The sequence below is a fragment of the Balaenoptera physalus genome (assembly GCF_965194825.1).
Source record: "Balaenoptera physalus genome assembly, chromosome: 9".
Classification (NCBI taxonomy): domain Eukaryota; kingdom Metazoa; phylum Chordata; class Mammalia; order Artiodactyla; family Balaenopteridae; genus Balaenoptera; species Balaenoptera physalus.
This window is the reverse complement of record NC_138888.1, coordinates 26,361,299-26,430,576: the sequence shown is the minus strand read 5'-3', so window position 1 is coordinate 26,430,576 and position 69,278 is coordinate 26,361,299. Positions and strand designations below refer to the sequence as shown.

Here is a 69,278-nt window from a genome sequence, read left to right as displayed (position 1 = left end):
CAAAGGGATGAAGTCAAAATCATTAAGAAAATGGCTGAAAGCAATCCATGTTCCCAAATAAAAGGTCACAAAGTAAGGAAAGATGAAAGTGAGATACAAAAAACTACTCACTGCTTTGGCTCAAAAGTCTTCAAATTGTCATCTATCTGTGAGTAAAACCCTGAAAGGAGAAGCAGGGCTATGTCCGATTGCTATGACATTGTCATTGAGCAATGGTCTGTGATTTTGTTGATACGCAGCCATTTTTGAAAACCCTTACATTAAAAATAAATAAATAAAAGAGTAGGGAAAAACTGCATTTGAGGATGAGATTTCCTTTTCTGTTGACCCTCAGAGATTCCTCAAATGAGGAAAGCTCAGGCTTCTATCCTAAAACATGTTCAGTGAAGCTGGAATCAGTGCCCAAAGGAGCAATTTTCTGCGTAAACAATGGGGTATGTCTGGGAACAGAAATAAACTTGTCTCGAGGTGCGGCCGCAGAGCCAGGAACCTTCCAGAAACTTCAGGACAAGGCACCCCCAGCCTTCCACGCTTGGTTTTCAAGATACTGCTCACAGACGTGCTTGGTGTGGATTTTCCCAAGTCTGGCAGTCAGCCTAACTAAATGAGGCCTCTCAGTGTGATGTTTATAGTACATGATTGGTGTCAGATCAGAATGAAATAAATATATGTGGCAATGCCTTTTTCAGAGACAGCTGTCACTGAACGTGTTGACACAAAATGTTTGCTTTCTGTTACATACATATCAGACTCTTTAAAATGCCCTTAAGTAAAATGTTACCGTGAGCGGGAAAACTGCACCCAGCACACCTCAAATACTAACTCTGCCTGGGAAATCACATGCGGTAAACACTCATATATGGTAGCTGCCTCCTCTGAAGCAGAAGATTGGGGGTAATTGTAAGATCGATTGCAGCCTTTATTTGATTTCCCCCAATAATTTTTATATTTTTTGGTTGGTAGTGATAATTTGATGGAAAAATTAAAAATCTGGGTTCCCAAGCTACAATTTTAGGAAGAATTCTCCTCTTTCTACCTTAGAAAAATAGATATATTTTTCCTGATTAAGAAATACGGTCACTGTTTTCAAAGTTTGAAAATATAAATTATGAACACATTTCGATGCTTTTCATTCATTTTCTTATTCTTTGGAAAAAAGAAAATTAGGATCCTTTATATTTCGTTAATTAAAAAATGAATACCTCTGTTTCCTCCTCCCTGGACTCTATACACACACACACACACACACACACACACACACACACAAGCAGGGGCTACAGATGGTATTGTTTTGGGTAGGTATATGAAGCTGATGTCTGATAAGACTGACTTCTGTCTGTTCTCCATTACAGTGGGCTGTTGGCTTATGCAGAATGGAGGCTCATAAAATATTAACTCCCAATAAGCAGAGCCTGTAATATTAAACAAGCAGATTCCTTCTGCAAACTTAGACAGTCTAGGCAAAGGAGACACTATGTAGTGCTTGTAGATTGTGGCAGTCTCTAATGACACTTGCTATGGCCTCCTAAGAAATTTCCTAAATTCTGTTTTCTCCTTTCTTCTGCAGCTTGATTCTATAGAAACTGTAGCCTGAATGGAGGAATCCGTCATAAGGTTTAGACTAGATTTATGCAGAGAAGGGAAAAAAACTACAGTCATCTATTTTGGTTTTCTTTTCTATTCTGACATTCTGACAAGGAAAGACCCAGAAGTTAGCTGACAGAATCAGGGAAAACAAGGTACAGGGATCTAAAAGCCAGTGAGCTATGATTATAACTTCAGAATGGCTCCTCTAGCTGGAAGGGAGAGCTAGAGATTAAGGAAGTATTTCTCCATCACAGTTGATTATACAGGACATGGCATAAATCTCTGTGTAACTGTTCTTTTCTCCTTATACTATTCTGCTGAGGTGCTTCAGTACAGGTAATGTGTAAACAAAGTTAATTAATATTTGGTCAATATTTATACTATTCTGTATATTGCTCTGATTTTGTTGAAAAAGTTAAAAATTAGCCTGGACATCATTTTATTTCATAAAGTTCTTTCTTTCTTTATATTATTTTTGGATGTGTGGGGTCTTCATTGCTGCACGTGGGCTCTCTCTAGTTGCAGCGAGTGGGCGCTACTCTTCATTGCAGTGCATGGGTTTCTCATTGTGGTGGCATCTCTTGTTGCGGAGCACAGGCTCTAGGCACGTGGGCTTCAGTAGTTGTGGTGCACAGGCTCAGGAGTTGTGGCTTGTGGGCTCTAGAGCGCAGGCTCAGTATTTGTGGCACATGGGCTTAGTGGCTCCAAGGCATGTGGGATCTTCCCGGACCAGGGATCAAACCTGTGTCCCCTGCATTGGCAGGCAGGCTCCTAACCACTGCACCACCAGGGAAGTCCCTGGACATCATTTTACTCTTACCCCTTAGTTATTCATACCTGAACCTACAGACGACCTAAAAAGTTTGTAGTGACACCTGCTGGTAGGCTTTGGAATTGCAGAAAGAGTGGCTAAGAGGAGAAGCTGGAAGACATGATGTGTAAATTCTAATCCACTTCTATGACCACAATTACTGTAAGCCCTTTTCACCCTTTGGGCTTCCACAGCAGGCAAGATTAGCTGAACAGTTCCTTTATTGTTACAAAGGACATTTAACTAATTGTTTTCAATAGTTTTTAGTATTTAGTCTGTGTGACAACTGTATTAGATGTTAGCGATAAGCACACAATCAAGGAACTGACATTCTATGATGTGGCAGACAATATACTACTACAGCACAGAGTGTTCTTTATTGTGATAGAGGTATGTATGAACTGATTCTTTAAATTAATTCAATGAACAAATGCTAACTGAATGCCTGTTTGTACCTTGCATTGCTCCAGGAGCTGCAGAATGAGCAACGTCCCCTCGTACATAATAAATAAAGGTAAAGGAAAAACTTAAAAAGTTGCTGGGAGCATTTAGAATAGATACTCTAGAGCTTGTGGTTTATTCGCTTTGCTTAAATGAAACTTTATACACACTGATTAGTGACTCCCCATTTCTCCCTCCCCTCATCCCAGGCAACCACTGTTCCACTCTTTGATTCTATGAATTTGACTGTTTTAAATACGTCATATAAGTGGAATAATGTAGTATGTGTCTTTCTGTGAATGACTTATTTCACTTAGCATAATGTCCACTAGGTTCATCCATGTTGTCACATATTGCAAAATTGCCTTCTTTCTAAAGGCTGTATAGTATTCCATTTTGTATATACCACATTTTCTTTATCCATTCATCTGTTGATGGACATTAAAGTTGTTTCCACATCTTGAGTATTGTGAATGAACATAAGAGTGCTCATATCTCCTTGAGATTCTGACTTCCATTCTTTTGGATAAATACCCAGAATTGGGATTACTGGATCATATGATAGTTCTATTTTCAATTTTTTAAGGACACTCCATACTGGTTTCCATAGCTCAGAAAAAGCATTTGACAAATTCAACTCCTTTTCATGATAAAAACTCTCATAAGTTAGCAAACTATGCATAGGAGAAAATTACCTCAACATAATAATGGCCATATATGAAAAGCCCACAGCTTTTCACTTAATTGTGAAAACTGAAAGCTTTTCTTGTAAGATCAGGGAAAAGCAAGGATGCTGACTCTCACCACTTTATTTAACATAGTACTAGAGGTTCTAGCCAGAGCAATTAGGCAAGAAAAAGAAATAAAAGGCATCCAGATTGGAAAGGAAGAACTATCTGAAAAAGAAATTAGGAAAACAGTACCATTTACAATAGCACCAAAAAGAATAAAATGCTTAGGAAACTTAACTAAGGAGGTGGGTACTTAATTTTGATTTACAGAATCAGGAAGTCTGATTGGCAAAGGTAACATGCAAACTAATTTGAAGGATGAATAGGACTTAGGTCTTGGGATAAGAATAGAGAGAAAAGCATATGCAAAAGTCCTGGAGCATGGATAGTTGAGGAACTGAGAGAAGTTTAGTGAATGGAGCAGAGAACAAAGGTTAGCAAACTTTTCCTGTGAAGGACCAGATAGTTAATATTTTGGGTCTGCAGACCAAGAGGCAATGTCCTTGCTGAAAGGTTAATCATCTTGCTTCTGCTTATTTGTTTTATATTTTATATTTATGTAAAATATAAACATAAAAACCATTCTTAGCTGACAAGTTGTAGAAAAGCAGTCAGTGGGCTGGATTTGGCCTGCGGGCTCCTAGCACAGAGTGAAAGGACTCTTAAGAGTCTGGGCTTAGGGTAGATGTGGGAGGATAAGTGATGCAAATTGCAAATGGCCTTAAAAATGAGGCTAAAGAGTTTAGATTCTCTCTTGAGGGCAATGGGAGACCATTAAAAGGACCTACACGAGAGAGGTGATATTTATATTTGGACTTTGGAAGATCTTCCAGGGAATGTACTGTGTGGGCAATGTGTTGGACAGGTCAGGAGATCAGCTGTTAGACTATTGCAGAGGTCCAGGGATGATAAAGGCTTGATTTGGGGAACTAGCAGTTAGTTTATGGAATAGAGAAAAGATCTGAAATGAAGCATAATTTATCAACTTGGTGACTCATCAAATGTATGGGTCAAAAGGAAGGAGAAATGAATTATTTCTGGTTTGAGTAAATGATATTGATTCTTATTGAGCTAGGAGACTCAGCAAAAGAAAGCTTATCAGAAAAGGCTAAATGGTAATAATTTTCACTTTTCAGTGTATTAAGTTTAAGGCTCCTATGAGACATCCAAGAAGAGATGTCCTGTAACAATGATAATAGTAGTTATGATGGCAGGAAATATTTACTGAGGGCTTATCAAGTACCAAGCACTGTTCTAAGTGCTTACTTGCATGAACTCATTTTTTCCCCCACAAATCTAGAGGTAGGTACTATTATTATTCCCATTCTATACATGAGAAACTGAGGCACAGAGAAGTTAGGTAACTTGCCCAAGTTGAAAATTGTATGTGTAGCTGAGGAAATATTTGTTTGGGAGTTATTAGCATATGGACTTTGCTTAAGGCTTTGAGAATTAATGAGAACACTCAGGGGCAATGTAGAGTCAGAAGAAATGAGACGTCCTGGGACTAAATCCTGAGGGACACGAGTACTTAAGGGAAGGAAGAGAAAGTGGAACCGCAAAGAGCCTATGGCTGAACAGCTGGAAAGTTAGGAGGCAGACGCCATGTTGCAGACGCCATGAGAAGAGGACATTGTGAAGACGGAGGGCCCAATAGAGACACATGCTACGAAGCAGATAAGTTAGAAATAGATGGAAAAGTCTCCTTTGGCGTTAGCAATGTGTAGTTCATTAACGGCCCTGGAAAAGAATGTTTCAGTCGAGGTGGTAGAGTTAGAGTACTACAGAATGTTAAGAAGGAAGTTAAGATATGAAGGGCAGCTAGATGGGGGAAATTCGATGGGGCAGAGGACTGGAGGGCCTAGTGAAGTGATTGATCAGGAAATAGGTCAGGAGGGTGTGGACAGAGAGCGGACTTTCTGAATTGTTAATTCAGAGAGTGAGACATACTGGGAGGTTACAAGGACGTGCGCTGTATCCATGGGAGTGTGGGCAAGAAGTTTGTGAATGGAGGAGTGAGTCGCTAGAACTTAAGAGAACACAATACTGAGAGTTTGGGGTTTTGAAGAAGGTATGAGACTTCTTCATAAACAGAGCAGTGGAGAAGAAAGTTTTAAAGCAGTGCTAAAGTCCTTAGTGAAAAGGGGAGGAAGAGTAGATATTAGCAAAAGAATGGGTGAGGAAGAGTGATATTGACAGCTCCTTCAAGCAAGGGTTTTCACATCAAGATGGAAGATTCATGGTCTAGATGGGCGGTGCTGAGTAGGAAGGATGGACAACCTCCCATCATCCTTGCAGCATATGAAATGGGGAGAAATATGCAGCTTCTCCTTAAGAGGGTAACAGGAGAAGCACTTTTCCCTGGAGAATTTAGTGAAGAACTCGAGGACAAATATGAATTTGTTACCCTTGGAACAAGAGTTCCACAGGGCAGAATGGAAGATTTGGGGAGAGAAGAGTAGAGAAGGAAGTTGATTCAGGAGAAAGGAAGGAATAGATGCAGGAGGGGATTGGCATCTGAGGAGCTTAGATTTGGGTAGTGATCAAAGAAAGAGAAATGTATGTAAAACATGGCTAATTTGGCTGGGTAGAAAAATTTAAAGTAATTAGTCCTGGTAGTCTTCTGATGAAAGTCTTGAAGTTAGAAATGAAGGGTCATCTGTGCTTCTTGGGTATCAGCCTTGGCCTTGGTTGATCACACACCCAAGGGGCTCCTCATGCCTTGGCTGGGTAGAAGGAGTCAGAGATGGGTAGGACTGAGACTTGGCTCAGGGATGAAGCACTGTAGGGCTGGTGGGGCCCTACAAGTCTACTTAGCAACATATGCCCAGGTGTTGGGGCAGTGCATCTAATTCAATCAAGGAGTCAACAACAAAGTGTCTGCATTCTCAAATGTATTTCTTTCTCATAACAATAAATGATTATGATTTAGTGCACACTGAGAAGCAAGACACTGAAATTGGAAGTTACTGGAGAAAATGTGACCACTAGGCCCTTCAACATTTAATCTGCAACTTGCTTCTATCTCAAGGACAACAAGTGGCATTTCACAATTGTCAGCCTTCCTGCATCATCAAATCATGGGAGTTTCAAAGTCTTGTTGTTGATGGTCTAAGCAGTCCTTGGGCAGGGATTGGTTGGCCAACTTGGCTCAATCTTTAGCCAGAATCCCTTAGAAAGCTTCTTTGGAAAAACCCTCCTTCCCCAGCCTCCTTGATCTACAGGTGCTTGACCAGGGCCGGGTCTTCAGAGTGGGAAGCACAACTGTGGATGCTTTTCTAGTGCATCTCTCAAGCTCTCTTTTGTATCCTCCTTTTGGAGGCCCACTTGAAGGCACACGAACATCTGCATTCCCTACACTGTGGAGGCAACACAATGCTTTAAAGACTCTCAGAAAACCTACAGGACAGTTAATATGATTTAAGCCTATATTTAAATTTTATGAGACTCATTTTCAAGGCTAATAACCCAGTTTACTGTGCACAATATCAAATGCAAATTTTATTACTGACTTGGTAAAAACCAAGACGATGTCATTAGCATGCCTCCCTGCATCACCCTTTTTAGCCAAAAGGTGCACCAGGAGTAACAGTGGGGTTTTTTTATATGTGTTGTAAATTACAGTTACTATCTCATTAGATAAACACATTTAAAATCAGGTTATCATTCACCTATATATCAGAAAGTTGTTTGTTCAACTGCAGCTAGTCTCATATTCAGACATATGGTGCATGAAATTCTTAGACTAATAAAATTTCAAGGTACAGGGAGCTGGTGTCTTGGAAAAAACTGTTTTTGCTCCACAAATGGCTCGATATAATCTGTAATTGCTGTGAAACAATTATGCCGCAGGCTGTTTTGTACTTAATAGTATTTACATCCTTGGTTTTATTAGCAACAAAATGTGAGTGGAACTTGTGAAAAAGAAATTAATTTTTCCACTAAAAGATGTAAACTTTTAAATGAAAGCTCCAGCAGATTGAGGAAACTAAAAACATGGGGATCTGTTGGTTTCTTATTTCTTTGCTTCCTTTTTATTGTGACACCTACCATTTCTCATTATCATACCAGAACACTTACACAATTATAAAAAAGCAAAACAAACTCCCAAAACATCCAGGTTTCTGGCTTAACATCATATTTTTAAAGATGTGCAGTGTTCTAGAGCTTACAATGTGTGATAACGTCCTATTGTCAAAACTGGATTGACACTGGAAGGCTTACTTTGTATTTCTTTTTCTAAGAAGAAAAGCACAGGTAAAATATAAATGTAGATATGCTCATGTGAACTCAACACTCATCTCAAAACAATCCAAAAGACCAATGTTTTTTGAATCTATAGAGTTCTCATTATGGACAATTCATAAAATAATTTCTTTTTGTTAAATCATTTCCATGAAGTTCATGTGGGTCTTAGAACTGTCTTCGCAATGCTGGGTATTAGAAAGAGTCATGAACTTCAGCTCATTCACCTATAAAATGAGGACACTCGGACCAAACTCACTAATTTTTTTTTTTTAACATCTTTATTGGAGTATAATTGCTTTACATTGTTGTGTTAGTTTCTGCTGTATAACAAAGTGAATCAGCTATACGTATACATATATCCCTGTATCCCCTCCCTCTTGCATCTCCCTCCCACCCTCCCTCCCTATCCCACCCCTCTAGGTGGTCACAAAGCACCGAGCTGATCTCCCTGTGCTATGCAGCTGCTTCCCACTAGCTATCAATTTTGCATTTGGTAGTGTATATATGTCAGTGCCACTCTCTCACTTCGTTCCAGCTCACCCTTCCCCCTCCCCGTGTCCTCAAGTCCATTCTCTACATCTGCGTCTTTATTCCTGTCCTGCCACTAGGTTCTTCAGAACCTTTTTTTTAGATTCCATATATATGTGTTAGCATACGGTATTTGTTTTTCTCTTTCTGACTTACTTCACTCTGTATGACAGACTCTAGGCCCATCCATCTCACTATAAATAACTCCATTTCATTTCTTTTTATGGCTGAGTAATATTCCATTGTATATATGTGCCACATCTTCTTTATCCATTCATCTGTCGATGGACACTTAGGTTGCTTCCATGTCCTGGCTATTGTAAATAGTGCTGCAGTGAACACTGTGGTACATGTCTCTTTTTGAATTATGGTTTTCTCAGGGTCTATGCCCAGTAGTGGGATTACTGGGTCATATGGTAACTCTATTTTTAGTTTTTTAAGGAACCTTCATACTGTTCTCCATAGTGGCTGTATCAATTTACATTCCCACCAACAGTGCAAGAGGGTTCCCTTTTCTCCACACCCTCTCCAGCATTATTGTTTGTAGATTTTTTGATGATGGCCATTCTGACTGGTGTGAGGTAATACCTCATTGTAGTTTTGATTTGCATTTCTCTAATGATTAGTGATGTTGAGCATTCTTTCATGTGTTTGTTGGCAGTCTGTATACCTTCGTTGGAGAAATGTCTATTTAGGTCTTCTGCCCATTGTTGGATTGGGTTGTTTGTTTTTTTTGATATTGAGCTGCATGGGCTGCTTGTAAATTTTGGAGATTAATCCTTTGTCTGTTGTTTCATTTGCAAATATTTTCTCCCATTCTGAGGGTTGTCTTTTTGTCTTGTTTATGGTTTCCTTTGCTGTGCAAAAGCTTTTAAGTTTCATTAGGTCCCATTTGTTTAATTTTGTTTTTATTTTCATTTCTCTAGGAGGTGAGTCAAAAAGGATCTTGCTGTGATTTATGTCATAGAGTGTTCTGCCTATGTTTTCCTCTAAGAGTTTGATAGTTTTTGGCCTTACATTTAGATCTTTAATCCATTTTGAGTTTATTTTTGTGTATGGTGTTAGGGAGTGTTCTAATTTCATTCTTTTACATGTAGCTGTCCAGTTTTCCCAGCACCACTTATTGCAGAGGCTGTCTTTTCTCCATTGTATATTCTTGCCTCCTTTATCAAAGATAAGGTGACCATATGTACGTGGGTTTATCTCTGAGCTTTCTATCCTGTTCCATTGATCTATATTTCTGATTTTGTGCCAGTACCATACTGTCTTGATTACTGTAGCTTTGTAGTATCTTACTGAGTTTTTGTGAGAATTCAATTAGTTGCAATTAAAAACAAAGTTCTTTCTGAGCACTAAAGCACTGTACAAATATTAGCCATCACAAATGATTCCTAACTAGTTTTTTTGAAGTGTCCAGGCTTATAAGGAAGCACAATACATCAGCGTTTCTATTTCATGTGGTCTTTCCAGGTAGAGTTTTATCTTTGTCACGTGATCCATATTTAGACATTTACTAATGTGTCACAAGGTTTTTATTGACTCTTCCATCTATGTTACATGTTGGTCCAATGATATGTTTATTCTCTAACATGTTAGCATTCATATTGAGTAGAAAATGAAATTAATAACTTTTATTTTCTTATGTATAATGCATGTTCATTCTAGAAAACTTAGGAAACAGACAGAAAGAAAAAAATCATTCATAATTCCACACCTTAATGTTAGTTTGTTTTGATATACTTGATATATTTTGGTATATTTTCTTTCTTGATTTATGTATATATAACATAATATATACGCTAATGTCTGATATAATTAAAATCATATCCTACTTACCAATATAGCTTGACTTTTCCACTTATTATAAAATAAATATTTTGATATGCTGAGTGGTTTGAAAATATTAGTTTTAATGACTGTGTACAGTGAGCAAAGTACAAAACATTGCCTCTAATCTTTATATTACATTGGGATTAATATAACTATAATTAATCAGAATTTTTTAATATTAAAATTTTACTATGAAAATATTCAAATCAGAGAATATCATTCAAGATGCCTACCCTAATGATACAATTATTTTGTATGTTTGTCAAAAAAATAAGTCACATTTGGAAGAAGAACTTCCCTCCATTCTTCTCCCACAGGACCTTGAACTCGGCAGCTCTTCTGGTACTCTTGACCTGAGACCAGACGACCTCTACCTAGAAAGGTGTCCTTTTGAACAGGCATACAGTTATCTGAGGGCCTAATTTGGAGGGTGATGAATTAACAGGCCCACCAACCGAGCCTGTAAAATTAACCACATCCATCCTGGCTGTCCATGGGATGACAGATGTTCCTGCAAAACCACTTGAACATCCTTACCATGCTTTGTAATTGTGAAAAGACTTGAGGCTCTTGGTTTTTGCTTTCTCACTGCTACACAGAAACTGTCCCAGCAGGACTTGAATTTTTCAATTTGAAGGAGCATTGAAGCTAATTAATACTAAGACACTTGGATAGACATATTCCATTGCTTAATAATATGCAGTTAAAAACCAAAACATTTCATGGTTTATCTACATTTTAATGTAAAAACAGAGAATTTTGCACATTGCATTATGCAAAGATATATACTACCTCTTTCTAAATTAGGAAGAGTTTAATTTCATTTTTCTAATTGTGATGTCAGCCAGTATTTAAAACAGCTAAGTGACAAATGAAATCAATGGTTAGGGGCACCAAACATCCCAGAGTCAACTGAAGACTTATTTTCTTTCTTACTTATTTTTAGTAGGACAATCTACTCTTGTCCTAGGTGTATACTTTATGTCTTTTAGAAATATTTGTGCTTTGATTTTTTAAAACATAGCCCATTTACTCCTAATTCAGGTTTTCTCAGTGCTTTTCTTTTTCTCGGGTGTAACTGCAGTATCCCTAAGAGTTCCACCGATTTTTTAATGTCACTAAGCCATCGATTGATTGATTTTTACTTATACTTTGTCACAAACCACCTATACATATACATATGAAAATAACCATCAATCAGTTACCGACCTGGTAAACTTTAACAGAGCAATTTCCAGAGGGAATATTGTAAACACCAGGAAAATTTCTTTTACTAATTAATAGAACTTAACCTAATTAATATTATCCAGTTAAAGTTTTTACAAAGATCCAAATAGAACTAAATAGTTTTTATCAATCGTTCTAGTATGATAGGGTTCTCATTAGCAAGACCTCAAACAAATATATTTCACCAGTTTCATGCAGAAAGAGCTTTTAATATTAACAGAGTAATTCTCCCTTTACATTACAGCAGTGGAATGCTGGTAAATTTTAATGACAGGCTCTCTGGGGAAAAAAAAGCCCTGACTTTTTTGTATCTGCTGATTTCTGTGGTGTAACACTTCCTCCATGGCTGATTTCAAGTTACCAAATTGACTTGGGAAGACTTGCCAGCAAGAGGCTATTGCCAGCCAGGTCATGCCAGCTCCAGAACACCCTTCCCGTCCCTGCATTAGGAGTGTTACACAGTTTGAACAAGTAAAAACGAAACAGAACAAAAACCATCTATTTCTGGTTCATTAATATCCGTTCCATCACTCAACCCAAAATAAGCTCACGTTTAGTTTAACAATCTCATAACTACTTAAAAACTTTCATAGAAAGCAGTTCATCTGAAAGGGCTTTCTTACATCCCCAAGGGCATCCCCAGTATGAGTAAGGTAAAGACTGTCAGTAAAGTGTGAGCCTAGAGCATATGAGGTTTCTAGATTTTACAACTTGCAAAAAGTAGCAGTCAGAATCTTCCTCCCAACTCAAATACGCTGAGAAGATGAACAGGAAAACGGGTTCTGTTCTTCTATTATGCCTATGGTTTGAAAAAAAAAGTTTTCCAATTGATTTGTGCTTACTAACAAAATGACATTTTTGTACCTCTTTTCAAGGGGTGGGAACACCTTCAGGGTCACTAAGGAAACAAGAGTCCCGTTGAAGTTTGTGCCGAATTCCTTTTGGTAGCCTCCCATTTTGGGGCTTTTCTTTATTTGAGAAAAGGAAGTGCTGGGATTCCTTGACTGTTTTTTAAAATTTCTAGTCTTCCAGAGGGTGATGATCATTTCCTTGGGCAACGAGTTCAATGCCGAACTGACCACTGTGATCCGCCCTGAGCAATGGAATGTTGGTGTATCTATGTGCCAGTGTGTAGTATGTGTGTGCATATGTACTCATATATTTGGCTAGAAGTCAGGAGATCTGACTTAGATGTAAACAGACACAATTTTCATACATATATATAATCACATATATGATTATATATAAAATATATACAATTATATCATGTATATAATTTTCACATATATTGATTTTGTATACACTTTATACAATCTCAATACAATTTTGTACAAAATTTTGTACAATTTTTATATACACACACACATACATATTTGTGTATCATATATACTTGACAGATAAATTGTTTCCATTCTTACTTTTTTTCTGTATCTGTTGGGAAAAGAAGAGAAAATTATCTGAACCGGATACTCTGAAATTGGAGGTCATTTGTTGTAGCTAATTTCTGTTGCAGATGGTCTCGTGGGCAGTTTTCTGTGGGGTGTGCACCCCAGGCCCTGACCATTTCTCCGTCATTTTCAATGAGGAGCTTCAGTCTCTGCCTCTATCCCGCCAGTGCCCATCTTGGGGAGGGCGTCCTACTAACATGATTCCCACACAAGGCAGAGGCTTCTTTCTAAGAGAAGGCTGCCAGCTCCTGACTCCTCAAGTCTGGTTTTGAGATCTTAGTGTCTCTCTGTGTTTAGTCTGCATTTTTCCTCTTTATATTATTCTTTGCATCTACCTTTTTGTAATCTCTATGCTTTTTGTTCTTCTCTTTTTAAGATAGTTCTTCGACCTTCTTAATTCTTACAGATTTATAATTTTTATCCCTACACCACTTCGTTTTTATCTTTCACCTTTAATCTCATTACTTTAAAATTTAAAATTTTCATTTGCATTTTGGTCTTATAGTTTAATCTTTCATCTTTTAGACTTTTAAACTTTTCTCATTGAATCTTTGTATTTACTTTAAATATCATCAATTTTATCTTAATTTTTAAGCTCAACCTATATCTCGGGGAGATTTTAACAAAAAAAAATTCTTTTTCCCTTTGTGATTTATTTTTAGAGTGACAGGAAAGAGTATGGATACAGGGATTTTAGAAATGGGGGAACATCCACTGGCCAAGCAGAGGAGGCTGCGACTTCCTCCCTCAGGCTACCCCTGCAACAAGCTACTGAGCTAGCTAAGGTTAGCTGGGGAGACTGGGAGACATGGGTTAAATATATGCAGGGCTGTAATGGTCTCTATAGAAAGAGAGTGTTTGATTTATTGAAGTGGTACTGCTTCCTTGTATCTTGAAACCAGGGTTAGCAAACTACAGCCCCTGGGCCAAATCCAGCCCAACATCTGTTTTTGTAAAGAAAGTTTCATTGGAACACAGCCATGCCCATTGGTTTACCTATTGGCTGTATCTGCTTTAGTGCTATAACAGACTTGAGTAGTTGTGACAGAGATTAAAGAATTAACTATCCGGCAATTTACAGAAAACAATTGCCAGCCCCTATATTAAACCATCCAGTCATTATCTGAGTATTGTTGATGCCAGGTTTCAGAGACAGGAAATTAATAGATGTGATTCAGGAATTCAGTGAACTCACTGTCAGGTGGGATACGGAAAACTAAACATGTGTGAATAATACAGAGGGCTGTGTGAAAAGGACTATTGGTTTTGGGGGGTTTGTTTCTGTATATTACATAATTTCAAATCACACAATATACAATCTTAGTTCTGTCTTCTTTTGCTGCATAAAAGCTATAAATTTCCTTTGTAAACACTGCTTTAGCAAATTTTAAGATATTATGCTTTCATTAGCCTTTGGTTAAAAAATATTTGAAATTTCCCTTGTGATTTCTTCCTTGACCCATGAGTTATTTAGAAATACATACTTTAATTTTAAAATATTTGAAGTTTTTGCATATATCTTTTGATTATTGATTTCTAGTTTAATTCTATTGTGGACAGAAAACATACTTTATATGATTTCAATCTTTTTAAATTTATTGAGACCTGTTTTATGGACCAGAATGTGGTCTATCTTGGTGACTGTTCCAAGTGCACTTTTAAAGAATATATATCTTGCAGTGGTTAAAAGTAATGACCTAAAGAGAGGGAAAATTGGTTAATAGCTGTTCAAATCTTCTGTACCCTGATTTTTTTTTTTTTTTTGGTCTAATTGTTCAAGCAGTTACTGAGATAGAAATGTTTAAATCTGCACTGTAATTTAGATTTGTCTAATTCTCCTTTTAGTTTCTTTGGTTTTTGTTTTTTAAAGCTTTTTAAAATATGCTTACACATTTAGGATTATTGTCTTCTTGACGAGCTAACCTCTTAACATTGTGAAATATCTCTTCTTATCTCTGCTAGTATTCCTTGTTTAAAGTCTACTTTGATATTAATATAGCCACTCCAGTTTTTTAATGATTAGTGTTTTCATGGTATACCTTTTTCCACCCTCTCATTTTCAATCTATCTTTGTCTTTGTATTTAAATTGTGTCTCTTGAAATCATCACGTAATTGGGCTTTGCCTTCTTTTTTTTTAATTTTAAGAAGAAAGGGATTTAATACAGGGAACTAGGTGCTTACAAAATCATCAAAGGGAAGCATCAATCAGAAACCACCATAAAGTTTAAGAATCTACATTGATGCGTCATTATTACTCAAAGTCCATAGTTTGCATTAGGAGTCACTCTTTGTCTTGTACATTCTGTGGGTTTTGACAAATGTATGATGACATGTATCATACAGGGTAGTTTCACTGCCGTAAATATCCTGGACTTTGCTTTTTTAGCCAGTCTGATTAGATAAAATAGAACAAGTATCTCAGGTCGGTGGAACAGCACGGTTAACCGACCCTGAAGTCAGAGGCAAATGACAAAGGTGCTTGGGTTGCTGAACGCCACACAGCAGGGAGAAGAGGTGGCTGGACTGATCATAGGACCCAGACATGCTGGAGGCCAGTATGAGAATTTTAGCTCTTTTCCCTGAGAACAACAGGGAGTTAAGGAAGGATTTTAACCTGGAAATACCTGACTGGAAAGACTTGGTCTTTCTGGTGTCCCAGCTAACACGCAAGGTGTTTAGAGAGTTTTCTCCTTGGGCTGGTTGGAAATCCAGCACCTTCCTGCACTGTGAGAGCTTTGGAAATCCAGTAGAGACCAATAGCTGTTCTTTGCCTTGCCTCACAGAGTCAGGCTCTGCACAGGCTCCACTTTTACCCAGACAACATCAAGGGGACGCTTATACAGATTTTGGAGCTCCTTTTCAGAGACTCTACCTTGCAAACCACAGCTGCCTCACCAGGCTCAAATTCCAATCCCTGTCTCTCTGCCAGTGATAGCGCAGCTCTCTTGTTGGCAGTTTGGAAAGGACCTCCAGGCTGGAAGTTGGGGGGAATGTACAACATGCCTCAGGAGTTTTCTTTCTTTCCAGGATAACAACCCTAAAGTGCTGGAATTAGTGGGTTAGACACATAACCTCAGGTGGTTAGTTGGTAAATGTTAACAACGCATCAATGAAAAAAAGTGATAGTCAGGTTTTTATGCAGCAGGTTATCTGCTGTGTAACTAAGAAACCTCTGATAGAAAGACGCTCCATTATTTTATGCATCACTAAGAAAGACCAAAATAAAAAAGGCTGCCAATTAAATTACCTAGAAATGCTTTATTGTTACCAGAGAGCTTCCACACAATAATATGTCTGTGTCAACAGGGGTATCACTGATGCAGCATTTCTTTAAAAAGTGCTCCTCTGGAACCATCTTCTAAGTTGCTGATACCCACTGATGCTGATTTTAAAAAAACAGAATTAATCAATAGCAAATTCTCCAACAACAATCAAGCGGACACTAACAGCAGCTCGATTCATTAGTACCCACCAGGTACATGACTTGATTGAAGTGGCAATACCATAAACAGCTCTGACCAAACTTGAGCTGTGCAGCAAACAACCACTTCACAAACGGAAACAGCGGATGGGAAACGTACTTGGTTATAACACAGATCCTAATGTCGGCGATGTTAAAATATATTTTTTTAAATGTGCACATTAGAAGTAAAAAAAGTATATTGTAACAAAGACTTTGCAGCCCTTCCAACAAAATGTTTGTGCTAAAACAAGGAACAGATTTTTCTGTATGTGACGTTGAGATAGTTTGCATCTCAAATCTCATCTGTGTGTTAGGCAACATTTTGGTTACTTGCCCCCAACAGTGCTCTGCGTCAGTGCCCTGTGGAAGACAGAGGTAATGTTCTATATGTATATACATGCCTTTCAGCATGAAAGAAGACTTACTCCTTAATTTGAGTCCAAGCTGCAACATATTATGCTATGGCTTTCTTCACCAGTTTGGGGTACAAATGAAACCACATTCTTTCATTTTTGTTTTTGTTATCTATTTCAAAGAGTCACTCAAGCAGAAAGCCTTCCTCTGGAGACCTCCCCACTCCTTGAATTATCCAATAGCACTGGGGGTCAATTCCTTAACACAGGTCCCCCTGCTTCTAAATGCCAGGTGGAGAGTGAAAAGGAAACATTAAAAGCTGGCTCTGGTCCTGCACAGTTGACCAAAACACTTCCCTCCACTGAGGTGATAATTTGGGGCCCAGATCCCTGGCGGGTTGCAGTGCCACCCAACTTTGGGGCTTCCTGGTCCTGCTTACCCATCTGGGAAGCAAACCACTGGGAGGAAGTGGCTCAAGGGTCAGCCTCCATCCCCAACTACACACAGTGCCCGACGCATTTATTTGGTTCCTGGTGTTGGGCTGAGTTTGTCCTGACTTCCCCTTCCAACATGTAAGTTCCGTTTCATGGACTTTGGGTTTTTTTCTCTAACCCATGGACCTCAGCTGGGACCATCCCAACCTCTCAGTTTGATTCTAATCATGTTGATTGTGAAAAGAGAAGTCACCAATATCTCAATCTCATCCCCCGCCCACCAAAGACTCCTGATTCCTACACAATTTCATCTCTGTTCTGCCATGACCAGCTGTGTTACACCAAGTGATATTGTGAGAGCCGGTCTTCATCAACCACAAATGTTTCCATTTTATTCTTTCCTTAGGATAATTGGTGTACCAACTCATCCTACAATATGTAATTCCAAAGCATTTACATCTGAAAGATTCTTCAAAAGTCTTCCAGGGTAACTTGCTATGCCCACTTTCTTGACAACATTCTTAGCAAGCTTTCTCACTGAAAATGTTAAGTTCTCCTTCACCAGGCTCACACACACACACACAGACTGTTCTTGACCCTCCCCACGTGGCATACACATCAGATGAGATGACACTTCTTGGTTAATTGTAAACCTTATCAAGCATCATCCCCTGACCACAGCAGCTTTGAGGACTTTCTTTTTTCCACTTAATGTTTTATCTAGCTTACACTAATTAAGTATAATGTGTATGTTACTAGTAGCCCAAAATCGAGGCCAAACTTTTTAAACAAACAACTTTTTCAAATTTATCTTCAAATTTAAGAATCAAGCTAACTGTACAATATATACACTCAATTGGCTTTGAAGGGTAGATTTTTCCTATTTTCACAGTAATGAAACCATTAAATGCTATACAAATTAATCTTGATACATCCATACCATACAATATTATTTGGCAATAAAGAGAAATGAGCTACCAAGTCATGAAAAGACATGGAAGAAACTTAAATGCATACTACTAAGTGAAAGAAGCCAAAATGAAAAGGCTACATATTGTATGATACCAACTATAGGACATTCTAGAAAAGGCAAAGCTCTAGAGACAGTAAAAAGATCAGTGGTTGCCAGAAGTTGAGGATAGAAGGATGAATGAACAGGAGGAACACAGTGGGTATTCAGAGCAGTGAAACTATTCTATGTGATACACTCTAATAGTGAATACATGTAGATAGATCTTTGTCAAAACCCATAGAACTATAAAACACAAGGAATGAACCCTAATGTAACCTATGAATTTTAGTTAATAATAATGTATCAGTATTGGTTCATCAATTTAACGAATGTTCCATACTAATGTAAGATATTAATAATAAGGGAAAATGTAGGGAAAGGTGAGGGAGTATATGGAAACTCTCTGTACTTTCTGCTCAGTTTTTCTGGAAACCTAATGCTGCTCTTAAAATAAAGTCTATTAAAAATTTTAAAAATCAGTTGAACTTAAAAATTCATCTTTAGAGTTCTGAACAAAAACCTGTTTCTGGAATACTATAATTCATATGGAGAAAAAAGAAATCGTCAATTAAAATGATTATTTGACATACTAAAACACAAAGTTACCAACAGAAATATAATATTTATTCTAAGAACTATCTGCTGGGATCAGCTCTTTTCTATTTCCACCATGCCTACATTTTAATAATTCCACCTTGTTCTGAATAAACATGAAGCTTGATATTCAGTGGTGAATAATCCCATGGCTTAAGCGGGCCCTAGGTTCTAAGAGAAACAACTAGTGACTTGAAAGAGGTGTTATTCTTTTACAATAAGGCAGAAGCTGGTTGCATAATGTAAAAGCAGAGGTAGTCCTACAGGAATTAGCCTGTGTCATTTGATTTTTATGGACGCTATTGTCTAATGAGAGTTAATGATTAAACACATTTGGTCCTATTTTCTTTGGTTGTTAACTCATTTGTCACAAATCTTATTGCAAAAAAAGGAAAGCATTTCACTCCAACATTTTGTACGATGCTGCTTCAGAATTTGTCTCTAATTCATTTTGAATTAAATATTGTACATTTTAACAGATTTCTAAAAATTTTGTATTCATTTATAGAAATAGAAATCTATGAATTCACAGTATTCAAACTGCTTTATACTAAATAAAAGGAACCGAAAGCAAAAGTAATTCAGAAATCACTAGGAAGCTACTATGGTTTCACTGTGGTTTGTGAATCAAATTTGAAAAAAAAACCCAATCCCATAATTGATGAAATTCAAATTACAATTTTCTATTTTTTTGCTGTCACGATAGAGCAAATGGCTAAATCAGCTTTGAGCTTACTCCTTTAACAGGGAAGTGATTGCAACCACTAGGACAAAATTATGGAAAAAAAAAAAATTCGCCAAATGGGATTTCATTTTAAAATGCAGATCCTATTTGCAGAGCTTCACAAAGGAATACTGCCTCTGACAAGTGGAGAAAAATCTACCCTTCAAAGCTAATTGTGGCATTAAAGTATGTATGAAAGAAAGAAAAATGGCATACAGCTATTAAAACTAGTTTTGTAATGCAGACACACTTTTTCATGGAAACAGTAACAACAGCCTCCTGGGTATGGGGGGCGGGGCCGGGGGTGTGTGTGGAATGAGCAAGAGGAGATTCTTCCAGATGAATGAACAAATGAATGGATGCTAAAAAAAAAAAGTCCAAACCCAAAATTGTTTTAGGTGACTAATTAAGACCCCCTCTTAGAAAAGCTGTTGCTAGGTAAACAAAACTGTTTAAAACATGTTCATCATTAGTGTCCCCTGACAGAAGGATGAGGTGGCAGACTTGGTGACAGAAGGGAGAAGAAGAGCGGCATATGGCCCCCAGTTCTGTCCCCTGCTGACAAGCTGCTTCGCTACAAGCCCCTTTTGCTCTGTATTCCGTGCACACAGCAGATTGCTATGCCCCAACTTTCCCATCTGTACCCCAGACTCGTGTCCCAACAGCGTGGCTGCTGTGCCAGGTTCCGCGCCGTAGGGGCGGGGGTGGGTTTAAGGGGGTGGGGGATGGAGGGCAGGAGCAAGGGCTTCCACGGGATCTGGGGGAGGACGGGAAAGGAGATTAACAACCAATCATCACCATGCTATCCATAATGTAGTCTCCACAGCATTACATGGTATATTTCCAGTGGGGATTAGCCCATCCATCACCGGCCTTTATTGGCCCCCTTTTTTGTTGTTGTATAAAGCCCAAACACTGTCGTAAAATTCTAAACTGCTTAATTGCTGTGCTGTAAAAATTTGCATATCAGAGGTATGTCATTCCATCATTAAAGCGCACTAGGTATTTGTTACAAGGTCCCAACAATCATGCCAGTGCAGCCCTGAAGAAAGGTCATTATTGGTATTATGCAAAATTTGCTGCCGAATTCAAATCAGCAGCAATTAGGGCTTTGGATACTGTTGGACTCATATTTTGATTCTCTCTGGTTCAAGGCTCACGGCATCCTGACCCCCTTCCTACATGATCAGAATGTTTAAGCAACGTTTTCTACCAGCTTGGGTTCTGGGTCCTTATAAACTTTTCACCTTCACCATCTTATATGCATTGGGGCAGTAAACTAATTTTTGCATCTTAGATCTTGTCTGTGATCAGAATATTCAAATTGCATCACCTAGGTTGCTTGCAGTGCCAAATTTCCTCCTCACCCTTAAAATGAAAGATGGATGAAGTGTTTGTAAAACTTGGGCAGGGAATATGCCAGGGTGGTCAGTAAGCTCACAGGATCTCAAGGGAAATGAGAGATTTCACAATGGAGAAATGCCCTAGCAGTGGTGGCCCACCTCTGCAGGTCCCCACTGGGGGAGGAGGTGCCAGTGGGTGGTGGCAGCGGGAGGGTCAATGACACCCTGCTCTTTCCCAGAGCCTTTGATCCCTACAGAGCTTTCCCTCTGGGTGGAGGGGGATGATTTACAGAGCCCACTCGGCAGGACTCCCTTCACTTAAAAGCAGCCACTCCTGGTTTACCAGCGCCGGCACCCCTCCACCCAGGGTCAGAATGAAAACTAATGGGTAACTAATCCAACTGAAGTTACAGCGGAGACCCTGGAACCATCAGGCCTTCAGCTGGAATTCATCCAGGACACTGGAACAAATGCTGCATTTATTCCCAGCCTGGCAACTTTCTGAAACCCATTGATCACACTGAATGTCTTAAGTCACCTGCACGCAGATCAGCAGAAGCAGGGTCAGTGCGCAGGCAGCATGGGGAGTGCTGATGGGGGGCTCTTCTTTGCCTCTGTCTCCTAAGGAGTAAATCATCAACGATAAACAAACAAGTGATACTCATACGGTGGTTACGTCTCGATTATAGGTGACTTTTACTTTCTTCTTTATACTTTTTTGATTTTTTTTTCTCCCAAGATTTGTACAAGGTGCATGAATTAATTTTATAATAGGGGAAAAAGTTGTTTTTATAAAAGCTACAGAGGCATTAGTAGCATAGGCATTCCTCATCGCACTCGGGGTGGGCGTTCGTGTGGACTCAGAGAGCTTCCATAGCAGGCTTTTCTGGGGGCTCTTCCAGCCAGCAATAAGCACAACTCATTCCAGGCTATGTGTTTTGTTTTTTTGTTTTTTTAAAAATAAATTTATTTATTTTTGGCTGTGTTGGGTCTTCGTTTCTGTGCGAGGGCTTTCTCTAGTTGCGGCGAGCGGGGGCCACTCTTCATCGCGGTGCGCGGGCCTCTCACCATCGCGGCCTCCCTTGTTGCGGAGCACAGGCTCCAGACGCGCAGGCTCAGTAGTTGTGGCTCACGGGCCTAGTTGCTCCGCGGCATGTGGGATCTTCCCAGACCAGGGCTCGAACCCGTGTCCCCTGCATTGGCAGGCAGATTCTTAACCACTGCGCCACCAGGGAAGCCCTATGTGTTTTTTTTAAAGATACAGGCCACTGTGAGACTTTACATCATCTGTGAGAACTAAGCTTTCACCGAGGATGGGTGGCAGGAGGAAGTGAGGACAGTTGGAGAAGACAGCTAAAGAATACATGTAATGTCAGTGGATGAATGGATCAAGAAAATGCGAGAGATATATATATATTCCATAATGCACATATAGTCCATTTTATATATGTATGTATATATTATCAGCCTTAAAAAAGAAAGAAATTCTGTCATTTGCAACAACATAGATGAACCTGGAGGGCATTATGCTAAGTGAAATAAGCCAGACAGAGAAAGAAAAGTACTGCCTGATCTCACTTACATGTGGAATCGAAAAAAAAAAAAAAAGAAAACGTGGAACTCATAGAAATAGAGAGTAGAAAGAAGTTGCCAGGGGCTGGCAGTTGGGGGAAATAGGGAGAAGTTGGCAAATGGGTACAAACTTTCAGTTTTAAGATGAATAAGGTCTGAGGACCTAATGTGTAACGTGGTGACTCTAGTTGATAACACTGTATTGTATGATTGAAATTTGCTAAGAGAGTAGAACTTGAATGTTCTCACACACAAAGGTAAATATGTGAGGTGATGGCTGTGTTAGTTAACATGATGGGGATGGGGAATTTTTTCACAATATATACATATATCAAAATCATCACATTATACACTTTAAATATCTTATAATTCTAGTATTCAATTATACCTCAGTGAAGCTGAAAAAAGAAAAAACTATAAAAAATACATATAATGGGGTATCTTGTCAAAGGCAATAACAGTGATAATAATAATAATAGTTAATACTTTATATAGGCATAGTTCTAAGAAGTTTACATGTATTAAGTCACTTAACACTGGTAACAACCCTATGAAGTAGGTACTATTGTTATTCCCATTTTACAGATGAAGAAGCTGGTGCCCAGAGAGGCTAATTAACTTGCCCAAGCTCATACAACTAGAGGGACTAACATGGCAAATCCAAATCTCTAGTCCAGACCTCTTTTCTAATCCATATATCACTCAGCTTATAGGTCAGCTCCAACTGGATATTCCAAGGGCATTTCATATTCAACATGTTCAAACTGAAATCATCCCTGATCTCCATGCCTGTGCAATCCACTTTTTGCTCCTTATTCAGTGAACAACACTGACAGTTCTGTCACTTAGGCCACAAACCTCAGGGTCTTTCTTGGCTCTTCTTTCTCCTGCATCCATACGCTTGCCAATGGTATCCTCTTAACATCTTTTCCAAGTTCCCTGTGTCTGTCCCACTTTGACTGCCATAGAGTAAGTCCTCACCTCACAAATAAGCGACAGATTATTGTATCTGTCGCTTGTATTGTTTTGCCCATTTCCAGTCTTGACTCCTTCCAATCCTATTACCACAGTTTTCTAGAACATCCGTCTTTTCATGTCACACTTTTACCTAAATTTTGACTGGCTTCCAAACTTCTTACAATAAAATAAAGTTTCTTACAGTTCTCTAGCTTCATTTCCTCTGTCACCATATGCCATAAAATTTCACACACTTTGCTTCTTTACAAGCTCCTTCTCTTGCCTGGAATGTACCATTGTCTTCTGGAAGAGTTCTATTTATTTTCCAAGATGCACCTCCACTCTTCGGCTTTCCCAGACACCACTCTTCTGACCCAAGGCGAATTAATATCCTTTCTCCAAGTTCCTGCCCTCTAATGTACATCTAATTCATGTCTGCTATTCCCTCTTCATACTGTGTACATCTAAATTACACTCAGGTTGGTATCCAAGGAGACAGAGCTGTATCAAATGTGTCAGAGAGCTAAGTTATGACCCAGGGGAATCAGTCCCAAGAGAAGGGAATCCTAATGGAGAAGCTTGTGAGCCCTGCAGAAAGAGAGGTCTACAGCATCCAGCCTACAATTCCCATGAAGTAGAGGATTTCCTAGGTAGTTGAGTCAAGATATTGTACATTGGACAAACCTACAAAAAGAAGATTGTGGAAAACTAAAGGGAGATAGAACAGACCAGGGGTGTGAAGCAGCGCATGGCTACTCCTGCCATTGGGATAAGTAATGGTCTCTGTATTATAAAGTTGTAGTACAGATTAAATGAGATAATGCATGTAAAGTGCTTTGCATGGGCCTGGCACGAAGTTAGTGGCTCCCTAAATATTGGTTAGTATTAATAATTGCAATATTGATGCTGGGCAGGAGTGCTACTTCGTTTCTCCTATGTGTGTACATTACAAAAAAGACTTGTGTTTGAGTCTAAAGTGGACCTAAAGGTCTGAACAAAATTTAAAGTGACTTTCTGAATCACATTTACATTTGACCATAACTCATAAGTCGACTTGGTAGATAAACCCAGCCAAATATCTAGGCCAGGCTATATAACAAAATGATCAGGGCTCAGATAAATCAGATATTTTTGACATCTCTGCAATGTCAGAGTTAGAAGTGACCGAACTTTATTTAACCGCATGATGAATCATTAACTCTGCAGGCATTTGAGACATAAATTTTGATCACAAACAAGATGCTCATTTTAGGGATTTTATTTATGCATTCTTTCATTTTTGGCAAAATTCTGTATATTAGACCATGGGTTGGCAAAATTTTTCTATAAAGGGCCAGATAGTAAATGTTTTAGGCTTTGTGGACCAATGCGTTCTCTGTTACAGCCATTCAATGGTGCCACTGAAGAGATAAAACAGTCAACAGACAAGAGTAAATAACTGGGCACGGCTGTGTTCCAACTGACTTTATTTATAAAAACAGGTGGTAGACCAAATTTGGCCCATTTGCCAACCTCTGTACTAAATACAAAGCCCTTGACTTTGTGGAACTTATAGCCCGTAGAGGAGGCAGGCATCGTGTGAACCAGAAGATACTAGGTGTTATGTCAGAAGTATGTATATCATGGAAGAGGTACTTCAACAGACCATCTTGTAAAATGGGAGGATTGATATGGTCTAGAAGAGATCCCTGAAACTCACAACTCATCTTCTTGGGTGGAGGGATTCAATCACTCACCATCGATCAGAATCACCAGAATTGTTTTACTTTATGGCAGTAGTGTTAAACCTGAAGGGTGTTAGACTGAAAATTTTGCTTTATTTTAAATACAGTAATGCTTGACCATGTTTCTGGAATGTTGGTATCTCTTCAGGAGATTTGTACCACAATCTATATTCATTATGCTGTCATTATCTCAATAATTTCTTTTCATGTTAAAGCTTTTTTTTTTTTTTTTTTTTTACCAAAAGGATTGCTTATTAAATTAAGATGAAATGGCAATTAATCTAGAGTGTTATCAAAGACAGGAACATGCATTTGTCTGAATCTCTGTTTATAAACATCAATGGCCTGTTAATGTACTAATATTTAGGAGGGCAACATGATAAAAAGCTTCCCTGCCTCTGTTAGCTCATTTTGTGTTAACATATTCCTGTCACCAGTTAGGCAATTAACAGAGACTAAAGGAACACTAATTGTAGGCTTCTCTGCCAGTGTGCTGGGTCAGCTTTATTCCTAGGAGCTCGCTTAATGAATTTGTAATAATTGTAAGTGATGAAAGTGGGCGATCTTCTTTGAAAAACAAACATGGTGATATTGCTACGGAGATTGAGATTAGAGAAAAGTCCTTTTCTATGTGACACTGTTGTAAAGCAAGCACTTTGGGGAGATGCAGGGACAGGTCAACGAAATTTTCAGACAGAGCAATGCTGAGAACGCAAGAGGGTTCTTCGTGTCAAATTCTTCCCAGATGATGATTGTGGAGAAAACAGCTGCAACACAGCTCACCATTTGATGAATTTATACGGAAATTGCTGCCTTCCAATCATACACAGTGAAGTTCCTATGAGTTGGTTAAATTACATGCTAGTCTAGGCCCTTCCCATCCATGTTCAGGAGGGTCTTCTGTACTTTCTTTGCTTATTTTGTATTGTTTGCCCCATTTCAATGAATGAATATTTTTGAAAATATTCACTTTTACTAAAAGCAAACTGCAATGGAGCCCATGACGTAAAATGTGGGAGAACAGAGTTGAGGATGTTCCTGAGACCTTTGGTGCAGACAAGACAATAGAAAGAACTTAGAGCAAGTGTCAGGAAGAATGAGTAGCTGGGACATGATAACAGCACCAAGGTGCAGAAAAAAGTTCTGCAACTGTCCTATTAACATACCAGATTTGATTTGACTCCATTATATTTTATCAAATAGTTTAGAAAGCTCACAGCATAAAACATCATCATAATTGTAATCATATATTTGGGGATTTAACGTGCACACCATAATGTACCATTAGTTACACAAATAACTAATAATTTGCTAATGACAATATTATGTTAAGTCAGTTTAGGGGCAATTAAAGTGAGTGATATTTACATATGCCTAATGAATCACAGTCGATGGCAGATTAAGAGATTCTAATGAATATTCATCCAGACATTCGCAACCAGCTTCACAGTTTATAAACTGAATTATGGTTGATTTGCCCTTTTAAAAATGAATATGTGAGTATCTTCTGCATGGTGAGAATGAACAATTGGGCCTGACTGTAAAATTTTTTTAAAGCAATGTACTGGTCAGAACACAAAACATTTTTATGCACTCTCATACCCTCAGCTTCACTGTTCTTTTTTATATCGCAGATCAGTGTTGATGAACTATCTCCATTTTCATTCTAATCCATGACATGAAATATAGAAATTGTTTACTGTAAGATTAAATGGAAATCAAGTTTTATGCAGCCCCACTGAGGAAATAATTACAGGTAGTTTTTGCCATTGAAACAGTGAATACAAACTCTCTTTTCATTCTCTAGCCATCCCCATGCAACTCAGAAGGCTGCTTTTGTAGCTATACGTTGTCATGATAAAATTGGGGTTGATTTACTATCCTTTCAACTTGGTCATTTTAAAAAGTAATAAAACAAACAAACAAAAACACTTTACTTTGACCCTGTGAATACAGGTTAAGACCAAACAAGGTTATGGTTTGAGCATTTAATTTCTCCTAAAAATTATAACACTTTCTGCTTTGACTAGCTGTTCCTTGTAAATATTGTTAGTCTTGTCTCTGTTGCAAAGATGAAGGTCAAACTCTTTGTCTTTTTCAAGATCCCGCAATAGGTTCCCGAGAGACCAAATATCTACAGCTCCCATTTCTTTTTTACCTTAAATTAAACAGAATTGTCTCCCTGCTGTTTCAGATTATAAAGATATTAATTATTGCTGGCATTTTTTCCTACATAGGAAGTTAGAGATTAGAACTAGAGCATCTTGGTCCACGGGAGTGTAGTAAGACAGTTGAACAAGCATGTGCTTGATGTCTGGCCCTTATAAGATGTCAAACTTGTATAAATAGAACTAGTGAGAGAAACCTCCAAAAACAAACAAGTGTTTTAAAGGCATGGGGGTAAACTTTGAAGGGTGACTGGAGCCTCTTGTTCCTAATGGACCAGAGGTCAAGGTGAGTGGGTTTCCAGGCTCAGCAGTTCTTTTTTACTATTATTATTTTAAAATTTCATTTATTTTGGCTACACCGTGTCTTAGTTGCGGCATGCATGCGAGATCTAGTTCCCCGACCAGGGATCGAACCCGGGCCCCCTGCATTGGGACCACAGAGTCTTCCGCACTGGACCACCAGGGAAGTCCCGCAGCAGTTCTTTTAGGCTGGGAATAGTACAGAAAATATAAAAATGGCCTCCATCTATTCTCCCTATGCAAATGAAGTTCCCATAAGTGAAGAGTGATCATTTCACTCTCTTATTCAAAAACTTAGCAAAGACGTCAATTCTCCCCACATCAATCTACAGATTTAAAGGGATCGCAATCAAATTCTCAGCTGGATCTTTTGAAGGTATAAACGAGTCAATACTGAAATTGATATGGAAAGACACAGAAACCAGAATAGCTCAAACAATTCTGAAAACAGAAGAATAAAACTGAAGGGCTCACACTACCTCATTTCAAGACATACTCTAAGGCCACAGTAAACAACACATTGTGTATTGGCAAAAGGACAGTTATGTAGATTAATGGAACAGAATAGTGAATTTAGAAATAGATCTACCACATAAATATGACCAATTGATTTTAGACAAAGATACAGAGGAAATTCAAGGAAGAATACTATAGTAACAAATGATGTTGGAACAACTGGACACCCATAGGCAAAAACAACCACAACCACAATCAAAAAACTTGGATTTAATCCTCACGTTTTAAACAACAGTTAACTCAAAATGGATCAGAGACTTAAATGTAAAACGTGAAACTATAAAACTACTAAAAAAAAGATATAGGTAAAAATCTTCATGACCTGGGCTTAGGGAAAGAGTTTGACAAGATTCAGAACATGCCACCCTAAAATACGGCACCTTGGCATATTGAATATTTTAAGCTGAAGGAATTTGAGAGAAAGCAGGTGCAGGAAGGATTCTCTGACTTCCTCCTTCTCCTCTGAGGTATATCGTAAGACACTCATGTGGAACATCTACCTGGAAGAAAGGAGCATTCTTATCTCTGAAGACAGAGGGACACCAAGGGGAACCTAAACAAACTTGCTAGGTTTCCCCCAGTTTACTCCCCTTAGCTCATACCTTTTCGTGGCGTCACGTTTTTCCACGATTTTTCAGTCTTCATCAAACCTAGCATACACATGCTCAGGTTTAACTGTTTCTTCAGGTGTTCATTTCCTTCTGAAGAATCCGATGTTACATTAAACTTATATTAAATACATTTGTATACTTTTTTCTTGTTAATCTATTTTTTTTGTCAGTTCAGTTTACAGACCCCACCAGGAGAAGCTGGGAAAGTAGTAAGAAAAAGAATTCTTTCCTCCCCTGTAAGTTCTTAAACACAAAACCAAAAAAACAGGATCCATAAAATTAAAAATTGATAAATTAAATTTGATCACAATTAAACATTTTGGTTTTGTGAAAGACACAGAAAAGAGAAGTAACAAACTGGGGGAAAATATTTGCAAATCATATATCTAACAAAGGACTTCTTACCAGAATATGTAAAGAATGCTCAAAATTTAACAGTAAAAAAACAAACAACCAGCTAAAAAAAAATAACCAAAAAGACTTAAAGAGACACTTCACCGAAGAGGGTATACAGAAGCAAGTAAGCACATGAAAAAAAAATTCAACCTCAATTGCTAGTGGTAAAAGCAAATTAAAACCACAATATGGGACAAAGCTATTTTATGGCTAAAATAAAAAACACTAGAAATACCAAATACTGGCAAGGATGCAGAGCAACTGGAATTGTCACACATTTCTGGTGGAAATGCAAAATGGAAATCAGTTTGGCAGTTTCTTATAAAGTTAAACATACGCTTACCATATGACCTAGAAATACCATTCCAGGGGTATTTATCCTAAAGAAATAAAAACTTATGTTTACACAAAAGTCTGTACACAAATGTTTATAGCAGATCTATCCATAAATATCAAAAACTGGAAACAAACAAAATGTCTTAATTTAACGGATGAGTAAATTAACAATGGAATACTACTCAGCAAGGAATAAACTATTAATACAAATAACGGCTGAGAAGAATCTCAAAAGCATTAAGCTGAGTGAAAGAAGGCAGTCTCAAAAGGTTACATACAGTATGATTCCATTTATATGACCTTCTCAAAAGGACTAACTTGAGTGAGGGAGAACACACCAGTGGTTGCCAGAGGTTAGGGAAGGGAGAAAGGTGTGACCGCAAAGGGAGAGCACAGAGGAGATTTCTGGAGTGATGACATTGTCTTGTTTCCTGATTATGGTGGTAGATAAAAGTGTTAAAATTCATAGATCTGTACACACACAAAGCAATCTATTTTATTGTATGTTAATTTAAAAAATAAAATGAAAACTTTTAGTGGAGTTCTATTTCCTACTCTATCAAATCTAAACTCTCTCTGCCTATGTGTGAGCCTCTCCATCATCTGCTTCCCCTCTTTGTCATGTTTCTAGGTCCGTTTCCTATCTGTCCCCTGAGGCAGCTCAGCTGTGCCCCTACCCCCCATCCATCTTCCCTCCTTTTATGAACAAACATTATTGATCCTCTATAAAAGGCCAGCTACAGTGCTAGCCTTGGGGGTGCAAGAGCTTCTGGGCTATAATAGCCCCTCCTCTTCTCTCCTCTTCACCCTTCCCTTCCCCCCTCCTCTTCTTTTTATTCAAATCAAGTCCCACCCCTTTTGCCACTTCAGCTCCAGGCATTCCTGCAACCACCAGACTCAAGTTCTCTGTCATCCATCTGCACCAGTAAACTAATTGCACCACAGCTGTTTCTGGTTTTGTTGCACTCTTCCAGTTAGATTTAGTTCTCTGAAAATAGGAACTTTTTGTTTGTTTGCTTTTTCAGTCAGACCTCAGATGATCAAACAGCTCTTAACATAAGAGTAAGTGCCCTATAAATAGCTCACTATTTAAAACATGTATTGGGAGATACGTTCGTTAGATTGCTCCTTTCTGCCAGTGGACGCTGGGCAGTAAGCATCGTTGATGTCTCCCCCCTCCACTGCCGTCATGTCTAAGTCAGAGTCTCCCAAAGAGCCTGAACAGCTGCGGAAGCTCCTCCTCAGATATGTGATCTTTGAAACAACCAATGAGAGTCTGAGGAGCCATTCTGAGCAAATGGGGAACGCTCACAGACTGTGTGGTAATGAGGGATCCAAACACCAAGCGCTCCAGAGGCTTTGGGTTTGTCACATATGCCACTGTGGAGGAGGTGGATGCGGCCATGGATGCAGGGCCACACAAGGTGGATGGAATAGTTGTGGAACCAAAGAGGGCTGTCTCAAGAGAAGATTCTCAAAGACCTGGTGCCCACTTCACTGTGAAAAAGATTTTTGTTGGTGGCATTAAAGAAGACACTGAAGAACATCACCTGAGAGATTATTTTGAACAGCACGGGAAAATTGAAGTGATTGAAATCATGACGGACCGAGGCAGTGGCAAAAAGAGAGGCTTTGCTTTTGTAACATTTGATGACCATGACTCGTTAAACGAGATTGTCATTCAGAAATACCGCACTGTGAATGGCCACAACTGTAAAGTAAGGAAAGCCCTATCTAAGCAAGAGATGGCTAGTGCCTCATCCAGCCAAAGACCTGGAAGTCGTTCTGGAAACTTTGGTGGTGGTCGTGGAGGTGGTTTTGGTGGGAATGACAGCTTTGGTTGTGGAGGAAACTTCAGTGGTCATGGTGGCTTTGGTGGCAGCTGCGGTGGTGGGGGATATGGTGGCAGTGGGGATGGCTATAATGGATTTGGTAATGATGCAAACCATTTTGGAGGTAGTGGAAGCTACAATGACTTTGGCAATTACAACAATCAATCTTCAAATTTTGGACTCATGAAAGGATGAAACTTTGGAGGCAGAAGTGCTGGCCCCTGTGGTGGTGGAAGCCAATACTTTGCCAAACCACGAAACCAAGGTGGCTGTGGCGGTTCCAGCAGCAGCAGGAGCTCTGGCAGGGGCAGAAGGTTTTAATTACTGCCAGGAAACAAAGCTTAGCAGGAGAGGAGAGCCAGAGAAGTGACGGGGAAGCTACAGGTTACAACAGATTTGTGAATTCAGCCAAGCACAGTGGTGGCAGGGCCTAGCTGCTACAAAGAAGACATATTTTAGACAATACGCATGTGTATGGGCAAAAAAGACTCGAGGACTTTATTTGTGACTAATTGTATAACAGGTTATTTTAGTTTCTGTTCTGTGGAAGGTGCAAAGCATTCCAACAAAGGGTTTTAATGTAGGTTTATTTTTTTGCACCCATGCTGTTGATGGCTAAATGTAATAGTCTGATCATGAAGCTGAATAAATGTGTCCTTTTAAATAAATAAATAAATAAATAAACCATGCATTGGCATTGAAGTGAATGAGTAAGCATTAACCCTAGGAAAATATGAACACAGTTCTGAATTAGAAGGAGGTCTAAATTTCCCTTATTTCCACTTCCTCTTCCACTGCTTCTCTTGACATTGTTATAAACGCTGTCTTTCCTGACTCTTCTCAGCAAGAACTATATTGCTTTATTCAGCTTCACTTCACACTCTTTAATCTTTTCCTGACCTTTTTCCTTCAGGAACCTGAACATTTTCTCTCTTTTATTCTCTAACTTTCAGACTACTTATATTCTTAATTTAATTCTCCACTTTCCTAAGACTTTCTTGGTACTAGATGGTTTATACCTTACAAATGCCTCGCTTCCACTTCATGAAAAATTTTTTGCAAATTTCATCTTAATTTGTTACTTTTACTTTTCACATGTTTATGGACAGATGCTAAGAATAATCCAACCTTGGTGTGTAGAGCATTAGTATCTGTTCGTCTCCTTCTTCAGGTCATGTGTTGGCATCCAGTTCTTCTGGATTCCTCCTTCCACTGCTGTCCTCGAGTTCCTGCTTCTCTCTGCAATTTGCCTTCTCTTACTCTCCTGCTGGGAGCCATGGTTGCTGTGATCCTACCGTAATCATACTGTCATGATGGAAGGGAAATGCTTCTTCTTAGAGCAGCTTGAAAAGCACCAGGAGCTTGGATTTTATTTATTCTTGATTTTATTTTTACCTTGGTCCCAGAAAGCCACCCAAAGCCTCCTTTGTATAAAATGATCTGGGATACAGTGGCATCCTTACAGCTGAGGGTGGCCTTTCCTGTTTTATGGAAGGAGTCTGACCAAATAGAAGAGACAGATTAAAGGCGTTCCTAACGAAGAGGGGAAGCAACAGAGGAGTGGGAAAGCAGAGACTGCTCCCCCGACCCCAACAAGAAGTCAGAGCCTACACTTCTCCCCCAACCCAAGAGAGGTTCCCCTTATTTCCAGTAGGGCGATTTCCAGCAAATGTCTGTCCTCTGAGAAGTAACTTATTTATCTTCATGTTCATCACAATCAGTTGTTTCTGCAATGTTAGCAGCAAAATCAGCAAAAGATTTCCACATTTCAAGATAAATCAGAATCTCCTCGCCTCCTAACTTCCACCTCAGTAACAAAAAATGAAAATGCAGAAATCCTACAATGCAGCCACGTTTGCAGTTCCTGTGGGTGAAACCCACATTTGATAGCTGTATGTTTATAGGTGAATCAAGTGACAGAACCAAGAATGACCTTCTATTAGTGTGGGCATTTTAGAGCCAGAGAGAAAAGATGGACTGTTACACCCCAAAATGTTAACAATGAGTAGCTTTGTATGGCAGTTTTGAATGGTTTTGTTCCTTAGATTTTTCTTTATCCACTAAATTTTCTAGAGCTCCGTCATTTATTTTTGGTAAGAAATAATGTTATGTTTAACCCAATTGCAATACAGGTCAGCATTGTTTACCTTCTTAATAGGACATAGTACCTTTTCATGCCGAGAACAAAGATAAGTTAAAAATTTTATTTGAATTAAAAATACATAAACAATCTCAAAAATAAGAGAATATCTCTGTGGTCCAGAAATAAGAGAGTGAGGGATGGTGGAGGTCCCAGTCTTCCTGGCTCTAGAATAGGAAACTAGCACGGCTGCTGGGGGCTCCCAGGTGTGGCGGAACAGACTTGCACCTCTTCTGAGTGGGACGTGACATTGACCTGGCTGTGTGACACGGAGGGTCAGGGTACTTTGCCCTTCCAGAAAAAGGGCTTAGAAAAAGCTGCAGCTGTGGCGCAGGGCTGTCACCAATAACCAGCAGCAGGAGAGAGAAGCTGGGGTCTCCCAGGCAGAGCTGCGCCCAGAGGCACCTGCTGGCAAAGAGGTGGGATCAGCATTGATCCCATGGATAAGACACCCCGACTGCTCCCACAGAGCTTGGCTCTGAATGGGGACCTAGGCCGGGTGAGAGCAATCACAGTTTCCGAGGCAAGGAGAGGTGAGCAAGAGAAGTGGGGCAACAAACACCGGCAAAAGGAAATTTCCACTCAAGATGACATGGCAATTAAAAGTTTAAGATGCAGAAATGAAACTCATGTCGTAAATGATAGCCAAAATACTCACCGAATCGGGGATTCATCCCTGAAAGGATAGAAATAATACAGCCATCTGAAAAACATGTTAAAACTCCCACTGAGCTAAAGGGGGAAAAAGAACTTAGCAAAATAAGAAATTATAGGAAGGGATTATGAAACAAAAGCAAGTGGATATGATAAAGAACCAGGAAAAAGTCCTGGGAATAAAAAGTATCACCACTATAATTAGAAAAAATAAAAACAACTCTAGATGAACAAAGAGAATTAATGAATTAGAAGGTATGCTGGGATATTTACCCAGAACACGGAACCAATGAAAAAATATGAGATAGAAAAGATTAGATTCACACTTCAGCATAGATATAACATAAAAGTTCCAAAGTAGAGATTGAGGACACGGTAGTAGATAATTAGTATAGCTGAGGATTTTCCAGAGTTAAAAAACAAATCCTCAGATTGAAAGCACACATGAACAAATCTCTATTTTCTAATACACAATTTGTATATACAAATTCCTGTTATTTTATAAAGTAGGGATTTGTTCATGTTAACGCATGCCCAGCTGTAGTCCCAAATGAAAAGCAGAAGGAGACAACTCAGCACTTGCCGGGGCTCTCACCCTCCGTCTCACACTCACTCAAACACACACAGAGTGTGCAGAGAGTTACCTCTGGGTAACTTGGTGCATGCCTCTTCTTCCCGCCCCATCTCCCACAGCAGCGGGAATCCTACACAGCAGGAGACTTCCCTGGTGGTCCAGCGGCTAAGACTCCGCACTCCCAATGCAGGGGGCCCAGGTTCGATCCCTGGTCAGGGAACTAGATCCCCCATGCAGCACCTACGAGTTTGCATGCCAGCAACTAAAAGATCCCGCATGCGCAACTGAGAGATCCCACATGCCGCAAGGAAGACCGGCACAGCCAAATAAATAAATATATTTAAAAAAAAAAAAGAAAGACACCTGAGCTAGGCAAGGCCAACCTTAGGTGTGCCTTTGGCTGTGCCACTCTTATTGGTATGTAATGTACATTGTTTCATTGAAGTTGTAACACAGGTTGGCATGGACTGTCTTCTCAGCTCAATTCCTTCTCTCTCCATCCATCCCATTTAGTGTTTCAGTTCTAGGTTATCAAAGAAAAATGTCAGAAAGGGACCATATACCTTTGGTTAACTACAAAATAGACACCTGCAGCCACAAGGGGACCTTTCTTCCTGCACCCCCTGCAGCCTACTTGCTTTGGGGTGATATTTATACCAAGCATCCCTTCATTCCATCAAGCAGCAACATTAAATCTCTTGTTCTGCACTTTACTGGCTGAAGGTTGTAAACGTTTTATGAGCCGCTGAGCTTGCAGCATTACTATTTTATTAGAAGGTTGAATATCTTTTCTTCGTAGCTGGGCTACTAGTGAAGTTGTTCTTTCTCTTAAAAATGTTAACTTCATGCTTGTTATGAAATGGAAATTGGCAGGATGTTGTAAGTAACTGTTTGAAACTGGTTTGCCCATTTGAAAGCAAGCTTGGATAGCACTAGGACTTTTTTTTTTTTCTTTTGGATTGACCTATAAATAACTGAGGGATGGAAAGGGATTTTTTGATTCTCTAACAACTGGATTCAATAAAGTCCTTCTGGATTCAATCTGTGATTGCTGAGGTATATTATATTCAAACTTTGGCATCAATCCAAAGAATCAATTATGAATTTACTCAGGTGCACATCAGAATGAAGCAGTCGAGATAGAGAATCAAGTTACCTGGCTGATCCTGGACAAGCCACAGAATAGTTTTGAACATTATTTTCTCATCTCTTCTGTCTCTGACATTTCTTACTCTGCCTTTCTCACAAACAGAGAACCAAATAAGTCGGGGAAGTGAAATGGGGAGAAATTAGCTCTTCTAGAAAGCTAGACTAGGGTGCTTCTCCTCCATGATGAAAGAATGATGTTACAAAGGGACCATGCTCTCCCCAACCAGGAAGAGCCAATATGACCACCAGCTTCCCAAAGGGAACCACTCCAAGCATGTTCTTGTCCTCTCCCATGTCTCTGTTCATACTGCCTCCTCAACTATGATGTTTGTCTCCCCTTCTTTATCTTAAAAGCATCTCATTTTCAAAACCAAGTTCACTTGTCACCTCCAATCTGCAGCCTTTCTAAATTCCTTTCCCCTCATGCATACAAGTGAGAATTACTCCTTCCTTGCTATTCTCATTTTAAGTCTTACTCCATCTGTTCATTCATCTATTTACTCAACAGTCTTCTACTAAATATCTGCTATGTGCCATGGCACTGGAGAGAAAACGATAAATAAAGTACAATTTATATCCTTAGGAGCACAGATCTTTGTTTCCATATTATATTTGAGTTCCCAGGAAAGATTTGTTGAGGATGAGACCTTATTGAAGCCATTTTTCTATCTCAGTGCTTACCATTGTCTAGCACACAGTAGTTGTTCAAAAGATATTTCTTAAGTTGATTTGAAAGGAAGGAGTTGAAGAGTTAGATCTTCATTCTAAAGAATACGTTCCATGGATGATATATTGGGAGGCCTCCAAAGACTGAGGTCAAAAAGATTTTTCCTGTGATGCAGATTCTTTTAGTCTTTTATTTTTTTAATTTTTAAAATCATTTTTATTTGAAGTATAGTTAACTTACAATGTTGTGTTAGTTTCAGGTGTACAGAAAAGTGATTCAAGTGTATATATTCTTGATAGGGATTCTTTTAGTCTTTAAATCAAATTGCATTTCTTTAGTTTATTAATTCAGGAAATATTTATTGAGGGTTTACCCTCTATCATGTTCTGTGTTAGACATTGAAGAAAAGATAAATAAGCAATGTATATAGCATACATGTATATATGTACATAAATATAGGTGTATAACATATACAAGTCAGATATTATTATTATTGCTATTATTACATGGAAAACCTATAACTTGCCCCTCAGCAGTAGAGTTATGACAAGAGTCTATTCGGATAAAAGTGAAGAGTTCAATTATCAGTCTCCCCCATTAGACAAATGCTCTATAAAGGACCGTGTCTTCCTTTATGTCATCACCCCAGCATAATATTGGGGATAGCAGATGTTCAGAAAGAATTTGATGAATGAATGAATTGTACAGCCATTATTTTGAGTGTTGAAGTCTGGTGAAGATATTTGCTTCTGTCTAAAACAGGGCAGCCAGTTGCTTTATAGTGAAATGGTACAGAATTCATTTTGGATCAGACAGGTTTGAATCAAATTGGATTTGTTTTTACATTAATGAAAGTCTCAGGATTTCATAAAAATTTATAAAATCTTACACTAGATAAAGCCCTGGGATTAGAAGAGTTTAAACAAAATCAGTGGAAAGTTCTCTTGTATAAGAAAAAAAGTAGACTCGTATAGAGAAGCGTAACTTCGAGATTGTACATGTCTTAGAGTTCACTTGTCTCTATTTTTATATTATACATGTCACTATTGAACTAGGACAACTTAAAAAGCCTTATTCCTAAGAGACATAGCAAGAATACTTGATATGATAAGACAGCCCACTAAAGCAAAAGGAGTCAATTGCTTAACTAGGCAAATAATTTTGAAAATTTCCTTCCAACACAGTGAGACTCCATAGCCAGAACGTCTGATGTTGTCTCCCCTGTGACTATTAAAATAAGACTCAAATTTTATAAAGGATTTCCCTGAAAGACAGCAAATATTATATCAAAAGAAAATATCTGCCTATACAGGAGTACAGCATCATTAAAGTGTTACTGCATGTCAATTCTGAAATGATTTGAGAACAGCACTTCTAGGTCTTATCTTTTTTTTGCCAGAACAGCGTTCAAAACCCTCAAGATTGAGCCAGTGTTTATGAAAGTACTCTGCAAATTCTAAAGTACTCTATAAGCTTAGTTTGTACTATTTCTATTATGCTCTGAGATTCTGATATCTTTTCCCGTGGTTCATCAGGGAAATTTCCCACTTGAGTAACTCCAGTATTTCAGAGTTATATAAATATGATTATAAAAGCAGAATCATTAGAAATGTGTCCAGACCAAAAGGGTATCTTCTGAAGGACAGAAAACACATGTCTCCCTCTCTTGGAGAGTTTGAGGTAAGGGCTATCTTTGAGTGTCCTGTTAATGAGGTCATCCCTGGCCCCTTTGGTGTAGACGTTCAGATGTTGTAATGCTTCTAAAGTTACTCTATTAAGAAGGAGAACAAACTAAGTATACTGCAGATGGGCAAGTGGCCATTACGGACCGGCACCGTCAGTACAGCCTTTCACAGCCGTGGACTTACTTGCTCCTGTGGCGATCCCTGGGCTCACAGTGGTCAGTGAAGCACTTAGGCAGGACGTGGGAGGTTCGAAGGGGCAGCATTAACGCTCCAAGCCCCACTCTCAGATCTGAACGTGAGAGGGAATGACACAGGCATCTTAAAAGCCTAGGAAGACAGCCAGAATCTAGAAAGTTCGGCCTTCAGCTGCCTTGATTAGGATGAACTGCACTTGTCTCCTGTTGTAGTGAGCTGAGCGCCACTGTCCTGGCAGATTGTTCTTTAGACAATTATTACTAAAGTGCACTGTAGGAAGTAAGTGTGCAAGAAATATTCGCTGATTTATTGTTTGCTCCATAAAACTATCTATTAAGAGAGACAAAAATAAAGAAATAATATGCCCTAAACAATGCAAAAATAGTAAGTAGAAATAGTGCTACCTCTACCTGGTTTCTAAAGTTATGTCCAGAGCTCTTCCTCTCTGTAGTAGTTAGACACTTGCTGGAATAAAACAAAAGCAAAAATAGAAACCCTTGTAGATCTTTCACACTGAGGGGGATTGATACAGGGAATTGGTTACACTGGGAGAGAGGAGGAGCCAAATGGGGCCCCGGAAACAGCCCAGAGGTTAGCAGTAGCAGCAAACTGCTTCTCCTGTCGAGGAAGTGGAGTTGCAGGAAGCAGTGAGCCAGGGGTCTTTGGCAGGACTTAGGACAATTGTGAGGAGTCCTGGCAGGAGCTGGGACCACTGGGGCAGGGGCTGTACGCAGGGAACTGGAGCCACAGGGCAGCACAGCTTCAGCAGGAGAGGACTTGGGAAGCACATGGTTTCTTTCAGTGCCTTTCAATCTTCCAATCTTCCACCAGTGACTCATTGGCAAAGCAGCCTGGGAGTGAGTGGCAGGGGAGTCTGGGAAATGTAGTCCCCTCTGGCACAGGGTCGGGGGAGGGGGCAGTGTGTGCCGGGGCGGGGGGGCGGGGGGGAAGGGGCGGAGCAGAGGAGAGCCGCGGGCAAATCTGCAACTGATCACCATGCACTCTAAGAAGAGGTGACTTTTTTCCCCATAGTAAATGGAGTTTTATCCCCATAGTATTTAAATCAATTAAATGAACTTATAGATTATATATCTTTGTGTCTTTTATTTCCCCCTTATGTTTTTTCTTTAAATTTTTGTTTATTGAAGCATAGTTGATTTTTTTTTTTTTTTTGACTGTGTTGGGTCTTCGTTTCTGTGCGAGGCCTTCCTCTAGTTGCGGCGAGCGGGGGCCACTCTTCATCGCGGTGCGCGGGCCTCTCACTATCGCGGCCTCTCGATGCGGAGCACAGGCTCCAGACGCGCAGGCTCAGTAATTGTGGCTCACTGGCCTAGTTGCTCCGCGGCATGTGGGATCTTCCCAGACCAGGTCTCGAACCCGTGTCCCCTGCATTGGCAGGCAGACTCTCAACTACTGCGCCACCAGGGAAGCCCCCCCCCCTTTATGTTTAATTAGTGATCTGAGAAGGGGCTTGCTGATTAAGATTAAATAATTAACCAGAATTTGGTTATAAAGGACCGTCAGTTCTAACATCTTCTGGCAAACCGGAGAAAAAAATAACTGGATTCTGCCTTTCTCAGGAGCGTCTATCCAGAGGTAACCTGCAAACTCTCTCAGAAGCATATTCCTTAACCAAGTGTCTGCTTAGTTCAACTTCTTAACCTTTAAGGAAATGAAACTTCGGTTTCTCACCTACTTCAGGGCTGAGCTCTCACTCCTTCTCCCACGCTGTGATGTCTGTTCTATCTGGCCTTGGCTTTCCTTTTTTGAAACTGAGCTCTGAGAATTGGATGGGAAAAGCTGACCAAACACGTAATTGTTCATTGGAAAGTAAGTTTTCAGTTGAGGTAATATGTTTCCATTTTTGTTATGGCCAAAGTCTTATGCCAGCTCAGAAAATCCTTCCTAACTGATAGTACAGCTGATCTATGGCTTCAACTTGAGTCCAGATCAGAGGCCGAGAGATGCAGGAGAGAGGAGAAGGAAATACAGGTTTTAGTGCCCTAACCCAGAGATAGAGCAGGGCTGAAGCACATTTTTGAAATGTGCTCTTTAACGCCCTTGCCTGTACCACTCTTACGCCAGGGTGGAAGCCTCCACCAGATGCCCAGAGCCCTCCCAATACATCTGCCCTGGGCTCCCACGCCAGCAGCCCAAACCATGCTTAAAAATTACTTACCTTCCCTCCTTTCCAAAAAACAGTGACAATCAAAACAAATTTAATACCCTTTCTTCCACTGCAGTTCATAATAATAGTTAATATTTATTTAGTGCTTTTTATGTACCAAGCACTGTTCTAAATACTTCATATGCATAAACTCATCTAATACATGCAACAGTTCTACATGGTAAATTCTGTTACAATGCCCATTTTACAGATGAGGAAACGGAGACACAGAGAAGTCAGGCAGCTTGCCCAGGATTCCACAGATTCTAAAAACTCAACAGTCTAACTATAGTTGATGTCTTAGTCACTACACTAGATTCCTCTCAGCTCCAGTGAAGAGCTAAGAGTAAAGCAATCAGATAAAATAGAATTCAGACTTACATGTGAATAATTGATAGTTATTAATCCTCCCGGAGAAATGTGCAGTTTTAAAAGATGTCCATAAACCAAAGGAATCTCAGCCAAAGATGAATCATTCCCAATCCAAATTGCCACTTTAGTTGCTAGCACAGGCCTTTGGTCATAGCTGAGTTTGAATCCCAGCTCTGCCATCTCCAGGTGCTGACCTAAGCAAGCTTTTTAAGTTACACAGACTTTAGTTTCTTACCCCTGCAAAATGGGATAAAGCAACTTTCTGTGGTAGATTAAATGAAATCAAGTCTGTGAAGCATTTAGCAAGCAAGCCAGTATATAATGAGTACTCAATATATGGGGCCATTATTATTATGGACTTCCTTCCTAGGGACATGTAAACAAGAATTACAGAGTAGTCTGTAAATGCTAGAGGCGGATTATAACGTGAAAAGGATAGTGTGGTGGGTGAAATTCAGATTGTACCCCACGGAGTCCTGGGCATCCACAGGCCGGCCTCCAGGGCTCAGGGGTGGGTATGGAGTGTGCAGAAGGGAAATGACACCACCATCACCCTGCCACCCCTGCTTTCATTTCAACCAGAACGATCCCAGTTTTATGCGAGGGATGTGTGTGTGGGTTAACATTGACTTTCTGTCACATTGCACTCAAGAAAGGATTTTGTCTAAAATCACCACTGGGACTGGGACTTGCACTCCTAAACGGAGTTTTCTAATCTTTTCTCTGCAAGATCTTGAGTAATTCCCTCACCGTTTCTGACTTCACTCTCCTCTTGCGTAATATGAATGAATTCATTTACTGTCCCTCCTAGGTAAAACTTTGGTCAGCTTTTGGAACTGTGGGGAAACTACCCCAAAGTAGACTATTAAGAGGAAACATCTTCCCATAGAAATACCTCCAAGAAGTCAAGCATGTTTGCTAGCTTGTTGATTCATTTCTTTACTTGTATCACTTTTTGCCTTTTTCCACATCTGAACTCAGAGACTCCTTAGAAGTTTCCAGGCTGTCCACAGTAGCTCTCAAGGCAATCGGGCAGCCCAGGAGGGCTCTGGGATCTAGGATCTGGAGTCGTTCTACACACTGGTCAACTCTAATGCAAGTATTTTTAGCTGGAGAAGAGTTTTCTCTAATCAAAATTACCTCACGAGTGTCCTCCCCAGACTAGCTGCTGAATTCATTAACACCCATCAGTTCAAGGTGAAAGGACAGTAATATCTAATTTTCTTAATGTGGTAAAAAACACGTAACAAAATTTACCATCCTAATCATTTTTAAGTGCATAGCTCAGGGGTGTTAAGTATCTTCACATTGTTGTACAGAACATCTCTACAACCTTTTCATCCTGCAGAACTGAAACTTTATACCCATTAAACAACTCCCCATTTCTCCCTCCCTCAAGCTTCTGACAACTGCCTTTCTACTTTCTATTTCTATGAGTTTAACTACTTTGGATACCTCTTAGGAGTGGAATCATACAGTATTTGTCTTTCTGTGACTGGCTTCTGACACCAGGCTTCACCAACGTTCAGCTTATGACAGGATTTCCATCTTTCAGAAGGTTGAATGATATTCCATTGTATGTAGTACAGTCATCCCTCGTATCTGTGACGGATTAGCTCCAGGACCAGCCATGAATACTAAAATCCAAGGATGCTCAAGTCCCAAAGAAGTCCCTCCATAGCCTCAGGTTCTGCATCTGAGGATTCAATCAACCTCCGATTTTAAACATAGTGCATGAGCCACCAGTTGGTTGAATCCTCAAACGCAGAACCAGCAAATATGGAGAGCAGACATTGCTACATTTTGTTTATCCTTTCATCCATCCATGGACACTTGGGTTGCTTCCACCTCTTGGCTTTTGTGAATAATGAATGCTACAATGGACATGGGTGTGCAGATCTCCCTCCAAGATCTTGCTTTGAATTCTTTTGGAAACATACCAGAAGTGAGATGGCTGGATCATGTGGCAATTCAATTGTACCTATTTTCAGTGCTCTTCTGTCACAGGCTCCCTGAGAAACTCACAAGTCACATTTGAGAGCTTTCATGCTGCTCAGAACTTCCTGGTTTTGTTCCATCCAATTCTATCAGGAAATGGCTGCTCCAAGAAGAAGTAGGAGTTACTCCAAGCCTGGGAAGAATGCCTGCTCTTTTGAAATCCCCAGCATGCTACACATGATACGTGAGCTTATAAAAATTACATACTTCCTGAATGCTCCTTTGGCACAAACTTCTGAGGCATTCTAGAGTTGGCCCTTGCAGCTAGAAACCACAAGAATGTCCATAATGCAATGTAAAATATGCCAATTCTCACTCCACTCGTCTGTAAACTAAACAATTTGCACAGAATTCCCTGCAGTCTCACCTCCCTTATGAGTGGAAGCTGATTTGGAAAATATTCATACATGGCTTCTAGAGCACCAAGCAGAGCATTATATGAAGTGGATTTTGTTGAATTGTTTATTCACAACACTCAATAATTGAACCACTAGGTACCATGGTGACAGAAATGAAGGTAGATGGATGGGAGTTATAGAAAGACAATGGGTCCCCTGTCCTTAATGGTAATTAGTTGGCCCTGGCCATATATTCCATCTGTTCATGTACTGTGACCCCAGCATACATCCTACATGAAGATAAAAAAGAACAAAATGTACATTAAACAATTATCATCGAACCTGGAAATTTTTTCAAATTGATTTAGAAGGCTGATATTTAGAAAATATTACCTTTTCACCTTGTGAAAATTAACTGAAGATATAAAATTATTATTAAGGAGAGAATATTTCTATTTCTTGGCTATTTTCTTCCCTTCCTTAACCATCAGGTATACTTACAGGAGAAACCGTCATGGAGAGTTTCTAGTCAGTCATTGGCCAATCAGCTATGAGGACCACTGTCCTGGTCCAGGTACCACTGCTGGTTTAGATGTGAAGAAGGCCCAGGATGTTGACTTCTTCAAACGCTAGTGGTGTTTCTTGTAATTGTCAAAACAATGGACCAATCAAAACACCTGAACTGAGTCAGACTATTGTATAGGGTGTAAGTTTTAAGAATGACCTAGTTAACACTATAAAGTCAAGGTCTTGAAATTCAAGAGACTTTCAAATATGAAGAAGTTCCACTGGGGGTGAGTATTTTAGTCCCAAAGGAAGAGAAGAATCAGAAGTTTGGAAGTATGAGCTTTAAGAGCTCTTATATAGATAGAAAAACTCGCCAAGAGAGAGAATTGGAAACACAAAATATACATCTCTAGAAAACAAAACAAATAAGCAACAACAAAAACAAAACTGAAAAATCTTTGGAAGGGGAAAATGTCCATAAGGAAGTTTTCGCCATTCCTATTTGCAAACCTTAAATATAGACCTTCTATGAGTTGTGGGAAAAAGAGAAAGTGAAATCTCTGACTTCTTTTCATAGTAAAAACAAACCTGAGTTGTTATTGTACGTCCAATGGGAAGGCTGCCTGCGGAAGGTTTGGGGCTTGCTGCTTCCTGTGAACCTAGAGGTTAGGGCTAATTGAACAAATGGACAGCTGTACAGCTGAATGGCATTTGTGTAGTGGCGCCATGACTGGGGGGGGGGACGGGGGGTTGTGCAGGGAGAAGGAGAGAGAGAAAAAAAGAGAAACGCTTCAAGGGATAGAGGAGCTGGGAAAATGCCTGGGCCTGGGTTGCAGATCCCCACAAAAGGGAAGCTATAGGAGAGTTGTTCCACCGCTATCTCAGGCCATTACTTTAAAAAAAATTTTTTTTAGTTTTTTTTAGTCCTTGTTGCTTATCTGTTTTATGTATCTGTCAGTATGTATCTGTTAATCCCATACTCCTAATTTGTCCTCCCCATAGGCTTGTTTTCTACGTCTGTGAGTCTGTTTCTGTTTTACATATAGATTCATTTGTATTATTTTCTAGATTCCACATATAAGTGATATCATATAGTATTTGTCTTTCCCTGTCTGACCTATTTCACTAAGCATAATATTCTCTAGGTCCGTCCATGTTGGTGCAAATGGCAGAATTTCATTCTTTTTGTGGCTGCGTAATATTCCACTGTACGTATATACCACATCTTCTTAATCCAAATGCCTTTTGATGGGAACTTGGGTTGTTTGCAGGCAATTACTTTTTAAAATAATGGCTGTGTGTAAGAGGCAGCATAGCATAGAGTTCAAGGTACAGACTCTGGAACAAGGCTGCTTGAATGTAAATCCTGGCTTTACCATTGTGAGCAATTCAGCATCCTGTCCTTCAGTTTCCTTACCTCTGAAGTAGGCAGAATAACATTTCTGTATTTCTCTGGGTCGTTGGGAAGATTAAGTGGGTTTCTAATGTGATCTTAGCAGCGCGCCTTGCACACGTACGTGCGCAGTATGAAATGTGAGCAGCGTGTGCTGGCAGTCAAGGGGAGGGCTCTGCTGAGCAGCCCTGACTGTAGATCTGAAACACGTGGAAAATTTGCCCTCATGCTTTAAGAACACAGGGTAAGGGGCTTCTTGTTTAAAACTTAAATAAGGCTGTTACTTCCTTAAGTCACTTGAGTCCAAAGAAGATACTTGGGTCCATTCTTGCCAGGGCCTTATAAACATCAGAAGATGAAAGACAAAAATGGAATTTGACTGCACATTTTCATTACCAAAGACAATCCTATTTTTGGTTTCTATGAAGGAACAAGACTTTCAGAAATTTCCTCTCCCAGCACCATCTTGGATTAGTCAGAATAGCCATGTGTTTATATAAGCATCTATGGAATCACAGGCCACAGGACTTCCCCAGAACGCTAAATAAAACCCCATTTTGGGTTTCAGAGTCATCACCTGGTTAGGAAACAACCACTGTCCACGCACAGAAATGAAAGAGGAAGTGTAACATGGGGAGGGGGACATTTTAAGGAAAGAAAACACAGTGGCTTTGCCACTTTCTAAAAGTCTGAGGCAAAGACTCTGAACCTTGGTCTACTGAGTTTCAGTGTTGATAAATTCCTCTGAAAAGGAATGTAGATATGTCTGTTTTTCTGTCAGCTGGGTTCTCAGCTGTGGATAGGGTTCTCAGCTTTGGTAGGATTTTTTTAAAAGTCTGTCACTAAAATTATTAAAATCTGCTGGACTAGCAACGTATTCAAAGGGTGAGAAGAACAAATATGGAGTTTTTAAAAAATGCATTTTCCATGTTATATATCACCATGGATACCTCCAAATGCTCTGTTTAAATTCCCAGATGATCCTCCAGCTAAAATGCATTAGCACCACCCAGATGCAGACAAAATTTTTGTCTCCTCATGTTTTCCTGACAGCATTTATGAGTCCCAGACCAAATAATCCTGCCTCTATATCATGTGAAAAATACAAAGAACCTTATTTTTAAGGGAAAATGTCTTATCATTCATAATAATCTAGTATTTCTGAAATAAATATCGATGTAGAGCACAATACCAGAAGGTTAGATCAGAACACACATATGTCAGCGGAAGAAACTGATTTCCACATAGTGTCTGGAAGGCGGTAGAAGTAAAATGAAGGTTTCCTTGCATTTCTACTGCTGCTCTGCTCATAGCTGACTGTCTCACCGATGCCACAGTCTCCTAAAGGAATTACCTCCCGGAAAAAAGCTGCCTCTTGTCTGCCTGCTCGCCCGGTTCCTGTAACGCTGATATTCTGATCAGCTAACTGGATTTTACATGGTTTAGACATTTGTTATCACCATTCTCATCATCTTCATCAGAGAAGCAGTGACTATGAGCCTGTGAAAGCAGCTACCTAGCCATGACGTCAGACCTTTGTATACACACCCATAAAACATATGTCACAACAAGCAGTGTACAGAGTTTGTAGCAGCTTTATTCATAATTGCCCAAACTGGGAAACAGCCAATATGTCCTTCGGTAGACGAATGGATAAATGAACTGTGATACATCCAGATAATGGAATATTATTCAACACTAAAAAGAAATGAGCTACCAAGCCATGAAAAGACATGGAGGAAGCTTAAATTCATATTACTAAATGAAAGAAGCCAGTTTGAAAAGCCAACTATACGACATTCTGGAAAAGGCAAAATTATGGGGATAGTAAAAAGATTGGTGGTTGCCATGGGGTGTGGACAGGGAGAGGTAAATAGGCAGATCTCAGAGGATTTTTAGGACAGTGAAAATATTCTGCATGATACATAACGATGGATTCATGTCATTATACATCTGTCCAAACCTTTAGAATGTATAGCACCAAGATTGAACCCCAAGATAAATTATGGAATTTGGGTGATCATGATGTGTCAATGTTGATTCATCAATTATAAGAAATGTACAACTCTGATAGTGGATGTTGATATTGGGGAGGGTATGCATGTGTGAGGGCAGGAGGATATAAGGGAAATCTCTGTACATTCCCCTCAAATTGCTATGAACCCCAAATTGCTCTCAAAAAGTAAAGTCTAAAAAAATATACATATGCATACACACAAAATCTAAACATATGTACTCTGTAATGTTCACCATCTTCCTTTGGTTTATGGAGTACTGTCCCAGTTTTTTGACGAGGATGGAATATAAAAACTAAGACCCTATAGACAGACTCTTTAGCATGGCACAAAGACTCAGCAGGCCCTGCACCCCTCCTTCCTCTCCCCTGTTTTGTCCCTTCCAGCCTTTTCTTCCCACATACCACCCCTCCTGCATCCTGCCCCCACCTCATGCCTTGTGATCCCACATTGGAAATAAACTCTATACCCCATACCAAATACACTCCACACCTCTGCTTCTGTGTTTCCTCTACCTGAAATTCCCTTCACACCTATCAGATCTCCATCCCACCTCTGCCACCATCAAAACCGGACAAGGCCCATCTCAAACACCCCTTAATTCTTTGGCTCCCCAAACCAGAAGCACTGTCTTTCTCATCTGGGCACTTTATGTATACCTGTTATTATACCACTTGTAAAAGATTGTCTCCACATTTGGACATTTCGATTTCATCTATTCTCGCCCCTCTTTCCAGGTAGGTATTCACCTACTGAGCATAGAGGGTGCTTAATAAACACTGGGGAAGTGAACTGAGTTGAATATGGGGGTTATAGGGGTAGAAAATACTCCAATCAACAATAAAAATGTTGGTATGACATTTTTCTTATTCCACGTTCATGAGCATATTTTTTCTGCTGATCCTTGAGAGAATAATCAATGAAAATGTATACACATTCCATCTGAATGAACAAGAGAACTACATTGTTCATATGTATGTACTTACCTTAGGTCTACGTGGAATGCACTGGCATTTATGCCCTTTTCTTTCCTCCTGGGGGATTAATTTGCCTTTGTACTGGACTGCTGCCATCAAAGAGTAGGAGGATTTGGCCACCAGATGCGTCTTTGCACGGCCATCTGATCCCAAGTATTTATTTTACTAACAGGTAAACAGGCCACAAGAATGCAGCCAGTTGGAGCAGAAGTTGTTTTCTTAACTCCTCTCCTCCAGGGCAGGGATTTTATCTTGTCTATTGTAGTATTTAGCTCGGAACCTGACACACAGTGTTTCAAAATATTTTTTTCCTACACTTTCACGTTGTCTTCATCCAAAAATGAATTTTTTTTCTTCTTTCCTTCCTTCCTTCCCTTGGTGGTGCTGTATTGATTGTTTTGTTAATGTCGTTGCAAACATTGGAACATGAGATGACACCCCAGACCCTTGCAACGCGGAGTAGTGCAATTCTGTGTCCAACGAGTGTGGCTTTTGTCTTGCTAGCAGATACTGCCCTCTTCTGGTGTCTGGGCAGATCTTAAAAATTTACTCCCGCTTTGCAGCAAAAAAGCACCAAGCATTCCAGCAGGCAGTGAATAAACGACGGTAAATGGGAAACAAATCCTCCCAATATTAATAATCTCGTCAGCTCAACTTTCAAAAGCTCTCCGGCATCACTCTCCATACTTTTAGTACTTCCAAACCTTTTGCAAAAATTCTTAAAATTCAAAACTCTTAGCATTGACTTTCTGCTTTATTTTTCTTTCTGAGTACAGCTTGTTGTCATATCTTGAATAAAAGGTGGTCCTGAAATTTTAGATCTTTCACTTAGTTTCCAGTTTCACTTAAGGATCTTTGATGGTGGTTGTTTGTTTTGTTAGCAAGTTACGTGGAGTCATTCCCTGACTCTGCCACTACTAATGAGGTGATCAGGGTCCAGGACAAATCATTTCAACTTTCAGCTTTAGTTCCTTTGTCTAGATATGGCTCTAGAAATACCTATCATGCCTTCCTCACCAGGGACAATGTAAAGATCAGGTGAAATATTGTATATGAAAACATTTAGAAAACTCTAAGATGTTACACTCATATGAACTATGATGATTATTTCTAGATAAAAAAAGACACTTTTAATAAGTAATAGTAGATGTTATATTACCTAGTGAAACGAAATTTCACAAAAAAGACTTGACTTATAAATTATGAAACATTTAAGATATATGAATGTAGAAAATATTCTGTTTCCTTCCCTGTAACCTCTTAGGATAATATAGAAGATAACTCCTACTTCCCTGAGGAATTTTGGTGTAATCTTAGCAAAGGGCAGGAGATTTAATTTAAAACATAGAGAGTCCTTTTAACCCTGTAATTCTATTTTTTAAGTATAGGAATAATATTCAATCCAATGATAGAGTCCTTAAATATGTTTTGTATCTTTAAAATAAAATACTAAAACTACCATTTATTGAGCATCTATTATGACCATATAAAAGGGACTTAACATCCATTATATAACATTATGGCCTCAAAATAACCTTGCTTTATCATTTTATCTTATAGGGAAGGACCCTGAGACTCAGAAAAGTTAAGAATCTTACCCAGGGTCAGACAACTAGTAAATGATCATCATGATTCAGACTGCAGTCGTTCTGGCTTAAGAGTCTGTGCTTAATTGGCATTTGTCTAATTTATACTCCGTGAAAAAAATTGTCAAAGGAAAAGTGAAACGTGGAGGGGAGTTAATCACTTGATTTCTTAGGAGTTTTCCTACTTTTCTCTGCTTCACTCTGCTAATATAGACTTAGCCAAGAATTGACTTTTAAATTCTGAAAAGCACCAGATTTGTGACTGTTATCTAACAAAATTAAATACTCCTATTAAGTAAATTGAAAAAACTATGCTCTAAGTATAATTTTAAAAATTATTTAACATTGATCTGATAAGGCATTAATATCTAAAATATACAAAGAACTCATACAACTCAGCATCAAAAAAACAAACAACCTGATTAAAAAATGAGCAGAGAACCTGAATAGACACATTACCAAAGAAGACATACAGATGGCCAAAAGACACATGAAAAGATGCTCAACATCACTAATCATCAGGGAAATGCAAATCCAAACCACAATATGTCACCTCACACCTGTCAGAAAGGCTATCATCAAAAAGACAAGAAATAACAAGTGTTGGTGAGGAGGTGGAGAAAAGGGAATCTTCCTGCACTGTTGGTGGGAATGTAAACTGGTGCAGCCACTATGCAGAACAGTATAGAGGGTCCTCAAAAAATTCAAAATAAAACTACCATACAATCCAGCAATTCCACTTCTGGATATTTTTGTAAAGAAAAAAAAACGCTAATTCAAAAAGATATATGCACCACTATGTTCATTGAAGCCAAAATATGGATGCAACCTAAGTGTCTATCAATAGATGAATGGATCACAAGATGTGATGCACACACACACACACACACACACACACACACACACACACACACACACAGTGGAATATTACTCAGCCATAAAAAAGAATGAACTCTTGCCATTTGTGACAAAATGAATGGACCTAGAGGGTATTACGCTAAGTGAAATAAGTCAGACAGAGAAAGGCAAATACTGTTTGATTTCACTTGTATGTGGAGTCTAAAATCCAAAACAAATGAACAAACATAACAAAACAGAATAGACTCATAGATACAGAGAACAAATAGGTGATTACCAGAGGGGAGAGGAGTTGGGGAATAGGTGAGGGAGATTAAGAAGTACAAACTTCCAGTTATTAAAAAGTGAGCCACGGGGATGAAATGCACAGCATGGGGAATATAGTCAATTATATTGTAGTATCTTTGTATTGTGACAGATGGTAACTAGACATATCATGGTGATTATTTTGTAATATATAGAAATATCAAATCACTATGTTGTGCACCTGGAAGTATTATAGTGATGTAGGTTAGTTATACCTCAATTAAAAATATGTACATACAGAGAAAATGCATCAAAATGCTACTGACAGTTATCTCTAGGGGGTGGGGATTATGCATAATTGTTTAAAAAATTAGTTAACATTATTATACATTTTTGATTTCAACACATTTGAGTGACATAAAATTCCCTACCTCCTAGGTATACTGTCAAATATTAGGAACAATTATTTAAAGAGGAATGAATGCAGTGAAGATGGAATTAAACTTAAGGAAGTTTAAATCCTAGGCTGCTTTTTCCTATCACTTATTACGGTTGTGAGATAACACTCCGAATTTCCTGAAAAGGGAATGTAAACTAACCTTAATATAAAAGTCATATGATATAATAAAATAACATCTAAACTTTAAACAATATATATGATAAATTAGAAACTTCACATGACTTATCTCATTTCACCTTTACCAAAACCCTCTGCTGCAGAAAGTTTTATCTCTGTTTTACAGATAGCTAACTCCAGGTGCCTTGCCTAAGTCAGGGTGCTTGGCTAGTCAGTGGCAGAACCTGGACACGCCCAGGTCATAATGTTGCCAACCAGACAATGGATCTGGGGCTCTAGCCAGTCCTGAAACCCACACGGCACATCTTACCCCAGTTCTAGGACCGACCTTCAGCCCACGCTCTTCCCAATTACTTTTTGAGGATGGAGTTCTGGACTGTAGTCTCTAGTTTGTGTTGTGACACCTGTCAAGCTCTTCCCCAGCTCTGGCCCCTGCCCTGAGCCCCTGCCTCCTGCTCGGGGGTAGGGCCCATGTGGGCAGGTGGGCAGGTCAAGTGTGCTTTATCCTGTGCTCAACCTTCAGGAACAGGTACATTTTACACCTGCAGCTCTGCAGAAATCCGTGTACCTGAACCCCCTGTGAAAATGGCTTGAAAGCCCACTGGGCCTTCACATCTCTTCCCTGGATTCTTCTTCCAATTTAAGGAGATTTAATCAGAAACTCTACTGATCTGCCTTCTATAGTACACCCCTGAGATCCTTGAACTTAGCTTGGAAGTCCTCAAAACATGCATACAATAGGAACCTTTTTATCACCTTATGTATAATATAATTTTATTAGATACATGATGTGAAAAATAATTCTTCTCTATGAATAAAGGCTACGTTGGTTCCTGGGCAGGGCTTCGGCCATCCTGAGAACCCCCAATATCCTTAAAGCAAATCAATTTTTGCTTAAATGAAGCTGGGGTTGTTTCTGTTGTTTCACACCAAACCCTAAAATATATACCCCCATTCCACTCTGCATTTGGACTCATTTGTGTACTTCCCCAGGAGGAGGGATAGTTATTTGTTCATATTTGTTTTCCCCAAAGTGTCTCAAGTCATTAATAAATGTAGAATTCAATTACATGGACCTGGGGTTTTTTCCCTCTAGATCGGTTTTGTTTTTAGGTTTCTGTTCACTTTCCTTGAGGTTCTTCATCATTTAGACTTTTCTAATGGAAGTGAAGCCCCAGTAACAGATCAGCCTCCTTTCCACAAACTCAGCTCAGGAACGCTGCCACCACCCAGCAATGATTCCCATGAGACCCTCTGTGCTAATGGGGCACATTCATTTGCCTCTCTGCCTCTCCCTGCCACTTTTCTCCACCCTGCTCTCTGTGCCAAGATGCTGACCTACATGACCCTATCAGTGGTCCCCACCAATGGGGAAGCTGGCAGGAGACTGGAGGAAGGGAAGTGAGGCCAGGATTCATTCTCCTAGCTGTCTCTCTCTCTCTCTCTCTCAAGGTCACCCCAGGCTGACTGTGTCTCTCGACAGAGGTCACCACTTCTCTCAAGATAGCTGACACTGCACAACTCTCTCTTTCCTGGTTCTGGTAAGCCTCTCCCTCACATTTTCCCTTTAGCTCAGGGGTGGGTTACAGCTCTGCTGCTACTGAATTCCTGCCTTTTTACTCTACCACCCCTGGTGCCCCTATACCTGCATCCTTGAAAATCTCCCTTAATAAATAAATCCTTCTCAAATTTCCCACTTCCCACATGCCGTACTTCTCCTAACAACCACAAAGTATGAGACTTTGTGTTGTGAACTTGAATTGCAATGGGCTCTTTAAAAGGCAGGCTACTCACCAAGTACTTTTGATTCCCCTTGAGGTCTAGATGTTTGCTGCCCCAAATGCAGTTCTCAGACCAAGGGCATCAGCATCACTTGGGATCTGGTTAAAAATGTAGAGTCTCAGGCCCCATCACAGACAGAATCTGTGGAGATCCATAGGTTCATTTTATGCACACTGAAGTGGGGGAAGCACTGGTCTTAATTATCCCAAAGTCTAGGATACAGAGAACCCCCTGGATCTTATATGATCTTGGTGCTTAATTCCATCACCAGATGGAGGTACAAACCATGCAGCTTCCACTAGGAATGACCAATGACTGAAAAGTGAGATGCTCAGTGCTCAAATTTTAATCAACATTCCCCCTCCCGCTCCCCCTCCTCCTCCTTCTTCTCTTCCTCCTTCTTCTCCTTCTTCTTCTCCTCCTCCTCCTCCTCCCCCTCCCCTCCTCCTCCTCCTCCTCCTCCCCCCCTTCTTCTTCATCTCCTTCTTTCTCTCTCTCAATATGGATATCTATATCTATCTGTCTTTCTATCTATAAAAATGGATATATATTTATGTCCATCCATCTATGACTGCCTATCTATCTATCTGTCTATCTAGAGATGTTTACTTTTTGGTGTTAAAGCTCATCATCTAAAGACAACCAGGAGCATACCTACAGAAAGCAGGAGGAGGAGGTGGAGGAGGAGGAGAATAAGAAGTTAGGTTCATTTTGCTTGCTACTGCGAGGGAGAATACACTCCAAAGAACCCATGGAGCATCTCTGAAAGGGAGAGCCGGGTAAATCTAAGGAGGTGTCTGGGAAGAGGGGGATGTTCTTGGTTGGAGGCTGTCAAGAAGTGGGTCATTTCAACAATCTCAGTAATATGAGTTCCTGAGTCAGGAGGTACAAAGCAGATGTGGGGTGTCATTGGTAAGAGGGTAGCCAGGACTCAGAGGAGATCAGGGATCACTTTTGCAACTCTGGTGTGTGGCCTTCTAGAGAAACACTGTGTACTTGGTCTTATCCATGACCCATTGGAAGGACTGTTTATGTTCTGTTAGAAACATCACTGGATGATTCCCACAGAGCTATTTTCCTTTCTCATTAGGGGAATACAGTGTGTGTGTGTGTGTGTGTGTGTGTGTGTGTGTGTTTGTGTGTGTGTGATTCCAAATAATAATAGGTGCCATTTATAAGGTCCTTATGTTTGCTAGGCTAGGCAATTTATTTACATTAACTCTAAGCCACAAAGCAATTCTCTCAGGAAGATAAGATTGTCTTTGCTCTACAGATATGAAAAGGCAAAGTTCAAGAACACATAGTTAGTAAGCACCGTGGCCCAGACTAAATCAGGCCGCCAAAAACCCCCTCATTCTTTTAGTCTGGCCTCTACCAGGCTGTCTCCTTGGCCCAGGCTCCGTTCATCAGATACCTTTGAAATTATTAAGCTACTCTAATGTTTTCTCTCTCTCTCTCTCTCCTTTCCTATACTTGTAATGAGGTGTCCTGCCTGGGACTGTGCTCCAGAATTTTTTTAAAGCTGAAAAAACGTCGCCATTTAAAAGTTACAAACCCCTTCTGCCTGAGTTAAATTTGCTTCTGGAGCAGACTCTCCCTTTTCCCCTTTTCTCCCAGAGAATCCCCCAGAACACACATATAAAGTCAATTCACAGCCATTGCAGGTTGGGGGAGCGGCAAACCGAAATGATCACTAACCTGAACACAGATACCTTTGGGAAGTTGTCTTTCTTTGCTAGCGTAATTCCAGCCAACATCTCTGTGCCAGCTGCCTGCCAGCCTGGGTTCTAAGCGCTTTATATGTATGTCATATATGATCTTCAAGTTCCTGCGAGGTGAGAATTATTATTAATCTAATTTTACAGGTGAGGAAAGAGAGAAAACAGAGGTTGAGTGACTTGTTCAAGGTCACTTTGTAACAAAGGGGAGGACAGAGGATTCAAACTTAAGGTCTCTGGATGCTGAGCTACATATGTGTATATAGATATATATCTGTGAAATAAAGTTCATATTTTATGGCAAGACAAGAAACATTTAAACATAAAAAATTCTTCTCTACCCTTTGGCCTCCCCTCTCCCCCTACTGTGCATTGTGTGTCTGCATTAGGCATCGACCAGACCTCCCGCATCAGCAGGAACACCTGCTCAACCGTCAAGAGCAACGTTCTCTTAGCATCAACAAGACAACTCTTTAAAAGATAACACTCCTGGGGCTTCCCTGGTGGCGCAGTGGTTGAGAATCTGCCTGCCAATGCAGGGGACACGGGTTCGAGCCCTGGTCTGGGAAGATCCCACATGCCGCGGAGCAACTAGGCCCGTGAGCCACAATTACTGAGCCTGCGCGTCTGGAGCCTGTGCTCCGCAACAGGAGAGGCCGCGGTAGTGAGAGGCCCGCGCACTGTGATGAAGAGTGGCCCCCACTTGCCACAACTAGAGAAAGCCCTCGCACAGAAACGAAGACCCAACACAGCCATAAATAAATAAATAAATAATTAAAAAAAAAAAAGATAACAATCCTTCTTGATCTTCTACGGGGTCACACTTGACCCACCGCGATGACGCTTAAATCTTGATCATGTAAACTGTCAATAATACGTCATTTGATGTATAGCCCTCTGTCTCAAAAATCTTGTATAACTATGCCTTGACACCTGGAGGGTAGAACAGTTCCCAGAGCTTTCTGAGATGCTCTTCCCAGGTTATCAGCTTCAAATTTGGCTCAGATAAAAATTTCTGTTTCTTTCTTAGATTGACTGATTGATTTTTCAGCGACATGTCTTTTAGCAGAACTTTTCCTCGCACAGATCAGGATCAGCCCTAAACACCGTGTTTAGTGGAGTGTTTAGTGGATGGAGATAGCCTGGGCTCTGACCAGTAGGCTCTCTGGGCCCCAGGGGATCTGGCAGGGAGGCCATTCTGGAAGGGGCTCTGAGGAAAAGCCTGGGCTGGTCAGGCTCCGAGGGAGACGCCACAGCTCGTAGTAATGTTGGAGGAAAGAAAGTGGGGCGCGGGAGGATGGTCATGTCCCAGGTTCAGGTGAGTCCCTAGGACTGCCGCCAAGTGTGGGTTCTTGGCTTCGCGCAGGAAAGAATTCAAGAGCGAGCCATAGTAAAGTGAAAGAAGGTTTATTCAGGGAGATACACACTCCATAGTGAGAGTGTGGGGCATCTCAGAAGGTCAGAGGCACCAGGGTACAGGGTTGTCAGTTTTTATAGGGGTGGGTCATTTCACAGGCTATTGAGTGGGAGGATTATTCCAACTATTTTGGGGAAAGGGCAGAGATTTCCAGGAATTGGGCCACCGCCCACTTTTTGGTCTTTTATGGTCAGCCTCTGAACTGTTGTGGTAGCTGTGGATGTGTCATTTAGCATATGCTGATGTATTACAATGAGCGTATACTGAGACTCAAGGTCTAGTGGAAGTCAGTCATCCACAATCTTGGACCTAGTTGGTTCTAACCAGTTTATGTTGTGTCCTCAATGGCTGTCATTCTTTTAAAGGTTGTGCCCTGCCCCCTTACTGTCTCAGTAATATTGGGAGTTCTGCTCTGTGTGGTTTCCCTTCAGATATCCCTGAATTCAAAGTAAAACCAGATTCTGAAACACCCCTGGTTTCTGCCGTGCTGTGGACCATTAAGGGCCGTGACTATCCCACACTTGGACTGTGAACACGGGCTGTGAGGTCGGCACACGTGAGTTTTATTTTGTTAAAAAGATGCTTGAAGAAGAAAATGAATGAGGAAGAAGAGGAGAAAAAGGAGGAGGAAATGAAATAGGAGCAAACAGTATTTATTAAAATACTGTTTATTTATTAAAGCTGAACATATGCTACCCTATGACCTACCAATTCTATTCCCAGATGTTTATCCAACAGAAATGTGTACATGTGATCACCCAGAGACTGGAGTATTTATAGCAGTGCTATTTGTAATAGCACTGGAAACTACTCAACGTATACCAGCCGTAGAAGGGAGAGAGAAATCAGGAGTATTCATCAAATGGCATATGATCCAGCAACAATAACAAACAATTTCCAACTACAGGCAACAGCATGGGTGAATCTCAAGCACATACTGTGGAAAAAAGAAGCAAGACACAAGGGTGTGCAGGTTGTATGAGGCCATTTATGTAAAGTTCAAAAACAATCTATGCCGGGAGAGGTCAACATGGTGCTGATCCTTTTTGGGGGGCAGTGGGGTTGGAGAAGGGCAGGAAGGGAGTTTCTGGGTGTGAGTAACTCTCTGTTGCTTGATCAGGTCAGTTGAAACTGTGTTGAGCAGTATACTTAGATATGTGCACTTTTCTGCATGTACATCGCACTTCAAATACATTATTTTTTAATTAGAAAAAGATGTCTGATCCCTCAACTAAAGATCAGAATGCTTAGGCAGTGTCATGGCCCTGTCACTGTCAGGACCCATGGACAGTACACTGGATTCTGGTGCCCAGATTGGGAGGGTGGGCACTTGAATGAAACCTACTCCTTCTTAGGGTGAACACGTAATGCCCTGAGAAAACAAACTGGGAAAGGGAGACTGTCTGTGTGACACAGGCCAAATCCTATAGGGGTAGTTAGGTCAGGGATGGGGGAGTGTGGAGGTGGCAGAGAGATGGGGAGAGGAAATTCGGTGGACAACTATGGCTCCAAGAGCACGTGGCTTAAAACTAACATGTGTTCAACCTAGAAGGGACCCTGGTGATCTTGGTGCATCACTGTCTAACCTTGTATTTGGAGAACAGAAGCCACAGTCTACGGAAATAAATCTGCTCGAGGCCTTATATTTACTATCCAAGGTCCTTGGGTAGCTTCCTCATTGACTGAAGATCTTTCAATTCTTTGGCCTGTGAAAGTGACCCTGGAGTGACTCATCATTCCAAAATCCCTGGGTTTGGCTGGTGATAAGAGGAATTCAAAAATGTGAATAATTTTAATATCATTTTCTGGAACAAAGCACTTCCCAGTAAGGTGAGTAGGCTTTTCCTGAGTCTTTGACACAGCACAGTGGCCTATAGTGTTTCTTGTTGTTGCTCTGGGCCCCTGGAAGAATAGGGGCACTATTGTTAGCCCTGATCGTAATACTTTTCTATTATGTCGGTTAGGGAGACGTGGTGATGGCTTTTCCAATCAGACACTGAGCAGGACTGAAAACCATTGTCTTCCACAACTTATCTGAGAATCAGCTCCAAAAAGCCCTCAACTCAAAATCAGAATCTATGGGGGTGACTCATGACCCTGACCACTGTCTAGCTTCTGGAACAATTTGGGGTACCTGTTTCTTTGCACATAAAACAAAGAAAGATGATACTTGTATACCATGAAATTTCTGAGAAGAGTGATTTCATATGCCATGTATTTTGAATTTAGCATAGAGGTGGTTGACCTGCTCATAATAGGAGAAAGACTGGACTGAAAACACATTTCCTCTTGATGCTGGAATTTATATACGACTTGTTAGCTTTGTAATCATAGTTTTAGGTTAAACCCTCACTTAGTGTACAATTATGAGCTTAAGGTGTCAAGAAGGCTACTGCCCAGAATGAGCTGAGACTTGAAAAGGATACGAAACTCAATATTAGGAAAATATGAGAGGAAATTACAAGGCGGGTTTTAAGTTTTATTTGAGCAAAAAGAACAAGAAAGTGATCTGCCCACTACCTCGGGCGAGTAAGGTAATGTTCATAGATGTCAGAGAAAAAGTAGAATGGCCCCAGTTCAGTGTCCTCTGCAGTGAAGGCTGTTCAGGCAGAGAACAATGGGCCAATGGAAGCCCAAGATTGTGGGTAATTTATGAAAGATAGGAAGCTGATCAAATGGAGCTGATCAACCGTAGTCAGGATTCTGCGGCTCAGGCAAATGAGGGTGAAAACAGAGAGGAATTTTCTTAAGTGCCTAAAATGATCTCTGAGCAGAGACAGCAAGAGAGGTAACCAAAAAAGAAAAGAGAAGCACATAACATATTGACTTGATCTCTGCAAACTACAGATCAGTAAGACTGATGTTAGTACCAGATAACATTCTAGGGCAACGCATTAAAAGGATGGTCTGTGATGTAATGACATGGTGATCCCTGCGAGACATAGTGATTTCTGGAGACAGCATCTGGTTCATTAGGACAAGTCCATCTGGACAGTGCTCATTTCCTTAATTGATGGGTTTACAGAGGAAGAGGAACAGTGAATACAGATCTTGGCATGGCATTGAACAAGAATCCCAGGACATCCTTGCAGACAAAAGGGAAAAATGTGTCCATGCTGATGGCTTCATAGTCGTTTGCACTGATTTAGCTCTAAAATGCTGGTTAGTTCATTCTGTATGGAGGTCTCTAGCGAAAAGATGCTCCTGCCTGTTCCACATTTTTAAAAGTATCTGAAGAGGATTTATATGGTGCCCAGATCACATCTGTGAGTGCTGATGAAAAGCTGACATTTACAGTAGGAAGGAGGATATAAATACACACACACACACACACACACACATAAAGGGAGAATATGGACTCGTTTGATGGAATTAGAATCCTAAAATTTTTCTGAGGGACTTGGGTGATGGATCTAATCTGATCTATCTAAACCTTAGTTTTCTCACCTGTAAAATGGGGATAATAATATTCTCTTTCCATAGTGCTGCTGTGGAGATTCAATTAAGATAATGGCTTAATAGTCAATGCATTTAGCCCTGTGCTTAGCACAGAGTTAATGCATATCTATTATTTTCTTTGATACTATGAAAAATAAAGCTACAGGCAATACGTAAAAAACAAAAATTCTGGATTTAAATCCAAAAAATAACTCCATCTCCACAGAACCAGGAATGTGTAAGTTAACAGAAATTCATTAGATAAATACATAAGTCTTTGGATTGACCTTAAGCTTAATTTGAGAGTGCATGTAACTGTTACTAAAATCTTGTATGTGACTTAGGTTGCCTCAGTGGAACTTTAGTGTCTAGAACAAGGCAAGGAGTTGTTCTATTTGCCCACTGCAGCTCCCTCCATGCCAGAGGTGCTGAGTTTGGGGCTGGACCACACATTTTCAGAGGTTCTCAGCCCTGGTGACAAATTAGAATCACCTGGGGAGCACTGAAGACCACCAATATCTGGGCCCCAATCCAAAACAATTAAATCAGAATCCTGGGATGGTGTTGAGAACCACCACTCTAAATTAAATAATGACCACTAGGAACTTTCTCTTTATAGATCTACCCGAGAAAGTGATGGGATTCGAAACTCAGCCATCTGAAGAGTGACTAAGCAAAATGATTTTTTTAAAAAAGAGAGATGGTACAAATGAACTTATTTACAAAACAGAAATGGAGTCACAGATGTAAAAAACAAACTTAAGGTTACCAGGGGAGAAAGCGGTGGTGGTGGGGGGATATATGGAGAGATTGGGACTGACATATACACACTAATATATATAAAATAGATAACGAGTAAGAACCTACTGTATAGCACAGGGAACTCTACTCAACACTCTGTAATGGCCTATATGAGAAAAGAATCTAAAAAAGAGTAGATATATATATATATGTATAACTGTATCATTTTGCTGTAGAGCAGAAACTAACACAACATTGTAAATCAACTTTACTTCAATCAAAATTGAAAAAAAGAAAAGAGAGAGGTAAAAGGTAAGACCGTCAAACAATTGAAGAACTGTGATGTAGAAGGATAAGATTTCTTTTTCCTGTCTCCAGAGAGCAGGACTTAGATTGTTGTATGAGTTATAGGGAAATAAATACTTATTTAATCTAAGAATAATATCCCAAATAATTAAATTTGCTAGAAAACTAAATGAGTTACTCTGGGAAATTATTAAATTCCCATGATTGCTGGCATTCAATGTTTTCTTAACTACCTTCCAGGGATGTCATAGAAGGAAGTTGTATATATAAAAGGAACCTTTATGTTTGAATTAATTAATACGTTAATGATTTTATTAAAAATTCTTATCCTTTTTGATGAGGAAATTGACCACAGTCACTAAGTAGTCAGGGGTCAGACACTGCGGTATTTTTAAAAATCTCCCTAGGTGCCTGGCCACTTTCCCAAAATGTTCTGGCTCCTGATTCCACCTTCCATTAAAAACTCCAGTGATAAGAGTGCTGTACTATTAGGCAGGGGTTTGCGGAAAATGACCCAGGACCCTTCCTTTGTAGTGTACCTGGGAGAGACTTTAGATGGAGTTAAGGTAACCAAGTCTCAGAGATTATGCAGACAACAGTGATAGAGTGAAATGCTGAATTACCTCCTTGGTAATTTTCCATTGCTCTTTGTACTATTCTAATCTCTGACAGGTAGATTGAATCCTGATAAAGGTACTTTATAGTAAAGGTCTTCACCATATCACAGAAGATTTTTGATCTTCAGCCAATTTTCCATTTATTTGCAAACAGTCAATACAATTGAATTCCAGTAAAATAAAGGATTTAGATAGTCCCTTGGAAGTTATGACAATAGAGGATTAAATTTGTACCCCAGGGCTCAAAGTCCTGGAACACCATTTGTTTAGTCCACCTCTTTCTGTTCCTATTTTTAATGCATTGTTCTTTTTGAATACGAATAACATTTCTGTGCTAATAAGTCTGCACTGCTGTAGGTAAATGATTATTAGTTCTTCAAAAGGGTGGAAAAGCACCTTGGCAAAGAAGTGAAGTTTATTTCATCCAGGTTATTCATTAGTGATCAGAGAACAAGAGCTATCATATTCATTGCAGATGGGTCTGAAATTCTGACCCATCTCCTTGTTTCATCGCCAAAGACTGAGAGAGAGAAGGGCCTTTCCTTTTAACCCTAATCTCAGGTTCAAGACAATTTGTTTTTAAATTTTAAGAAAAGGCTTTTCAGTCATTAGTTGACCCAATAAATGGGGGAGCTCTGTCTCAACTTGATTACTCAACATCTTTATTTATTCATGTGTTTTATTTCATCCAACACAACCTTCAAAAGAATTGACTGGTTTTGGCCGATCTGGTAGGCCATCAAAGGATGTTAAGATATACTCTCATGATTTGAGTTAAGTTAGATTGTCTTGAATCAAAAATCAAAACGGGTCAGAGTAGAAATCCCATACCTAGGACATTTTGGATGTTTGTTGAGTTAGTGACTGATTCCCGTAATATTAACAACAGTTACAAACTTATCTTATACCCTTATTCATTCATGTGATTCACTTTACGTTACGGGAATTCTATAGCTTTGTGGTTTGTGCTGTTAGTTTCCTTCCCTCTATCCCTTCAGTCATTTCTCAGTTGCTAACAGAACCCCGATTTTGTTTAGGGCAGCTGTGTGCTCAGGAATATACACTGGCCATAAAAGGAGACACTTGATAGATAGCCAATGAGAAGAAAGCCTAACCTGCTAGATGTTTCTTATTGAAAGGGGCTGGATATGGCGCCATCGGTTCTATTTTTCCCATCTTGAATTAAACAACTCAAGCATCCATCTTGTGATGCTAGAGAAAAGGCCAGGAGAACTGAAGAGCCATCAGTTCTGACACTGAAGATTTGTTATTCAAAAAATAATTCATAACATATATCATACACGCAATGTGCCGATATGTAGTTTCTGGTGGGCCCAAAGCACTCCGTTTCATCTATAGGTAGGTCCCCGAGAAGTGGTTGCTTAAATCGTGTATTTGGGCAGATAAAAGAAGAGCATTCTGGCTTTAGATAAGGCAGATAAGTAAGAAGGCATAATGCATTCTTAGAATTTTAACTCCTACTCAGAGAGATTGCAGAGAGGAGCACCAAGGACAGACCCAGGGAAAGACAACACTTGAGGAGGAGCTAATAATTAAATGAAAACTGAATGTATGCTTCAGTTCCATGCAGCTACTGATTCTCTACCTTAAAATGTTACTTCAAGCCTAAAAGAAATGTAATTCAACTCAAGAAAAAGAAATAATAAAAAAGACACTTTACTTTGTTATGCTTATTCAATTTCAACCAACACTAAAAATTAGAGCCAGATTTTTCCCTGGTTAACTCAATGTTTCTATTTCTGTTGATTTCCTCTTCTGGTCACTCTCTGATCTTTTAGTGGGGAGATAAAATAAATTTGTTGCTGTTAATTCTTTTAAAAGATCGCATTTAATTTTTCTAAAGCAGAGGTGAGCCCATGTTTTTCTGTAAAGGGTCAGATAGTAAATAGTTTAGGCTTTTGGGCCATAGGGTCTCTGTTGCAACTATTCTGCTCTGTCATTGCAGTGGGAAAGCAGTTCTAGCAATCCATAAATGAATAGGTGTGGTTGTGTTTCAGTAAAATTTTATTTCCCAAAACATGGGATGGCTTTGGCCCATGAGTCTCGTTTGCCAACCTCAACTCTAAATAAAGTTGCATCCACACAGGGTTCTGACTATCAGAGTTGGATTAAGCTACTTAGTCCATCTTTGCCTAGTCTCTCCCTGTGGGTGCCCTAGGGCAACTTTTATAAGACTCCAGAAAAGACAATGGTTAGATTAGAAAAACAAAAGCGTGTTCATTGAAAGAGGAAGTAAGGAAGGTAATACATGAACATTTTACTAGAGTGAGTTTATAAACTCACGTATGTATGAAACATATAAACACCTTCCATAATGATTTAAGAGGTGAGAATCAATAATTATAGAGTCAATATTTTCAAGTTCAAAGAGAACAGTCATCCTGCCCCTTTGTTTAACAGGGAAGGAAATTGACTCAGATAAGGATAAGAAACACACCGAGCTGAAAGTAGAGCCAGGCGTGGATCTGGGTATTGAGAAATTCCAACTGAGTTGGAATTAGCACATTTGTGACACAGAAAAAAAGGACACGGTTGCTAATTTAGAAACTCTTTGGTGCTTTTAGAGGAAGTATGTCAAATTAAAACATGATGTTAATGTTAGAAAAAAAATTTTTTTTATTTTGTTTTTGTGTTCTAGGAGATTTTATAGGTTAAACACACACACAGGTTGTTTAGCTGATACGCCTTTTCATTAGGCAGAGATTACTAGCTTTGCAAATCCCATGCTGCTTTCAGGACTGAATAGGAGCTCAGAGATGTAAACAGTTGTGGGCTCTTCACACCAGGTGCAAAGGCCAGCCCAGGTCGCCCACCTGTCTCCTGGAGAAGCCCAGGAGAGACCAATCACACCAGGGGTGCCGGACTCCTCCGAGTCGAGTCGAGTCCGGGGGGCCTTCCAGGCAGCTGTTAACCTGGGATCTCAGACAGAGCTGATTTCCACAACAAAAAGGAGGTAGCAGAGGCACAAGACTGAGGGATGAAAGGTAAGAATAGAATGGGTGCCAAAATTCTGGAAAGTCAGCAAAACAATGTGGTTACTTACTTTCCTCTGGGCAAAATAAAATCAAGTCAAAGGACATTTACGCTCAGGTCCAGCTTCTAAATTTCTACATCACATCCAAGTTAATATCTGCACTACTGCCCTCTGGTGGACAGAAACTGAACTTCATTACAGAGTTAGAAAGGAGCTGTAGTTGCAAGCAGCTGCCAACCACCTGTTTAAAGCCAAAATTCTTGAGAACTGCCTTTTTTTTCCTCCCCGCAACTGGGAACACTGATGGCTATCGTTATTCTAAAACCAGCGCAGCCTACTTTACATACTACGTAGATATAAAAATCACTAAGGCAGTGATTTCCAAATGTTCTTTTTTGGTAGCTAAACATGTTATTCAAGCAAACTCTTGGATAAGTGGCTTAGTATGAAGCCAGGGCTCATTTCAGCCCCATGGCAGCCCCTGTAGCACTCCACAGAACCACAGCACTCGGCAGAGGCCGAGTTTGAAAAAAAAAATCCACTCTGAGATCTCATGTTTGGAGAAAAACTAAGATGAATGATTTGCAAACCTCTTTCTCTATTTAAACCTGTTTTTTTAATGAACTGATTTCCCAAACCTAAAGTACTCCTCCCCTCCAAAAAAATGAAGGTTTCAATTTTCTAACTTCCTCAGAAAAAAACTTTGCCAAATTTCTGCAGAGAGCCATAGTATGTCTGTATGTAGTGTTATGGTTATCAGAGGAAACGGGAACATTCTGAAATGTGTAGAAATTAAAGGAATATATACTTATCCAAACCAGGTGGTCTCTGGGGCTGTCTTCTGTGTATCTGCCAGGTGCTTATTTGGTAATGTAGCTTCTTAGTACCTTTGCAGACTTGAAAATTAATTTTCTTGTTTCCCAATAGTGGTTGTCTATCTCTTGGGGCAGACCCACAATAAGCAAGAATCCAAAAAAGTTATTTTAAGTTTATATTAAGAAATATGACATCACGCAGAGGATTCTCTCCTGTGTCAGACCTACCCAATGTTCTAGCCCATCAGCCCAAGGCCAACTGGAACAGGTCTGAAATCTGAAAAATCGGGTTTATTGAACCATTGTGTTAAGGAAGACTGCACCCCAGAGGAACTGTGAAGCATCTCACCCAATAAAGGGAAAGATGAGTTATTATAGGATTTGAGGAAAGGGTGAAATTAAGGTGAAAATTAAATGCAGTGCTTTGATATCTTGCTCAAAGCAAGATAGGGCTGTGGATAAAGGGTCAACATCAAGTCTGAATCATCACATGGACTTAGAACACTGTTTCTGTGGAAACCACAAAGTTAAGATCGATGTGGAATATTGTGTCCAGATACTCTTTATCTGAAGCTCTACATCTGGATTAGAAATTGAGGCTGCTTTCCTGTATCAAAGTGATTGAGAGCCTCCAGGCAAAATGGAGTATGTCATCCTTACTGATGTAATTTCACACAGCAATGTTTGATGTCTATGATACTAGAGAAAAATATTTCTCAGTGAATGAGAAAGCAATGAGCACTGAAGAAAGAAGGTTGGCTGACACTTTCTAGCTGTGGCATGTCCTTGGGAGAAATATTGCTTCCCATAAACTTTGCATGTCTGCATAAACTTTTCGCATGTCTGTTATTCTAACTTGATGAATGGCTGGCCATGTGTTTAGTTTCTCAATCTAAGAGAATTTGTACTTTCTCAGTGGCTGGCAAATGACTATCCAAGTAGGCTGTGTGGACATGTGAGCTGGGTGAGGCTACCAGAGCAAGGTCACTGTCATTTCCATCATTTGAGAGCATCAGGCTGGGATAGGCAGTCACACTCCCCTCCCATCAGCCTCTGACCCTTACTCCTTTCCTTTTTCTCCATTGCTCCTAGGTTCTTCCCCTGTGGAGGACATAAGGGGTTGCAAAAGCTCTTATTTGACACATCCTCCTTTAGATGTGTTAATATTTTCAGTCAAAGTTTTCTTCCTTCTGTTATAGTTCATTTTAGGTTATCTTCATACTTTCAGTCTAAGAGGAGGATGGGGGTCATATCTTACTTCTGAATTATTGGGGGAGACACCTCACAGTTTGTCCTTGATGGGGGTTCAGGACATGCTACCCCCTTGGCATATTGAATATCTTAAACTGAAGGAGTCTGAGAAAACAGCAGAAGCAGGAAGTTTACTCTGACCTCCTCCCACTCATATTTTCTTCCCTGAAAGCAGGAGATAACTCTCCTATGTAAAAGAAACCCTCTCTGTACCTCGAGGAAGGGAGACATTCTTATCACCAGAGACAGGGATTGTAGGGCCAAGAAGGCTGTATAAAGAAAGCTTCTGGGCTTCCCTGGTGGCGCAGTGGTTGAGAATCTGCCTGCCAATTCAGGGGACACGGGTTCGAGCCCTGGTCTGGGAAGATCCCACATGCCACGGAGCAACTGGGCCCGTGAGCCACAACTACTGAGCCTGCGCGTCTGGAGCCTGTGCTCCACAACAGGAGAGGCCGCGATAGTGAGAGGCCCGCGCACCGCGATGAAGAGTGGTCCCCACTTGCCGCAACTAGAGAAAGCCCTCGCACAGAAACAAAGACTCAACACAGTCATAAATAAATAAATAAATAAAAGAACGTGAATTTCTAAAAAAAAAAAAAGAAAGCTTCTAACTTCACCATTTACTACCCCCAGCCCAAACCCGTTTGTCTTCTCAATTCTTCGGAAATGTGTTGTTTCTTTGTCTAAAAGGTATAAAAGCTTCCTGCTCTGGTCACTTCTTTGAGTCTTCATTCTCTTGTGAAAGCTCCCAGGTACATGTAAAAATTTAATCAAATGTGTATGTTTTTCTCCTGTTAATCTGTCTTTGTCAGTTTAACTTTTACACTCAGCCAGGAACCCTTAGAGGGTTGAGGAAAACATTTCTCTCCCCACACCCTAAAATACAGCTGAAAAACTATCTTTGTTTATGTGAGTGAAAACCGATCAAGTAATCCTTAGTCAAAGGAATATAATTTTGGTTGAAGTTATAATTTGGCCTCACTGAGCCAAAATAAAATACTGAAAATAGCTTCTAAGTAAAACTATCTTATATTTATTTAGTAATACGGTAGTTTGTTTATTGTGATGTGACTCTTTGCCAAACTAAGCGAAAAAAAAAGTGACTTTCAGCCCTATAGCTTTTTTTTTAAAGTAGTTGCTTAGATACAAGTTCTTTTAAAAAAATATATAGAAAAGTTAATAAATGACTTTTGACTAACTTTCAAATCAAAGGTTTTCTTGATGTGACATCTACATAATTTTCTGAATTTTCCAAATGAGGCAGATCTGAAATCCCCAGGGCCATTTCTGCCCATGGAAAAGCTGGATAAGCCTGGACTTCCCAAGTGATGTCACAGTGAGACTTGAGCTTTGATAATCAGGAATTTCAAGACCAAGCCAACATTTCAAGAGATGGGCTGAGAAAACAAATGTGAGAAAATCTCTGTGAGAGATTCAATTGAAATGAGAGTCTTGTTTTCATTAAGTACCTATAATTGCATATTCAAAATAAACTCTTAAAATATCTTGCTATACAGTGTCCAAATATCTTGGAGAGTACATGTTAAAAATTATCTAGCAAGATATTCACACTACAATATTTTTTTTTTAATTAATTTATTTATTTATTTATTTTTGGCTGTGTTGGGTCTTCGTTTCTGTGCGAGGGCTTTCTCTAGTTGCGGCAAGTGGGGGCCACTCTTCATTGCAGTGCGCGGACCTTTCACTATCGCGGCCTCTCCTGTTACGGAGCACAGGCTCCAGACGCGCAGGCTCAGTAGTTGTGGCTCACGGGCGTAGTTGCTCCACGGCATGTGGGATCTTCCCAGACCAGGGCTCGAACCCGTGTCCCCTGCATTGGCAGGCGGATTCTCAACCACTGCACCACCAGGGAAGCCCCACACTACAATATTTTTAAGTGATGAACACAAGTTGCAGAATGATCTGGGTACTACACTCTCTTTTGTTGAAAAAAATAGGAAAGAAAAGAAATTATCTGTGAATGGTTGTGTGTGTGTGTGTAAAAAAAAGGTATCAAAAATATCTAGATATCTGGAAGGAAACCTATCAAACTGCTAAATGTAATTAGCTCTTGGAATGTAGAGAGAGAGCAGGAAACTCTTATTTTTTATTTTATGACCTTTTGTGTCATTTGCATTTGTTATGATTCACATTACTATATTTGTCATTTAAGAATTCAATTTAAAAAAGGCTATCCAAGTTCTGAAATATCACATGTCTCTCTTGACTCATAACTTCTTCAGGTTTGCATATCGTTAACATTTAACAAGAACATGATGGTAAATTGCTTTTAATTTCAATATCAATGGGCCAATAAAGCTCTTTCTGATACAGTAAGATATAAAGGAATTGTACTGAACATTACAATATACAATATTAGTATTATGTATTATATGATAGATAACATAATGTGTAGTATGAATACTGGAGTCTCTGAAATTGTCAAAGTGTAATCTATTTGTCAATGTATTCGTTCATTCAATGAATGTTTAAGTACCATCTACTCACAAGGCTCTGAGCTAGATGTCAGGGCAGCAAACATGAAAATGTCATGGTCCTTATTCCTGAGGAGCTTGTGCTCCCTTGGCGTGGACCAGCACACAGAAAATAATTGATACACCATGAGAAGTGGTCTGTATAATATAAATATTTGTATCAAACAGATGCAGGACACTGTGTGAATGAAGGCCAGGGGGGACTCCTAGGAGCTCACTCCAGCTGGAACTTGAAGGATATAAAGTTTTCCAGGCAGAGAACCTGGGTAAGGACACTCCAGGTAGAAAAAATAGCATGAATGAAAGAACAGAGACATCAACATTTCTAGCACAGAATGGGATAGATAAACCTCTTGAGAGTATCAGATTAGCTTACATTGACCTTACTTACTCTGGAAAATGCTTCCAGATGGATTA

The 69,278-nt window shown here is 39.7% G+C and overlaps 1 pseudogene across 1 annotated transcript; it reads left to right on the top strand.

Moving 5' to 3' along the window:
* The first annotated feature begins 20,979 nt into the window (after positions 1-20,979).
* Positions 20,980-34,919, top strand: LOC309666849 (heterogeneous nuclear ribonucleoprotein A1 pseudogene; annotated as a pseudogene). The gene has a single exon. The product of its transcript is annotated as a heterogeneous nuclear ribonucleoprotein A1 pseudogene (transcript).
* Positions 34,920-69,278: the final 34,359 nt, after the last annotated feature.